Source organism: Equus asinus, chromosome 2 (genome assembly GCF_041296235.1).
Source record: "Equus asinus isolate D_3611 breed Donkey chromosome 2, EquAss-T2T_v2, whole genome shotgun sequence".
NCBI classification, from domain to species: Eukaryota; Metazoa; Chordata; class Mammalia; order Perissodactyla; family Equidae; genus Equus; species Equus asinus.
This window is the reverse complement of record NC_091791.1, coordinates 48446812-48514407: the sequence shown is the minus strand read 5'-3', so window position 1 is coordinate 48514407 and position 67596 is coordinate 48446812. Positions and strand designations below refer to the sequence as shown.

At 38.9% G+C, this 67596-nt stretch overlaps 1 long non-coding RNA gene and 1 pseudogene across 1 annotated transcript; one reads left to right on the top strand and one right to left on the bottom strand.

The window, feature by feature from the left end:
• Window positions 1-28093: 28093 nt before the first annotated feature.
• On the bottom strand, window positions 28094-31547 carry LOC106838740 (small ribosomal subunit protein mS35 pseudogene; annotated as a pseudogene).
• Window positions 31548-33903: 2356 nt separating this feature from the next.
• Window positions 33904-35185, top strand: LOC139044595 (uncharacterized). Its single transcript, XR_011501662.1, has 3 exons — window positions 33904-34120; window positions 34276-34346; window positions 34969-35185. It is a non-coding gene; the product is annotated as an uncharacterized lncRNA (long non-coding RNA).
• The last annotated feature ends 32411 nt before the right edge of the window (window positions 35186-67596 follow it).

Genomic DNA, 67596 nt, shown 5'->3' with positions numbered 1-67596 from the left:
ATATTAATTAGCCTTACAATATTTTAGCCATCAACCAATATCCAGTTGAAGACAGCCTTGGAAAAAAGGCAAGAGTGGGTTATTGAGAGATAATGGGTTCATCACTATATATGAAGCTTTTAAAAGTTGGAATTACAGAGAGAGGGAGAAATTCCTTTTGAAGTAGGATTTTAAGTCATTGGGTTTGGATGTGGAGCCCCAGGCAATTTGTAAATCCATCAGACAATATGGTTGGTTCCCAAGTATGTATCATGGTGGTCAAAAGCTTTCTTTTGGTTCTTTGAGCATAGAGAACAAAGCTTCTCTCTCTTGAGTACTTCTGTAAGTGACCAAATCCATGCTTTCTGTACAGGTAACATTCAAGAAAAGTATTTCTTTGGGGAATCTAGTTTGAATCTTCCAGTTTGGGTAGAAGGTTAGGACAAAGAAACAGTGGGAGATTTAGAAATTGATAAGAGAGGAGTAACTCTTAAGATAGTTCTACTGTAGCCATTTTCCATGTACATAAATAAATGCATTTCAATAACTGTTTGGTTAATAATAAAATAGTTCTTTTCCTTTGTGGAAAATTCAGAAAAGTGTAAGAAGAAAAAAAATGACCAGATATAACCACACATTAACACTTTGATGCATTTCCCTCTCAACATGTATTGAGCATAATGTAAAGCAAGTTCTGGCCCAGCTTTTTTCATTTAATATTATGTTGTGAGCATTTCTCTGCCAACAAAATTGCTTCATAATCATTATTTTTAATTGCTACATTATGTTGCATCTTTTGGATCTACTGTGATTTTAAACTTTCATTCTGATTATTAAATTAAAATGTACATGTGTTTCCGGTAAGACCTCACTAATTGTCTCTATCTTGAGACATGAATGAGTACAAGAAATGTTGAAATAGTCAGATGAGATTACATGGATGCAGAGCAGTGAGTGACCCATTTAAGTTTCCAGCACAGCTGAAGCAGAGCTGAAAACAGAACCAAGGCCTGTGTTCTGGGTCGGATGCTCAGTTCACTGCCCCCACCTCCAGTCCCTGCTGCTGACACCCTATCCCACACCTCCAAGGATTTCTGTAGCAACTGTCATTTGGCGGCTTTTGATCTGATGGGTGATTTGGCCTGGAGCAAGGGCGGCACAAGTGAGAAAATTGCTGTCAAAATGGAGCGCGTCCCTGGAGTGAGGCTTTGCCTGCTCTGAGCCCCAGAGACTCCGTGGAGGGCATAGGCTGGGACATCGTGCTGCCGGCCTCTCTCTGTGAGAAATGAAGAGGGAAAAAATGGCCCTGGAGCAATTACCACTCTTAATTGCTGTGAAATGGACAAAATGCTTTTCACAGGGTGATCAACAGCCGAAACCCATCCATTTAGTTTAAATGAAACAAAGGAAGATGGACATTCCCATTTCTTAGATAATCAGCACAGATTGCTTTCAGGAGGGTCAAAGAAACCACTAGGCAATGGGATGGAAGAGGAGGTCTCACCTCCGACCAGCAGCCAGGGCGACAGATTCATGCCATAATGACGTAATCCTCGTTCCTTCCAGGATTATTATCCTGCATCTTTCCCTCTTTCCAAACCAATCACGACCGAGCAAGATGTGGTTTTGGAGGCCAAAAGAACACAGAATAAAGTAATTGTTTTGTTATTTTTTGGCATCTATTCATTTGTTTTTATTTCCTTTTAGGAGAAAAAAAGATATACAGCTTCTCACAAAATTAAAAGAGCTTCTTTTCCATAGTGGTAAATTTATCGTTTATTAGAATTTTTGAGAATTGAATAATTTCCTCATTGATCAGGATGATAAAATCATGGTTGTCAAAATTCTATGTTCTGAGAGAAAAAATGGGCTTTTAACTGTAATAAAATTTGTACTTATGATTACCAATATTTACATAAAAGAGCATCTGTACATGTGGAAACTGTTTACATTGAATTATCCCACATGAAACCCACCAGAGGGGGGCCAGCTCGGTTGCTGAGCAGTTAAGTTCGTGCTCCACTTTGGCAGTCCAGAGTTTTGCCGGTTGGAATCCTGGGCGTGGACATGGCACAGCTCCTCAGACCGTGTTGAGGCGGTGTCCCACATGCCACAACTAGAAGAACCCACAACTAAAACGCACAACTAGGTACCTGGGGGCTTTGGGGAGAAAAAGGAAAAGTAAAAATGTTAAAAAAAACAACAACAACCAAAAAACCACCAGAGAATCAAGCCGGATTTCCTCTGGAGTCTCCGAGCATTGTTCCAGATCCAAGAGTGAGCACTTGGCTAAAATGTAGATTGGGCATTGTGGGAAGTGGCCTCTTTAAGATAGACTTTCAAAGGCCTTTTCAAAGTTACTCTTTTCCTAAAATCAGAGATGTAGTGCCCGCTAGGCCATCACACAGCTCAATCTCTGCTATACGCACCATCCTTGGTGGCTCGAGGAGTCTCACACTGGCCTGTGTGCCAAGGTGTGGGCTGGCTCAGGAGCCTCAGAGTAATGCCCTCTCTTCTGTGTCTTGTGAAGTCTTGCCACAATGGAAAAACAATGAATTATCATCATCTGCATCTTCTCCGTCCTCATAACCATCTCTAACATTATCATCATCATCCGTTATCATCAGTAAGTAGTTTGTCAAAGTACAATTCCTTTTTTTTTCTTGTGATGAGAATTTTTAAGATCTACTCTCTTAGTAACTTGCGAATATGCAACACAGTGTTATTCACTATAGTCACCATGCTGTACATTATATCCTGGGACTTATTTATTTTATAACTGGAAGTTTGTACCTTTTGACCCCCTGGGTATAATTCTTAAAATGTTAAAATCACAATTCTCATACAGAATGTAAACATGTGTCATCTTTTATTTAATGCGTTAAAGAAGGTACCCCCAGCATGACAGAATGACTTCAAAAAAGAAGAGGAGAAATTGTTCCTTTTTTTTTAGTTGGTAGAAATAAAAAAGGATGCTGAGATCTGATTGTCAAATTAGAAACAAAACTGGGTCATGTTTTATAGGGGAATAAAACTATACCGTTGGGGATTTTCTTCTCTACTAAACAGAAAATGAAATAATCATACTCTATTAGTTTTCTAGGGCTGCTGTAACATTACCGCAAACTTGAAGTCTTTATGCAACACAAATTTATGCTCTCTCAGTTCTTGAGGCTAGAAATCAAGGTGTTGGCAGAGCTGTGCTCCCTCCAAAGTCTTGAGCAAGACAAATTCCTTGCTTCTCCCCAGCAAGGCTAGTAGTGCTTGCTTCTGCCCGCAGTGCTTGGCAATACTTGGTTTGTGGCAGTCCGATCTCTGCCTCCGTCTTCTCATGGCCTCTTCCCTCTTTGTCTCTGTGTCCTCTCCTCCTCTTCTAAGGATACCCGTCACTGGACTTAGGGCCCACCCTAAATCCAGGATGACTTCATCTCAAGATTCTTAACTAATTACATCTGCAAGGACCCAGTGTCCAAATAAGGTCACATACTGAGGTTCCAAGTGGACATACATTTTGCGGGGATGTTATTCAACCCATTACACATGGCTTAACAGTTTTCAGAGTTGTAAAATGCTTGCATCCTAATTAGTTATGCAAACACATTTAAATGCTTCTAGAATGTCAAGTGACTCTGAGGCTGATTTTTAAAAAAAATGCCCCTAACATGATTGTAGAAGAAAATATAATTATCTTTTTATCCCCACCTTCCCTCTGGGTTGGATAATTTTTCTTAACAACTTTAATAAGAAGTGCCTACTCCACCCCATCACTGGCATGATTTTTATATATATTTCTAAATTGTCTCTATATATTATCTCCTTTGATCCTCCTACCTCAACAAGCAGATCTTGTCATCTGCATTTTCACAGATGAACACAACTGAGGCACAGAGAAGTCAAGTAACTTCCTCAGGGCCACACAGCTAGTAAATGACTGTTTCATTTGAACAAACCTCAGAGCCTATTGTTCTTTCTGCTACTTGCTCCTTCTTTAAGTCAGACCAGACAAAAGTCATCCTCTTCTGTTGTCACTTCAAGGTCTAACTGCCTATCAGGGAAGATGAGTGACTATGACTTGTCAGTACCTCTTCCTGAAGTGTGACATTACTTCTGAGCTAACCTCTCACCGGAAGAAAGATATGACAGTACGCGACTCTTTGAAGATGTTTCCCTTGGATCAAGGCAGGCCCAAGGACACCTCAAAGAATTTTAATTGAATTGCTTTTCCTTTTACTCACTGCTGTTAAAGCAAATATGCAAATAATGCTGAATTTACAGAGTCTTTTGGAAGATTATTTAATACCTGCTGTTCACTCAGTCCTCATTTAGGAAATACACCGTCGTAGAAAGCTGTGCATGTGATACTCCATTTGAATAATAATGCCTCCTAGTTTGTTCGGGTAACACACATTTTAGTACGTGTTTTAATTTGGAAAATGTGTATTATTTTTAGGATGTGATTTTTGATGGTGGGCCTCAGTGAGGACATCATTTTAGTCTTTTGTAGGATGAGCTCCCTGAAAATCTGTGTCAGATTAAGCTGTGGTTTAGATCGAAATGAGAAGCCACTTAAGCAGGTAGCTCCTGTGAAGTTCTCCAGACCTGAAATGAGTGTCAGTGGTAAAGCAGATAATCGCTCCCGGAAATCACAAAATCGCAGGCTTTATTTCTGCAATCGTGGGAAAACCACAGAAGGCTGACCGGTGTAGGGGAAAGGGCGGTGAGCCAGGAGCTGTGCTCTGCTGGAAACTACCTGTGTGATCCTGGACAAGTCATTCAACCTGCCCGAGTCTCTCTCCTCTCTAAAGGTAACATGGGTGACCAGATGGTTTCTCAGTTAGATTGACCATATTCCCGTTGGGCTACCTTCATTATGTTTTGAAGCATATGCAGAAGTGAGCATTTACCCATTCGCAAGAATGTTTATTTTTCTACTTATTTCCTTTGATTCCCTTTACAATATAAAAGATAAGGGAGTAGTTTGAGTTTAAACAGTACTGTTCAAGCTGATTATGTGTTACATTTATTGTGGTCACATTATGAGTGTGATCCATGTGGATTTGCCTGTTTACAGATTTCCTATTTACACAGCTGGGAACTGAAAGGTAGTAGCTACCCAAAGGACATTTGCTCTATTGGTGAAGAGCGGAGACCAGATCCTACAGGCCTCCTGATTTCCAGGCAAGTAATATACATTACAGGGCATTTTACAGCAACCCGGAAGGGTAGGGCTTTTCCACATTTTGTGGCTGAGGAAATTGAGTGTAGTAAATGCTATATGTACCCTGCACATATGTCCTTGGGCCTCCCCACTGCAGGCAGGCTGGACTTCCACTTACCAGCAGTATCTGCATCTCTTTGTTTAAGTACCTTTCCCAGCACCCGGAGGCTGCAGATCTGTGCAATGGCAATCCAGAAATACCTAAGAAGTAACGCCCCCCAGCAGCAGCCCTCACCCAAAGACTACTGGAATTTCGTGTATAAACAGCTTCCCATCCCTCAGGTGGACAACTTAGGGCACCTCTTCTACACAAGCTATTGGAGTACCCCTATAGTATTCAGCTACAGTCTCTAATCTTGTCACTTCCCCACTTACCTACCAGTGTTTCTTGAGATTTTCTTCCAAATAAACTACTTACTCAGGATCTGCTTCTGAGGGAAACTAGACAAAGAGACAGAGGCTCAGAGGGCCAAAGGACCGGCCAAGTTCCCACAGCTGGTTAGTAGTAGAGCTGGGATTTAGACCCAAGTCTGTTGGCCGATATTCCTTGTAAGGGCTCGCTTATTTTCTTCTATATAAAATAAAACATTATCTTCTGCACTTCCAGTGGCATCACAGAGATCATATCTGATGGCACATGTAGGAATAATTGCTTTCACATGGTTTACATATAATTTGAATGTATGGTTCTTACAGAAGGCAACTGAGTGTAGAGTTTAGGACCCTGGATTCTGTTATCAGATGGCTGTAGTTTATATCCTGCTCTGCGCCTAAGAAGCTCTTTCATTTTGCACTAGTTACTTAATCTTTCTCTGCCTCCATTTTTCCTCATGCGCACAATGGAAATAAAAATTACGGAACCTCATAGGGTTCTTGGGAGGATTAAATGAAGTATTCTTTATGTTCTACTGATGGCCTACCTGCAGTATTCAGCATAGTGCTTGGCACATCCTGAATTCACAATAACCGTTAGCTGCTGTTAATGCTCTTATTGTTATCACATGAATCATCTCACTTGATCTTCACAGCTGTCCTGGGTGATGGACAGAGGATAAGTCATCCCTTTGTATAGATGGGGAAACTGAGATTCAAAGAAATCGAGATGTTGAAGTGAGAGGAAAAATGGTGGAGCAGTTCATGAGATACCTCTTCTCAAGTAATTATGTGACAGGTTTTTATATTTTCGACCTCCGTGTTTCTTTTCAATCAATAAAAATATTTTGAATCTGAGACTGGATAAAGCTAAGCAGAAATTTGAGCAAAACAAATGAGGTGAATAACCTCAAGCAAATCTCATAGTCTTGAGCCAATCTTTGCCTTCGTACAGCTACAGGTGATTTTCCCTTGAGGTGTCCATCTAACCTCCCACAGCTCTTCTCTCAGCAATACATGGACAGCACTCAGGAACTCCCTGCTATGGACTGAATGTTTGTGTACCCCCCCCCGCCCCACAAATTGTTATGCTGAGGCCCTAACTTTCAATGTGATGGTATTGGAGGTGGGGCCTTTGCGATGTAATTAGGATTAGATGAGCTCATGAGGGTGGGGCCCTCATGAATGGAATTAGAAGAGTCTTGAGAGAGCTTGCTTCCCCTTTCTGCTCTCTGCCATGTGAGGATACAGTGATAAGTTGGGGGTCTGTAACCCAGAACCTGACCATGCTGGTACCCTGATCTCGGACTTCCAGCCCCAGAACTGAGAAATAAATTTCTGTTGTTTATCAGCCACCTAGTACATGGTATTTTGTTATAGCGGCCCGAGCTGAGAAAGGTATGCCCCAAGGCAGGAAACACTAATGCAGAGGTTCCTAATCTGGGGCTTCTGGGTTCCTTGACATATTATATAGAATTATGAATTTTATTCTCATGAGAGGCATCATACTTTCCTTAGCTTCTTAAAGGATTTTGTGACCTCCCAAAGGTTAAGAACAACTGCTTTAGGCTATGATGCTTTATTGGAGTTGGCACAAAACTTTTATCCTTGTGGCAGATTGTGATGACCAACCTCATTTTTATCAACATTTCTCATACTCTCTAGTATCAGATAAGCGAGTCAGGGAATATTACAGCTGGAGGGACCACTGACATTATCCTAAACAAAGCCCTCATGTGAAATAGGAGGAGATTAAGGCTCCAAACTATTACAGGCCAATCTAAGCACAATGGTTTATTTTATTTTCAAAAATTAAGTTATTTTTTATAGCTTCAGTTACAGTGCAAGTCTATTCAGACCATGACGTGGTTGCTATTTCACTCCACTGGGTTCAGTTGAGCCATATACTTAAAATTCTATTCTAAACGATTCCATTCTAAACTTTAAACTATTGTGCCTCCCCCAAAATTTACTCCATACCATGTAATATGCTTTTAGGACTTTGAACATTTTCCCCTTAGCCAAAAATGATCATGTTTCTCTCGTTTAAATATTTGTTTTAAAAATTTTACAGGCCTAAAAAAAGGTTTAAGGCATATTTTTAAATTACTCCCCCCAACCCCCCTAAAATTTACAGTGTAATTAAAGCCAATATGATGAAGAGAATTTGAATAAAGAACATGCATTATGAGAAACAGTTTCAAGAATACACTATTTGCATGGAGTTAAAATGTCTTTAAAGCTGCATAACTAAAATAATGCTAGTTCTGATTAAATGAACAATATGCTTTGTCCAAGTTATCTGTAATTCACACTAAAACTGTGCAAAGTGGGCTTTATTTTTCCATTTTCCAGATGAGGAAACTGGCTACACTTAAGCAACTTGGCAAGGTTATATGGATTATAAAGCCTCGAGGTAGGGTTTGAACCCAGGCCCGACTGCTCTTTCCACTCTATCACATTGCTTTCTTCTTGCCACCCGGGAAGAAAGGGCTGTTTCCAGATCTATGTGAGAGCCTCAGGACAGAACTTAGGATTCATTGGGAAACTGCTTATCCTAACTTTTAGCTCTTTGACATACAAATCAATGATTCTTTTCAGCAGCAGACTGAAATGAATTTATTTAAACAATAAAAAATCCGTTATAGTAAAGCCGTGATAGTATAATTTGCAAAGACTTTGGAAAAACCCAATTTACAGACAGATGAATAATTCAAATGCAGATAATAACTTAGTATAAAGAAAAATACACAGTAAAGATAAATTTTTAGATCCTAAATATTAGTATTTCCTGTTAGGAAGGGCATTTTGAAAGAGAAATAAAAACAGACTGAATTTAAAAGACGTGGACGAGGTCCTCATATGTGGCAGGTTAGGCGAGGCCAGTGAGATCAACCAAGCAAACTGTCAATTAAATAAAAATAAAAATAAAAATACCAACCAGTTGTTTAATATGAAGATTTAACTAAAACAATGGAATTATAATTGGATGAGGCAGAAAGTTTTGCACATTTAATCAACAAATGTTCATTACTAAATGTCAGGCTCTGTGTTAGGCTTTGGGGACTTGGTGGCAAACAGAACAGAAGGAGAGACACAGTCCATGCCCGTCCAGAACTTACATTCCAGAGGGAAAAACCAGTGGCTGGACAGTGAGGTGCAGTCATGTGTGCTAAGTGTTAATGGCAGCAGAGAGTTGGGTGCCATGGGAATAAATGGGAGGACATGGAATCCACATTGGGCATGCCCGGAGTCAGCCAGGTGAACAGGGGCCAAACGTGTAAAGGAGTTATCCAGTGACAACGAATGGCATTGATGAAACCTCTAGGGAGAAAAAAAGCAGGATATATTAAGGTTCCCAAAGAAGCACACTTTGACTAGGACGGAGAGGGAGGGTGGGGTGCGGTGGAGGGTGGGAGAGTGGCAAGATTATCAGAGTGATTTTAAGACATTTGTGTCCCTAGGCATTTTAACCGTGAAGGTCTCATTTTGCTTTAAATCCAGCATCCACCTCTCACAGTAAATATATCTCATAGATCAGTTCATGAGAATTCTATTGCGCAGCAAATGAATAGATGACAAAATATTATATTTTGTGGAAATTTCATGTAACATTTGCTAAATTTGGCATTGATTCTTTTCTTTTATGTTTTGAAGACAACTTTTTATTCCACTTTCAAACATTTCCATAGGCAGTTGAGAAACGTGAGGATTCTGTGCACCTCGTCCATTGGATCCATAGAACCAGGTGGGACCATCCGACTGATGGAGGACCGGATAGGAAAAGTCTTACAGTGATTTTAAGCCATTGGCTTTTGCCCTGGGGGAACTGGGGAATCATGGCAAGGTTTAAGCAGGGGAGGAACATTATCAGAATTGCCCTTTAGAAACTGCATTTTGGCTGCAGTGTGCAGAATGCATTGAAGGAGAGTAAGAGGGAATGCATCAGTATGGGGGTTGGGAATGGGGGTGTTAAAAGCTTGCTGCAAATTTCCAGGGGAGAACTGATTTGACCCTGGACTAGTGTGAAGTTATGACAAAAGGAAGAATTGCAACCCTGCAGGATGGTGAGAAGATGAGGTACTAGCGCCTTAGCCTGCAAAGACATCCTTTTCTTCGGTCCTTGAAAAAGTCCTTGTCATCTGACCCTTTGGTGGGGTCGTTCATTAGAGCTGATGTAGCTTGTGAATTATACCCTATGTCAGAATGAGATGAATAAAAAAAGCTGTCGGAAAACTGATTTGCATGTCTTTGGCCAGTGCACCCCGAGTCCCTTTGAACTCTAGGCAGACTATTAGTCTTCAAAAGTGAACTGTTGGCCTAGTGGAGACCTGGATCAAGTGTTTGCTGTCTTCCTAAAATGATACATGTTTACCAAGAAGTAAATTCTTTTCATTTTCCTTTTCCTATTGTAAACCTAACGTGACAGGTACAGTCTGTTTTCCTACTTTGATGCTATGATACACCACCCCTAAGAGCAATCCAGGCAACACGGATGCCATGCACGGAGCTCGCTCACCTGTGTTAGTGCTCTTTGCTCATGTGATGACCCAACCACGAGTCTATCTATCTTTGTGGCAGGCCAAAACAAGCTGGTGTGTTATTTTTGTTAAATCTATCTGGAATTTAAGAGAGAGAGAGCTTGTGTGCCTTCCTTTTTACTTTGTGTAAATGGATGTTAGTTATGAAGGATGGCAGAATATGTCACCCCAAAATAGGCCACTTTGGCATAAGAATTATTGTGAGCTAAAGGCACTTAAAAAAATAGCAGGTACGAGAGAGCCATCCTAATATCCCTTTTTGTTCCAGAAAACGGGAGATAAAAACTCCCATACGAAAGATGCCCTCCCTGAAGAGGAGGAAAAAACATTCTTCAACAGGGTCAAAGCAGAGAGAATCCTATGCAAACAGACCTAGTTAAAAATGATTCTTATCTTCTTTAGCCTCCCTGTATATTTTAGTTACTTTTCCACAATTGCCTCTCTTTTTCAACCTAATTGAAAGGTATGTAGGTTTCACCATTTTTGGGGGGCTTCCTTTCATTATGAGGGCTCCCATGTCACATGAAATTTATATAAATTTGTATGCTTTTCTCCTGTTAATCTATCTTACGTCAGTTTAGTTCTCAGGCCCAGCTGAAAAACCCTAAGAGTGTAGAGGTAAAAATTTGTGTCTTTTATAATTTTATACCATGTTTGCATTTTTTATTTCCAAGTTCTCAAGAAATGACATCTTCTAGGATGTGAATAATTATATAACTGCCGGAGACTCTGAGAAAATTGTAAGCAAAACTCATTTCAAGATGTATTTATCGAGTGCAGAGCCCAATGTTGAAAACTATGTTGGGTAAAATATAATTTCATAACTTGTTCTCTGCTGTATCAATGATTTTTGGAGAAAAGTAAGAGGTAGACAAAAAACGGAGAAAATCCACAAATGTTTTATTGACAACCTTGACACTAAAGTTTTTTGTAAACCGCTTTCTTTACTGGAAGTAGAGGTCTATTTGTTAGAATCCATTTATTATAACAACAGTTTGTTTGCATGAGTTAACCAAAATAGTGAATTTTTAATTATCCCTTACTCAACTGTATTTGATTTTTAGAAGGTATAGGAAAATGGGAATGGTACACATACATATAAAGTATTTCCAAACAAATATACAAACCATTCCAACAAATAGCAATAAGGAAAAACTAGTATACAAATTTTTGTGGTTAGTATACACATGGAGCTCTACTTCCCATGTGCCCTTACAAGGGAAGGTGACCCAGAGCAATTCAAATGGTTGCTCTGTGAGATTTAGTTTTCTCATTTGTATAATAGGAGCAACATATCTTAACGCTCCTTTTAACTCTGTGATTCAAAATACAATCCCTGTGATTCTGTCAGACACTAGATGAACAAAAAAGAAAATGCTCTTATCTTAGCTACTACTTAATAAGGCAGGAAAGCATCCTCAACATTTAAGAGAAAATTTAAGTAACCTGGGTTAAAACAGCCCAGGCCCCAACCAATACGGAGGGATTAAAATGCCATGACAAATAGACAAACATTTAAGTTTTTATTAGCTCAAAATTTCTCAAATCAAGAACTCTACAAGAATCAGAAGAAATAAAAGAACTGAAACACAGATAAAATACAAACTACACATTAATAATACATGTTTATACATTGCCCACCCAGATCACAAGGTCAAGCAGGTAGAGAACAGAATCATAGAAATTCTATAGGATAAGTGACTATAAGCAGAATAAGGGAAGCAGAATAAGTAGAAAACTTTCAAGGACATTTCAGTAAACATACTTTGAAATATAAGAAGGCAGAAACTGTAGGAGAGGAAGACAAATCCTCTACCCTCTGGGTCCTTCTGGCTGGGCTATGAATTAAATTCACATTACACAGAATAACAGGAGGAAATCAAAGCTTTATAACATGTATACATGGGAGAGACTCAGGAAAGCTGAGCAACTTGCCAAAATGGCTGAGCTGCCAGCTTAAATGTAATCTTTAGCTAAAGACAGAGGAGGGTGTTGGGGTAGTGGTTTTGATGCACGCTTGGCGAGCAGGAGTCCAAAGAAAGACTTCTTCGACTCTCAAGGTCTGGTAGTAGTGCTCCTTTATTCAGAGAGTAGCATGGGGACAGGACCCATGGGCAGTGAAGAGGTACAGCATGGGGACAAGATCCATGGGCAGTGAAGAGCTGCAAATATGGGTTGAGAGTAGGGCTAAAGTTATAAGGCATAGGTATGTGAGTTATCTCTACAAGCCAAAGGAAAGATTATGTAAAAAAGTCGTTAAAATGGTATTAGTGTAGGTGGGGCCTGGTTATTGGGTGGTCCTATAACTTTAGATAAGAATCCGGCTCAGGTGAGGATGTCCTATGCTTCTGGGAGGAAGATACAGGTCAGTGTGTAGTGCAGGATGCCTTGGGCTTTTCTCCCTAGGGCAACCTTGATCTTCAACAGTTTGGGACTTCAAAGGGGAGGAAGGTAATTCACATGGAAATGGAAAAGCGAATGTTTGGTAGATAGAAGTTTGATAAACATGGGCTTAGCAGGAGGCTCCCAGTCTACCCACACGCACAGTTGTCTATGATGATGGCCTATCCTGGGAACAGGCTTTTATTTTAAATTCTTTTAGGCAGTTAGGAGGAAGCTCAAAGTTTCTTTTAGAGTCTTTCGTTCTTAAAAATAATCAAGGCAAGGCAAAGAGACACATTTTGGGTGGGCAGTTCTGATCCCCTAGAAAACTCTACATGGAGTGTGGATGTGGTGAGAATAATTGTTGATCCCATTTCACTAGTCTTGGTAGTGAAAGAAAAATGCAGAAATATTCAACGTAAATTGTGATTTTATAGGATTTCACTAATCATATTTACGTAAAAGTAATTCTTGCGATATTCCTACTAAGTAGGATGATAGGAACTTTATCTATGGATGTGTTTTTCCTGAGATTTATAAAATGATCTAATACCCTGGTTTAACTTTAGAATTGTACTGACAATTTCTCACTTTGCTGGGAACCACTTTGCTTAAACTTCATTAAGAGCCTGTAAGGAAAATGAGACCTCTGTAAACATTCAGGAATAAGGAGCCAGTATTCTCCATTAGTTCTTTACCTGTATCATTTAACGAGATTTATAGAGCTCTCATATGTTACAAAATGCACTAGGCAGGTTATTTTAAAGAAGGATGGTTTGGTTTCTGAGTCTTACTTTTATTTTTAAAATCATGTCATACAATGCAGGGAAGAACTAAAAATATGTGTTTATTAAGAGGATTAGAGTTTTTAAGGTTTCATTGCACTTTAATTTTATTTCTACCATTATAATATGGCACCATCGATGAACTCAGCAAATAGTATAACAGTGCTGACACGCAGAAGTAATTCCCCCAAGGACTTTATACAACCTCAAATCAAAATTCAATAGGGCATTAGCTCTTTGCTGAATCCCCTATAGTGGAAGTATTTCATGGAAAGTGACAGTGCTGTTCGTCACCATAAGGATTTTTAGGATGTTTATTCAGTGGGGAGCCAGGACCATAAGCTCTAAGTATTTCCACATCCAGAATTTACCCTTTTAATTCCATTTTTACCATTAGCACCTTAGTCCAAACTACCATTATTTTCCTCTTAGATCAGCCTAATTGGTTTGTAATTAGACTGTCTCCCTATATGCCTCTCTACAATCTGTTATCTGTACCATACTGGAATGTCACTGTCCTGCTCAAAACCACCCCCCACTCCTTCCCATGGCATTTAGAATTAAATGCAGACTCTTTCCCCTGGCCCCTCCTTTTTTCTCCCTCCTTTCTCCATATGCTCCAGTCATACTGTCCTTATTTTGGCTGCTTAGGCACACTAAGTTCATTTCTACCTTAGGAAGTTTGCACTGGGATGTTCTTCCTCTGATCTTCAGAAGCCTGGTTCTTTGTCATTTATGTCTCAGTTTAAAGTGTAGATTCCTCAGGGACACCTTCCCTGACTGCCTGAGGTGGCCTTCCAGTCACTTTTTACCAAATCTCTGCTTGGCTCTCATATTTTCTGAAAAAATTTTTTTGCTGTGTGTTTTAACTATATATACATATATATTTATATAAATTATACATAAATTATCTGTACCTATGTCTATATCATCTCTCTATATAAATGTATATAGAATTTTCCTTTAGCCTGACTCATACCCCATCTCCTCAAAATATCACTTCCGTGGAATCTGAGTTCCTGTCTGTCTTGTTCACCACCGTGTCTACAGTACCTAGAAAAGGGTCAGGGACATAGCAGATTCTCCACAAATCCTGAATCAATGGATGGCTAAGAGCATCAGATTTGACGTCAGATGGGCTCGGGGTAAATTCCCAGCTCTTCTCACTCATGGTATGATACCGGGCAAATTGCTCAGCCTCACTGAAACTATTCTGATGTTATTAAATGAAGACAATATCATGCCTAATTTTAGGGTCATTACTATCCCCCCCCCCATTTTTAAACCCATAGTAAATCATAATTGTAGTTTTGACTATTATTACTCATGTCATATCCATGCCTGTTTTAGTACCATGACCCTCTAGGGGTGTCTGGGTTAGCTTAATACAATAAAGACACAAATTGCTAGAATACTAGCATTTGTTTTTCTTTTTTTTTTTTTGGGACAGGGAGGGTTGTTTGAGCAAGGCCACTTATGACCTATTCTGGGAAAATCCACAGGCACCCTGTGGGAGATGGGTCTCCCAGCTGTCTCTCAGCAGTGGACTCCCTGGCACTGTCGGGGAGGGCAAGACAAAGGAGCTCATGAGAGATCTGGCTTCAAGGGAATTAGCAACTCTGTTTAGAAGTAGGATGGACCGTGGTGTGTCCCGGAGAAGTTCCCACCTGTGGCCCAGTTTATCCCTACATGACCTGGATCGAGGGACCCATCCCAGGAAGCCTGGATATAGAGTCAAAGAGGTTACAAACACGCACAGTTCACTCCCCGCACCTGCCTCTATCATCAGGCCCAGGCCCTGTTGGCCTGTTGGATAGGGCCTGCCTCTTCCACCAGGCTACCTTCCTGGGGCCAGCGGTTCCCTGCAATATCCCATTGATGAGGAGGTTTGAATGGTGGTAACCATCAGACCCCTACAGCCCTGCTGTCCTTATGGGTCTTGGGGCCTGTCTGGCAATCATGATTCCGAGGCGTCTCCCTTGCATGCAACCCTGGTCAGGCATAAAAGGGCCTGGGAAATCCCCTGACATCTGGCTTCAGGGAAATTAGTAACTCTGCTTTGGAGCAAGATGGACACAGACCGCCCAGCTGGTGTGTCCCTTAAAAGCCCCCAACCATGGCCCAGACATTCCCTACAAGCCTGGACCTTGGACCCACCCCAGGAAGCCACACCGCATGCGCATGTGCAGTTCGCTTCCGCTTGCTGGACTTGAGGCGCCAGGTCTTCCAACTCCGCATGCTCATGGGCTACCCACCACCAGCAGGCGGGCTTCCTGGGGTCACCGGTTCCCCGGACTGCACACCTGATGCAGAACAGGGAAGGTCGTTTAGGAGCCAGACCACTTCTGGCACTGTTCTGGGAAGATACACAGGCCCTCTGTGGGACACACGTCTCCGGGTGTCTCATCAGCGGATTCCCTGGTGCTGCCTGGGAGGGCAAGGGTAAGGAGTTCTCATGAGGTCTGGCTTTGGGGAAATTAGCAACACTCTTTAGGAGTGGGATGGACCGTGGCAGTTCAGTGTGTTCCCCCGAAGTACTCGCCTGTGGCCTGTTCTATTGGTACACACCTGGACCCTAGAGCATGCCCACGGAGCCGCATGCCCAGTCCGCAAGGGATGTACATGCGCAGGCAGTTGCATCCCGCGTGCTTGCCTCAGTCATCAAGCTCTCTTGGCCTGTTGCACAGGGCCTGCCCACGTCTGCCAGGTCATCCTTCTGGGGCCAGTGGTCCTCTGCAATACGCCACTGATGAGATTTGGAAGGTGGTAACCATGAGCCCCCATATGACCTTTATAGGTCTTAGGCCATGTTTTAAAAATAGACTTCATCTTTTAAAGCAGTTTCAGATTCACAGTAAAATTGAGTGGAAAGTGCAGAGAGTTCCCATATGCTCTTTACCCCCTCACAGGCAAAACCTCTCACAATATCAACAGCTTATAGCAGAATGGTACATTTGTTACAACCGATGAATGTACGTTGACTCATCCTTATCACCCCAAGTCTGTATTTACATTAGGGTTCCCTCTTGGTATTGTACATTCTGTGGGTTTTGGCAAATGTATAATAACATGTGTACACTATTATAATATACAGAATGTTTCATGGCCCTAAAAATCCTCTGTGCTCTGCCTACTGGGGATTTTTGAATTAGAAAATGTGTTTCTCCATCATGGGAAGTAGGTAAGCATCTTAGTTCAAATTTGATTCAGATACAGAAAACTTCAATAAGTAATTTGAATGAATGAGTGAATATGTAAATCTCACCCATGTATAATGAGATTTATTCAGACCTGGCCCGATCTGGATATGTGAAAATCTAGAGACATATATCAAGACCTGGTTTTTGAATGAAAGAGTGGCTAGAAAGTGGGTGGGGAGATCTGCTATGTGAGTGGATGTCTCTCTAGCACACTGTGTGTAGTTCCAAAGTGATGTGCGCTCTCTTCTTTTGGTGTGGAGCCATCTTTCTTGGCAAGACAAAGTGAAAGGCCATGTACTGCAGCTAGACCAACAGTGCGGCTAGAAGAGGGTAGTGAGTGAGCATGTTTTACGTGCATACTGTGTTACATGACACAGTATGCTTGTAAAAGTAGGGATTGAGCAGAGTTCAGAGTAATAAAAACCATCTCTCTGGCAATGATCGAAAGAAAAAACCTCTTTCTCTCAAATTCAAATCCTCTGGTTGATTATACTCAAATACTGTGAAAGATATTGATTCAAGCATCATTCTGTTTAAAGAGTTTTTATTAAACTTGTGTCAGGTGTGAGGGATTCAGGAATCAATAAGAGAACCTCCTTTACTTTGAAGACCTCATAGTCGAATGGAAATGATCGATATGCACATAGTTGAATAGTTCTATGCTACTAGTATGAATGTATGTGCACTTAAAAAATAATTCATCCAATCGTGAAAAATCACATCAATTGATACTAGTGATGACAGATTAATGTTGACTCTGTAAGAATTGAATGTATTTGAGATTTTTATTTATTAATCTTAGAATTGAGTTTAGCATATCTATGTGTAAAGTTTAATAGAAGTGTCATGTATTTTGAACTTATATAGAATATACATGTGAATACAAGAATGCTATATATTTACACATTTACTTAATAAAAGTATTAAAATTTTTAATAATCATAAACATGGCTTAAATTTACAAAGAAGTCCTGACTATATAAAAACTATTGAGTCATTAAAGGAAATATCAGACTATAAAAATCAAATGAGGGGCTGGCCTGGTGGCATAGTGGTTAAGTTTGTGCTCTGCTTTGGCAGCCTGGGGTTTGCAGGTTTGAATCCTGGGTGCAGACCTACACATGGCTCATCAAGCCATGCTGTGGCAGCATCCCACATACAAAATAGAGGAAGATTGGCATAGATGTTAGCTCAGCAGCAATCTTCCTCAAGCAAAAAGAGGATGATTGGCAACAAATGTTAGGTCAGGGCCAATCTTCCTCACCAAAACAAAGACAAAGACAAAAACAACCAAAGGAAATTCTGTGATGATTAAGTTGAACAGAGAAAAATGAAGTAGAAAAGAAATAAGAGGAGCAAGACACTAAAGGACTATTTAAATAGAAGTACTGGATGCAAGCACTTTTAATCAAAGTGGAAAAGCACAAAATAGGAAGTATATGTTCCAATTATGAGCACTGCAACGAATTTGGGTATGCTTTTCTGGCTGTGAGTGCCTCTCTTTTCATTTGCTTAAGTATGTCCTTCATAGTCAAAAGATGATCGTTCCAAAATTTATCTTTTTTAACCTCACTAACGAGCTATGGGTACATATTTTGACTCAATATCCTTTGCTAGATATTTTCAGGGATCAATATTTAGTCAAAGATAACATATATTGCTCTAAAGAGTGTGATCATCGGATGTTTTGATCATGAGGCTGTTAATTCTGTACTAAAAATAAATGGGTAAATAAAATGTTTCAGTATTTTATTAATAGCTAAGAATGCTTTGAATATTGTGTTATTTTATTGGAAGTAGAGACAGGTTTCCAGTAATTCCATAAGATGTACTAAATTATAGTCTTTAAATTAATCTATAGATAGTAAATCTACAGATTAACTAATTTATAGCAAGCTTAATAGATTTGTGATTAGATCCTTATATTGAGTGATGTTCCTAAGGTTAATTCTGTCCTGTGGAGTTGCAGTCTTTACAGATGGTATAAAGAATAAAAAGAATAAAAAGACTGGCCTTGATTTCTTGTACCATTAATTTAGAAGAAATGATGAAGGTTTGGAGTCTAAATACTACCATTTTTTTTTCAGTTGAAATGAGAAAATGCCAATCGATTTCTATTTAAAATGAAGTAGATGGTGACTGAACTTTGGCTCACTGCTTCATGCTAACAGGGCTCCCTTAGTTCTAACTAATTACAGATCCTGTCAGATATACAATGCTGTCTAATGCTACCCTCTAGGCTTCCTTTAATTCCTATATTAGACAGAATTGGCAATGTGATGCTGGTTTAAGAAGTGACTCCAAAAATCTCAATGGCTTGACTCTGAGAAAGTTTCTTTCTTGATCACTCTATATGTCCAACATGGGCCGGCAGGGGGCTCTGTTCATCTCTCAACCAGACTAAGAGCAGTTACTTTTTGACAGCAACTTCCGTGATCATCTCACTACCAGGAAAAGAGGGTGGTGGGTCTTAATGCTGGCTCTTAGAGCTACTGCCTGGAATTGACACTACCTCCCATTTCAGTGGAAATACATGACCATGCCTAACTTCAAAGCGGGCAGGGAAGTGCAGTCCTGGCATGTAGAGAGCCTAGAAGGTAGAGAGTCGGGAGTGTATGGCCAATAGCACAGCTGCTCATGCTTTGAGATCTTAGTTCTATCATTGCTGGCATGCCACAAATATATGTCACTGGTAACAAAAGAAAAGAAAATGCCTGAGATTTATGATTATGATAGTGACCTCACTTTAACACACTGTTGTCTTGGAAACAGTGTGGCTCCTTTAATAACATAGGATGTTTTAGATAGGTCATCTGGAGAGAGTGATTTTATCTGTCTCCATGTTAATAGGCAGAAAGGTGTCAGCATCAGGGGAGCAAGACCAGATGCACAAGATGGCTCCAGACAGCAGTACACAGCGGAGCAAAAGCTAGGTGCTCTGAGACTGATGAAAGAATCAAACCAAGAGTGTGAAATGATTAAGAGAGTAGTTGAATTTGAGCCAAGTGCTTGGACTGAGTTGGGTTAAGTCAGAGAAGGAGTGTTGATACTGGGTAATGAAAATAAGGCAAGCAAGAGGACCACCTGGTTGACAGGAGTAAGAGTACCTGCAGGGACCTTGTCCATTTGGGACACTAGGACAGGTAGAGATCTGGTCGTCTGGTTGACGTTGATAGAAGGAAAGTAAGTGAACAACACCACACTAAGCCTAACAATAAATTGTAGAGTTCTCAAAGGGCAAATTATGCAATTGAAGGCTTGTTGTTCACGGGGTGTATTTAGAAGGGGTTATTAGTAATCAACCAGCACATAACACTCTGGGTGGGATAGTTTAGCCTTTTTAGGATTTAGTCATTAGGGCAAAGGATGTGGTTTTTTTTTTTTTTTTTAATTACTGGAGTTCATCAAATAAGACGCAAGAAGCAGAACCACCACTTTAGTGTGAATAAGGAACTTCTTGGAGGTGAATAGGAGTTCTCCAAATTCTTGGGGATATGCTCCTGGGAGTGGCATTCATTTGAATCTCAAACACTAGATAAAATTGAGAGACTTAGTAAGATGGGATTGAAGGAATAAATTTATCTCATTTTATTAATGTTTGATTGGAATGCTTGAAGTTGATACTTAAAACAATTGCGAGACATCTCTGATGGACTGGATCAAGGTAATTATTACAGTCAAGGTGAGACATTGTGCAGTCCACCTTTTAAAATTGTAAGATTTTTCTTTCCTCTTTGGTTTATCTGATTACATATAAAAGTGAATAAAGAACTTCGTTTTATATAAATAGTATTTGGCATTACATAAGAACACTGAGCATGTAAGATGGTGGCTTCTTGTTGTTTTTCTAACTTTCTATGCTTAAACCTATGTAACTGCTAATCTTCTCAAACCAGGTGACAATAATTGGAGGCAGAAGAGGGAATAGCAGAACCCATGGGAGAACATTCACTCTCTCGAGAACAATAGCACACAACTTTCACTTTTCAGTAGTGCTGGAAACAGCACCATTAGTGCCCTTTTGCTGTTTGTAAGATGGAGGCTTTAATTTTTAAGAAACCTTTTAAATGTCTTGCTCTTTAAGTGCACTATTTCCCACAAAAGAGGACATGTTTGGTTTGTGAGAACTGCATCTATATGATGATATTATTATGTAGGGGAGGAAGACTTTTCCTCTATCCAAGTGTGGGTTCGTCTGGCTGGAGAACAAATTAAATTCACATGAGACAGAATAGCAAGAGAAAATTAAACAAAGCTTTATGAGGAACCATGGCCTGGGCCCTTTCTTCCCGAAGGAAGAAAGGGCACTGAAGAAGTGGGGTGCACAGAGTGGTTATATACCCCCAAACAGGGTATTTCACATAGGATTGAAATGTCCCTCCTACAATAGTCACAAGATTGCCCTGTCGGCACAGTGCTTGAGGGACACAGCAGATAGCGGGTCTGCTATCTCAGTGGGCGTAGCAGGAGGCAAGTCTATTGTCTTGAGCTGGGTGGTCACAGGTGAGCGCAGCAATCAGTTCGTAGCCAAAGGAAAGGTGCTTAATCCTTAAAGAAATGCCAACGTTGGGCGGGGGAGGGAAGTCAGTTACAGCAGGTTACCAGGCAAGCTCAATAAACAAATGCGGATTTAAGTCCTTGCCTTTGGCATTGATTAAGAGTTTTTAGAGAGAAGGTCATCTTCCCTTCCTGGTACAGAGAGGGAGATATCTTTACAGATAGAGAGTTCCTTTACAATGTAAATGTCTCTTACAAAGGGTAAGCAAGTTCTACTTTTCAGTTGCTTTCCTGTCTGCAAAAGAACCAGCCTCAAATAATCATTCCAAAGAGACATACATTGGGGTGGCCAATTCCAGACCCCTACAATTACATCTGTGGCTTTTAATATAAGGATTTCTTAATCAGGCTTTTGCATTGCATTAACTTTTATTTTAAAACTGAACTATCCTAACATGATCACTTGATCTTATCTTATTCATTCAGTAATTTTTCACTAATACTAATACATGCTTACTTTTAATTAATTTTCTCCACATCTTTCCAAAACAGTTTCTTTGGTCTGCATTATTAATAAACTACTTTTTATTCAGTGATGGGTAGAAAATATTTGATCTTACTCCATCTCATGTTTCTCATAATTGTTTAAAATTGTTATGTCAAGTTGGAATGTGTCAAAACCGGTATAATCATAAGAGTATATCATTAGTGAACTTTCACTGTGTACCTGTACATCCTTGAAACGAAGACTTCATTATGTTGACACATTAGGTACTTTGTACATCATCATTTACATATCCTGTGCATTTTAAATACGCATTCTGTGATACATTTTTAATATATTATCATATTCCCTTATTTATATTAAATTGCTTTCAAGCTTTATGGTAGTATTTTAACAGACGCTTAAATGTGTTATTTTATTATCAAACGTGGAACATAAATAATTTTCATAGTTATTTAAACATTTATTAAATTGCAGCCAACCTCTACATCTATAATTAAGAGGTTTTGTGGTAAGCTCAATGGTATGTGAAATAATTCGCACTTGTGCTATCAATCAGGAACGTTCTTCATTTAACTCCAGAGATTGAACAAGCAGATGATTACATGACCCAGAGACCCCACAGCAGGCCGATTTACCTCTTCCATCTAGACAAATGATTACAGGCTTCATCAGTCTTTTAAGGAGCTACAGGGAAAAGTTTCAAAATGATGATCCTTCATGCATGAGAAATCTGAATATTTTCAGCATCATATATTTCAGTTTTGCAGAGAATATCAATTGATGGTAAAGAAGAAGTGTGAGTTGGCAGTAAAATTAATTATTTTCTGCAATTTTTATTTACATTGAAGTCCACGGTATCTGTAGGGTTTTATAATTTCTCATGGTTGTGGCTAGTATTGTCTCACCACTTGGAACAGAAATTGGAATATGGGAAAAAGAATATGGGGAGAGTGAGAGGATGATGGATTTGAAGGAGATGGGAACAGGTGTTGAACTGGCATTTCCCTAGAGTTCCGTTGTATGTGGTACTTCCAGTTTTCTCTATACTACCTCTCTTCTTTATCTGGCATCTACATATTCTTTAGAATCAACTTCATGGCACCCCTTCCAGGAAGACTTCCATGACCTTCCAGACTGGGTTAGGATTTGTAATTATATAAAACTGTAAACATTGTGTATTTTCCGCTGTCCTACAGAATGTTGTATTATAGTCACCTGCTTTCCCAATGTATGCTTCCTTTGGCAGGAATTGCATCCAACTTACCAGTGTTAAGTCCATGGTAGTTGTGTTATAATTGTTTGATGAATGAATGCTTATCATTCAGCCTAGAAGAACTGACTGGACGGTGTGCACTGGACTGCAGTACATTTGGGCTTAAAGGAGGGCAGCATTGGGGAAAAGAAAATGTGGCTGGATTTTCAAAGTCAGAACATTTGGAAAAGAATTCTTCCTCTTTATGCTTTTGTATTTTAGAGCAGTGGAAAATATTCTTGCCTAGAAATCAGGATTTGAGTTCTAATTCTGGTTCTTTAATGGCATCTACATCTGTGTGCTGTTGGACAAGCCTCCTACCCTCTCTGGATGTCAGTTCCTGCATTTGTGAAAAGAAGGCTCTACTCTTGATTTCCAGGGTTTCTTTGAGCCCCTGTATTATTATGTGAACAGCAAGTTGATATTTGTGCCAGGGCAAGTTCCTAACCTGGGTGAGCCTCCTTTTGAGGTGAGAATGGATATTCCCTTGTTTTGTCAAATGTCCCTAAACTCTAGTGGAAGCAGAAAACCTTGAGAACTTTCCTGATTTGTGGCCAAAGAAAAGAATGTTGTTCATTCCATATTATCGCCAGAGATTCAGAAACGGAAATTATGACTGAGTTGCTCCTGAAGCATAGATCTGAAGACTTTAGGAAGAGGAAGTTCCAATGTGCACTGAATTTCAGACCAAACTGAAATGGAGTTACCATTGACTGTAGATAAAGCACCATTGGATAAGTAGAAGGTGAATTAGGTGTAACTGGTGCTGTAACAAAGAGATTCAATAAAAACTTGCTTAACTGAAAGAACAAATACATTATATTCTTTTCCTCACAATTGCTCTGGAGTGGTAGGAGGCAGTTTTCTTCCACTCAGTCATTTAGGGACTCACATTCCTTTTAAGTCGGTGCTCTATCCTGGGCTATGTTGTCATCTGTTTGATTGAAGCTGGGATGCTGCTAATTCTTAGTTTCAGTTGAGGCGTGTGTGGGGTGTGGTAGCAGAGATGAATGTGAGAAAGCACATGTACGTACTTTAAGATCCAGGCCTGGAAATGGCACATATCCTTCATGTCACAGTCCATACTTAGAAGCAGAGGGAATTGCTTATAGTTAGTCCCCAGCTATGCTTCCAGGAAAAAGGAGAGAATGACTTTGGTGGATAACTTAAAATCTCTACCAGTTTTATGACTTCCAGTAATTAGAAGTCAAATGCATCCAGGATGTAATCTGAGTGGTCATTGTACTTTTTTTTTGACATATCCATCATCACATTACAAATATGTAATTCTATTATTTAATATTCCTATAGCATACCAAAACAATAGAATGCTATATAGTCCTTAAAATACTTTTGTACAAGAATAGTTAATAGAATGGAAATGAGTGTACAATATGTAGTTAATTCAAATTAGCAAGATATTTAAAAAGTTATGAAATAAAGTAACTAATTTTTAGAAAAAATATTGTTTGGATAAGTATAACAAAGAGATTAGAAAAATAAAGTTTAAAATGTTAGTTTGTTTTTGATGGTAGAATTTAAGTCATATTTATTTTATATTTGTTTTTTTCTATTTACATATCCATATTTTCTAAATTTTCCCCATAAATGTATATTTACTTGGGCAGTAAGCAAAAATCAATAAACCTTTATATTAACAAGTGAGAATTCTGTAACGACCCAGGAGAAGTTAAATTTACCCACACTCAACTTCAGCTATCGATTCCGATAGAATTAATGATCTCTTGGGTCAACAGGAGCCTGGTGGACTTTCAGTCTCTCAAAGAAAACATGCCAGAAAATTTCACATGTAGAGAGAAATGGTAATTGTGACTTAATCTTCTTTCACTGATGTAAGAGCTGTTCTCATAGTAAAGCAAATGCATAGTGTAATATATTCCTATAAAATCTTATCATGAAACCCATAAAAGCACATAAATGTCTTACTTCCCAAAATCAGTGAAGCAAAATGCCTGAAATGAGTGCAGCATTTAAAAGGTAAGCCTTTTTTTCCTTATATAAATGGCTTAGTTGGTTAAAAAATTCAGCAATACATTATTTATCTGCCGTAAGTTTGAGATCCAGATTGCTTTTTTTTTCTTTTTAGGAAGATTATCCCTGAGCTAACTACTGCCAATCCCCCTCTTTTTGCTGAGGAAGACCGGCCCTGAGCTAACATCCATGCCCATCTTCCTCCATTTTATACATGCGACGACCACCACAGCATGGCTTTTTGCCAAGTGGTGTCATGTCCGCACCCGGGATCTGGGCTGGCGAATCCCGGGCCACTGAGAAGCAGAATGTGTGAACTTAACCGCTGCGCCACCAGGCCGGTCCCCAGATTACTTTTGATCACAATCAAATTAAACAAGGGAGCAAACTTTTCATCATGGAAAATGGTCATGTTCTCCTAAGAATGGAATTTCTGTACTTTTTGTGGCCATTTGTCTATGGGATTATGTCAAGTAGCCATTTTAACTCTTATTTTTATTTTTTAATTAATCAAGTTGAGTTCATTTTCCTTTATAAACCAGAAGTAAAGAGAGATTTTAAAAAGACAAGCCTTGACATTGCCATCAATGTTCTCTTTTATTGCTAAGTTGAGATATTTGTCCCTTAGGAGTGTACATAGAAACACATATGTCAGTCACCTTGTAAATAAAATAATCTAATTTGTAACCCGGTTACTTGCTCGCCCTTCTCTCATTAAAGGAAACTGTTCTGTAACCTGTGGATATAACCAAGATTCTTTCTTGGCCATGTAGTCCCCGGCATGTCCTTCCAGTGCACTGTTGTTGGGCGTTAGCTGTGGGCACCTCTAACAGTGCTAATCACCACCCAGAGCTCTGAGCCATTGCTTCCTCCTTAGGCAGGTGCCTGCTTTTTGTTGGAGCCAGGAGATAGGGGGGCCAGCCTTTCCTAGATTTTTGCCTCCTGATTCCTTTAGACTCACAGGAATACTTTTCGAATGCACTCAATTTTGGCTTTCATCTTGTCTCAGTATTTGCCCAAATCTGCTATATGGTTTAACTTTGGGGAAGGTGAATAATTGCATATGGACTTTAACATCATGCAAATTTTATTGATGACATAACACACATAGTGAGGGCTATGAAGGATTTGGGAAGCCTCTCATGTTTATTTACACATTTCAGTTGGGTGTTCAGAAAGCAAATACAACACGGAACATACTCCAGAATTACTGGTTGTAGCTGAGAGAGATACTGGGCTTCCTTTATCATTATTCTTCAGCCATAGACAAACTGCATGATGTGCAAGAAATTTCAGAACTGCCTAAAATGATATTCAAATAATTTGGAATAACTGCAATTACATGTAAGAAAAAAAGGGCTTGAGACAAATAGCTTTAATACTGTTTTGTTAATAATATTTATATAGATGTGAACCAGTTGGTTTGTTAATATCAGAATAGACTTATGAACGATCAATACTTGCTTTAGAGAAAATAGTTCGTGTTACCAGAACTTGCTGACATTGCTTGTAAGGGCAAGTATTTGTTAACATAATGCTTGCTTGATCCTCCTACCAATGTGCAATGAAATCTGAATAGCAAGTAGAAATTTGAAGACAATTTTATTATCTTGAAACTCAAGTTTGTATCTCCATTGTCACATTTTTCTGTTTGAGGTTTAAGCCCAAATTTCCCTCAAGTAATTGCATGAAACATCAAGGGTGTGCAAATGTATTAGAAATAAAAGTAAGTAAGGGCCTTAAAATTGCTCCTGAAAATAGTCAGAAAGTATCTTCTGCAAGCAGCGCACAAAGCTTTGATTTGGGGAGCACATCAATAAAATTGTAACATCACTATATTGGTCAGGGTTCTTGAGAAACAGAACCAATAGGAGAGATATATCTTATATGTACAAAGGGGTTTATTATAAAGAATTGGCTTGTGGAATAATGGAGGTGTGCAAGTCCCAAGATCTGCAGGGTGAATCAGCAAGTTGGAGACCCAGGAGAGCCGATGGTTTAGTTCAAATCCACAGGCAGGAAAAAGTTGACTTCTCAGCTTGAAGGCAGCCAGGGAACAGGAGTCTGTCTTACTTAGGAGAGGATCAGCTTTTTCGTTCTATTCAGGCCTTCAAGTGATTGGATGAGACCCACCCACATTAGGGAGGGCAATTTGCATTACTCAAGCTACCAATTTAAATGTTAATCTTATCCAAAAATACCCTTACAGAAACATCCAGAATAATCTTGACCAAATATCTGGGTAGGCTGAAGCTGAGTCAAATTGACACAAAATTGATCATCATAATCACCATCAACATTTGGTTCAGGAACTATTAGAGGAAAAGAATTGCAAAAGAACTTGACGGCAACATCAGCAACAACAGGAAACAGTAGAGGCAGAACTGATAGATTTTGCTTCTTGCGCTGAGCTTGGTTGCTGAGCTTGGTTTGAAGTGAGCATTGACTCAGTGTTGCAATTGAGCAGTTTAGGGGCTGCAGAAGCAGTTAGCTGGTGATGGTGCTGAAATTTTTTCCTTTTCACTTTAATGGTCAACTTTTAAAATTGGACCACTATATTTTAAAACAGTCAATTTTATTATAATAGTAACAGTATAGTAAATAGTCAAATATTATTTCACAATTTTTGGGTATAAATTAAGACATGCTCTCATCTCAGAAGTCATTCTGTGATGAAGCTATTCAGCTTCAGTCTTTGCTTGGGTGAAGTTTGATTAAATATTCTGCCACTCAGCATTTGACTAAAATGTATTTTTGTTGTACTTATACCCTTTTTTTTTTCCCCTGAAGATTAGGGCAATTTCTGAATGGCATTCCTTTATAAGAATTTCCAGTTAAAGTCCCAGCAAACTGTCTTTCCTTTGGACCCAGGAAGATTGTCTCCAGGGGCACTGCCCTGCTTCCCGCCCTGGCTCTCTTGCCTTCAGGTTGCACAAGTCTCTAATCAGCCCTTTATCCATACTCCTCAGTGTGCAGCTCCAATCCCTCTCCATGGCGAGAAATCTGCTCTGGAAGGATCTTTCGACCCTTGCCCATATAATGCCCCAAACCTGGGCTACACCATCTCAAAGACATACCAAGCATTCATGCTCTCCGGCCCCACGTTTCACAGGTTCTGGCGGTAGGGGAAAGTGGAGGTGGATAGAGAAGGTGGTGTCTTCCTTTGCCCATCAAATGAGGCAGAAAAATGCCCTTCCTTCAACTTGCCTTTTCAATACTTTTGCTAGTTGAAGCTCCAGGCCTGCTAGTCCTTTACTGTTCTCATTAAATTAATGGCTTATTAAAGTATTCATCTCTCTTCCAAGGACAAACATTATTGTTTAAGAGACAGTACAATGTTATTTCATACCGAGAGAGAATACTTCCTCTACTGTGAAGGTCTTTGCTCTGTACTTGGAGTCATGGGGTCCCCATTGTCATTCTGAGGGGCTCTGGCTTCCTTTACTCTGTTTTTGAGGCCCTGGTGAATCATAAAAGAGGTATATTAGCTATTAATATTCACTCCTACTGGGATTTAGGGACAGAATCTCTATTACATTATGTTCTTTTGAGTCAAAGTTTCCCTTTGATAGAAAAAAGGGAGACTCGTGTATAGACAGTCATTTTTGGCCTTATGGCAAACAGGCATACATGGAAAGAAAAGTGACAAATGTCCTACTCCCAGAGGGTTTGATGGGGTCATGAGAGAGGGCTGTAGCTGAAGAATTCCTTTTCAGACAGGGATAGGGGCAGCCTGAGTGAGGCGTGGGCGTTGTATGGTTAGCAAAGGTTTCACTTTCAAGGTTCAGCAAAGATGCAAGAAGGAGCTTTCTGGTTTCCAGTTCCATGTGTAAGGAGCTTGAAAATCATGACTCTATCCTAACAAGTAAAAAGCTGAACAAACTAAGAAAACCAACAACTCTTCTTTGATCCATAAAAGAAGTGAGGTCACAGGGCAAACCACTGCCCCCCAAATATGAGAGACTAACAGGTGAATACAGATAATCACAGCCCAGCAGAGCAGAAACCTCTGCAGAAACCAACGCTGGGATAGGAAAACCTGAACTGTGATAAATTGCTGGAGGCTCAGGGTGGGCAAGTCTGAGAGAGAAAAACTCCACGGCGACGCAGTTATGGGGTCCCCCACATTTTTGTGAGTTTTATTTCTTAAAGCTCTACTAGGATCTCATAGTGACATTCAGAGAAAACTCCCCCATGCTTGCAACAGGGGGAGGGGAAAAGGAATTATTTTGAAATAACCCAGAGCATCTGTTCTCCTTAACACGCTTGTCCTCTGGAGGAGCTATTTAATCAGAGCCTAACCTGCTGGGGTTTATCAGAGTGTAGCTAATCTAGGGGGAAGGGAAATACCCAACTCCAGCCCACTCTAACCATCCTGTCGCACTTAAGGGTGGTGAGGGAGGGGAGGCTGAGAAGCTTGTGTGAAGTTCACAGTTCAGAGGCAAAGGCTCACTAAACTACTGAGACCTAATCCTACCAAACTACAGATCCAGGAAGCTCAGAGAACATCAAGTAGGATAAAGGCCAAAAAACTACATCTTGATGTGTCGTTTTCAAACTACGGGAAATCAAAGATTAAAAAAAAAGTCCTGCAACAAGCCAGAGGCAAAAGATGGACATTAGTGAGGGAGAGAGCTATGTTGATATTGGGGAGAAGAGTCCGGGTAGAGGAAACAGCAAGTGTAAAAGCCATGAGGACACCACAAACACCAAAGAGGCCAGTTTTACAAAAATGACTAAGTCTCATAAAGAAGGAGAGTAGGAGGAAATGCGGTCAGAGAAGTCACAGGGCCCCAGGAGCCTGTTCACTCTATAGCACTGTGGACCACTGAACAGACTTTTGTTTTTACTGAGTAGAGTGGGAGTCCCTCCAGGATTTGGGACTGATTAGTAGGATCATCTGATTTTTCTTTTGAGCATATACATATAGCAAGAAAAATTAGATTCCACTATAAAACACCAGCTTAAAAAAATATTTGAGAGTTTATACCAAATTTGAGATAGTACCTGGAGTTAGGCAAACTGCACAGTCTGAGGGAATGGTCCGCATATGACTGCTCTCACCTCCATCACCAACCACAAATTTGGGGGTTCCAAGGGCCATCCTCACTCTATCCAGCTGGCCACAAATTTGAGGGTTCCCACAACCACCCTCAGATTTGAAAATTGGCTATAATGACTCAGAGAACTCAGGAAAGTGCTGTATTTAAAGGTGACAATTTTGTTATAGCAAAAGCATACAAATTAGAACCAGCCAAAGGAAAAGACATGCAAAGGGCAAAGTCTAGGAGGGTTCCCAATGTGAAGCTTCTGTCATGTTTGGGGATGCATTGTCCTGTCAGCATTGAACTATGACAATACTCAAAGAATATTGCTAGCCAGCGATGCTCAGTTTGGCTTCAGTGTCCAGAGTTTTTATTGAGGCTTCATTAAGTAGTTGTGATTGATTGATTCATTGGCCACACGGTTGAAGTCAATCTTCAGCCCCCTAGATGTTGGGCTGATATCCTATTGCTGAAAGCCCAACTTGCTAATCACATGGGTAGTCCTTCTAGCATGGCCAGCCCTATCCTGAGTCATCTTGTTAGTGTAAATGACCAGATGTGGCCCCAGGTGCTCACCACGACTGACAAAGACACTCCAATCACTTGGGAAATTCCAAGGATTTAGAGTTTATGTCCCAGGAACTAGAGACAAAGGTTAGCCAAATTCTTGATTACATGTGTAGATTACACATACGCATTGTCATACAACTCACAATTAAGTGGATATTTTGACAATAATTCATGTTAATTCAATATAAACTTTTCACTGATTCTTTGTACTTAGAAATGCAATTTTTCTTTCCCTCCTCATTCTTAAGATGAACAGACATTTTGTGATCTTAACTTGTTTAGCACCAACAGTTCTTTATGGGCTTTTTTGTTGTTTTTTTGTTTTTGCTGAGGAAGATTTGCCCTAAGCTAACATCTCTTGCCAAATCTTCCTCTTTTTGCTTGAGGAATATTTGCCCTGAGCTAACATTTGTTCCCCCTCTTCCTCTATTTTGTATGTGGATCACCGCCACAGCATGGCTGCTGCCGAGTGGTGTAGGTCTGCGCCTGAGAACTGAATCTGGGCCACTGAAGCACAGCAAGCTGACCTTAACGGCTAGGCCATGAGGCAGACCCCTATGTTTCTTTTGGGTAGCTTTATTTTGTATATATTTTTCTTCTAACGATGTTTTTTTTCATATATATTCCTTCACATATGGTTCCATCTTACTTTTTTCTTATTCTTTGGTTTCTTAAGATTCAAGGTATGAAACTGTGAGTAGATAAATTGAATGATCATAATTCTGTCATTTTGATTGTGAGCACATCTGTGGTCTTGCAGTATTGCTCTCTTGAAAGTTTAATATGTTTCTTCTTCACATGTTCATCTAATCTAAATTCAGACTATAAAGTTTATTCCATAAGGTTACTACTCCTGCTTTGGGATTTTGAATGGATGATTCTGCTGAAACATTATCAGTTAAATCAGTTTTAATTGGGAAATGCTACTCACATTTCCCACAAGTCTGGTGCTGCTGGTTACTTAGTGCAGAAATCTTTAAGAGCTGTGCAGTGCTTTTGAATTTTTACAAGGGTCACATGCATAAAATTAGGGACCTTTAAAAGTTTGATTTCCTCCTTTGCCATAGATAACACCCTTTCTAAGATCAGATAACCCGTTTCAACAGCTTTGAAGTGGGGTTGAAGAAGATTTAAATGGTGTTGCAGTGGGGTAAACACGAGCAAGTCTGCGTCAACAGCTGTCTTCTCTGTTCTAGGAAGTAGCATCTCTCTCGGACATTTTTATATTTTGTGGATATTTTCTTGTTTTCTATATACGGGCTTGGTCTCAGCCTTGCTCAGTGAGTAACTAGAGATCTGACGACGGAGAATGCAAGCAGGACCTTCGCCACCTGCAGGGCCAGGGATGCCGAGAACCAGGTGGCTGCCGTTGCTGCAAGTCCTGGTTGATGTTTTAAAAGAATCAGTTTGGCTGTTGTATCAAGAATAGACTCAAGGAGGCAAAGACAGCAGCCAGTTATAAGGTTATTGCAGTACTACAGTATGACAGTATGGTGGCTTGCATCCAGGGTGTCTCAGTGAAGCTATTTAGAATTGATCAGATCCTAGTTATCTTTTTAAGAAAGAACCAACAATATTTGCCAACAGGTGGGATATAAGATGTGAGAGAAAGCAAGGACTCAAGTTTGACTCCAGGAATATTAGTTACTTATTGCCGAATAGCAAATTACCTCAAAACTTAGTGGCTGAAAACAACACCATTGGTAATCTCACAGTTTCATTGGGTCAGGAATCCCTGTATGGCTCAGTGAGTCCTCTGACTCTGGGTGTCTCCGAAGGCTGCAGTCATCTCATGGATCAACTCGGAAGGCTCTGCTTCCTAGCTCACTCACTGGTTATTGGCAGGATTCAATTCCTCACAAGCTGTTGGCCTGAGGTTTCTCTTGGCTCTTTGCCACACAGGGCTCTTTGCCACATATCTCACAGTACGGCAGCTTGCTTCATTAGAGTGAACAAGCACGAGGGGACACAGACAGTGCTAACACAAAACAGACTGCTAGCAAGATGGAAGTCACAGTCTTTTGTAAACTACTCATGGAGGTGACATCCAATCACTTTTGCTGTATTCTATTCATCACAAGCAAGCCATTAGGTCCAGCCCACAATGGACATAACGGAGGGTAGGGACACAGGACAAGGGCATGCATGCCAGAAGCAGGGGTCATTAGAGCACATCAGAAGCTATCTACCACACCACAATTTTAGCCTGAGTGACTGGACTGGTGGAGATAACATTTACTAAGATGACACTGTATTAGGAGCATCTTTGCAGGGGGTGGGGTGGGATAAATTAGGATTTTCTATTTTTGATATGTTAAAATTGACGTGTTTGTTAAACATCCAAATTGGATATATGTCTGACTTTAAAGGGAGCTATGTGAGCAGGAGATAAACAAATGGGATCATCAGCAATTAAGAATTGTGATCAAAAAGGACTCTAATGGAGGGGCAAATTCCCTGGGCTAATTTTAGCCTTCTTTCTTTATGACCATCTGGCATGTTGATGCATTCTCACGCTCCAGTAGAGTGTGAGCACACAGGTTTAGCGTGTGTTTTACATGAGGCAGTATTGCATAGTGGTTAGCAGCAGAAATCCCAAAGCCACATTGCGTAGGTTCAAACCCCTGCTCTGCTGCTTACCGCGTATTTGACAGTGAGTAAGTTACTTAATCTTTTTGTGCTTTTTTGTCCTCCTCTGTAAATTGGAAACAATAACAATAACTAAAGCACAGGGCTGTAATGAGAATTGAATGAGTAAAAATATATCAAAAGATCTTAGAATAAGGCTTTCCTCATAGTGAGTTCAGTGTATTTTAACTAATGCTGTTATTATTATAACTCTTCTTTAAAAGTATCACATTTTAGACAGCACTCAACTTGAGAATATCATTGCCATTTGGCAGTTTTGGTGAGTAAAAATGTACCAGTCATCCAGAAAATACGTTATTCATCATATGTGTCCATGTATGATTTGACTGCTCCCCAATTTGAAACTAATGAGAAAGGAAAGCTGTTTGTAATGAATAAGGCCATTACATTACAAAAATAAAAAAATTGAGGAGGATTTTAAAGTAGGAGTTTGAAATACATTTAATGTACCTATTTAAAAATATAATTTATTTATTTCACCATTCTACAGATTTTTTTTTTTTTTTTGGAAGATTAGCCCTGAGCTAACATCTGTTGCCAATACTCCTCTTTTTGCCGAGGAAGACTGGCCCTGAGCTAACATCCATGCCCATCTTCCTCTACTTTTTATATGCAGGAGGCCTGCCATGGCATGGCTTGTCAAGCAGTGTGTGGATCCACACCCGGGATCTGAACCAGTCAACCCCGGGATGCCAATGCGGAACATGTGAACTTAACCGCTGTGCCACCAGGCTGGCCCCTCTACAGATATTTTGATTATGCTTCATATAAGTTGACTCTTAGACTATTTCATTTAAAAGTGTATGGTATTTGTAGGGGCATTAGCGGACATGTCCCTTTAACGGCCATGTGTCCTTGAAACTTCTTATCTGGGCTACACGCCAACACTTATTATGATAGCAGTCCTGGGCTTGGCCGACCCAGCTGCTTTCTCATGGGATAATTGGCACAAAGACCCTCAAGGTCTTGAGGAGGGGGGAGGCTCTGGTGCTTGGAATGCAGGTCATACAGGGATGATCCCCCTTGGCAAGCACACAGCCCTAGTTCCTCTGCCTACTTAAGCAAGCTTCTCCCAGGGGGTGGTAGCGGGTGCACATTGCTGTCCAGCTGGCTGCCACTGGACCTTCCCTGTAAGTAACTCCCAATAAACCCATATGTCTTGTTTGCTGTCTCCGGGTCTTTTCTTTGGTCTCTCAGCAACCTATCCCACACTGCTCACCCAGATGGGCGTGTGGTGGGACAGTATTCCTTAACACTTGTGGCATTTGTCCCTTTTATGTTCTAGGTCGACGATTAAGTTGGAGTCCTCTAGTCATCAGAGTTTAGAAAAAGTTTTGGTAGTGGAAGGACAAGTGTGTAAGTAGAGATTTTTCTGTGATTCCTTCTTTTAAGGGAAGAGTGGACCATAGACAGGACACTGGCATTGAGTGAGAATGGGATAGCTGTTTATAGCCTTTAGTTTGTCTTACATGATGGAAGCAAGTGGCTAAAGTTCTGCCTCTTTCTCTTCTCACTAACTAAGGCTCAGAGAAAGCTGAGACATCTTTGATTCTTCAGTGGTTTTCGAAGTTCACTCTGAAAGCAAGCCACAGAGATTCTGAGGCTGTGTATCTGGGGCTATTCTGTGTGAGAGAGCAACTAAGAGGGCTGGTCTTTATGTTTCCCTGCCATTACTTCAACAAGAACTTCTGTTTTTTTTTGTCTATTTTGTACCTGGGATTCTGTATAAGTTTTATTTGAAGAGAATATTCTTGAGCTGAAAACAGGTGTTTGCAAATCATTAAACCAAGACTTTTTTTAAAAGATCTCTTCCCAGATAGCTTGTGCCTGTGATTTCTGTAATTTAAACATCATTAGGATAAATACGTATGTGTGTTAGGGAAGATATGGGGCTAGGGTGAGGGGGAAGCGTCGCTTCAGAAATTCTTTGCGTAGATGCTTTAGCCCAATCACATTGCTTTCCTAACATCTGTTTTAGATCCACATGAGGAGCGGGGAGCTTTGTGGAAAAGGGAAGAAAAGATGCAACTGTGGAGAAGATGACATTGGAGAATAGACAAGCCCAAGAGGACTCACACCAAGAGAAATTTTGATAGCCAAAGGGCAACGTGAAGGCATTGAAGTAACACGGAGATTAAGAGATGGTACTAGCAGCATGCAGACGAAACAAAAAATAAAATTTGCTTTAAAATTGGGCTTTGTATTGGTTCTTTTCATGGTCTTCCTTCCTTCCTTCCTTCTTTCCTTCCTTCCTTTTCTTTCTTTCCATTTTTTCTTTATTTTTGTATATCTGGAGTGATATGGCCCTGAATGAGAGATGCAGGCGTACATCTCAGGACTGGAGTCAAGACCAGCTGGAAGAGTCACTAGAGATTGGATTCGTGCTACAAAATGTGTGCCTGTGCTCATGTGCAACTTAAAGGGAATGTTCACTGAGGTCCTGAGTTACAGTCAGCTCATCAAGTACTTGAGTGCAAGTAAAATTCAGTTTTCTCTCCTTGGCGTTTTTGGTATTTTCTCGTTTGGGAAAAACCAGAGATGTTTTGTGTGTAACAATAAGATAAAGTCTGCATGCATAGTCTAAAACTGTTTGTCGTAAAGAATAGTGCTCATCCCTGCTGCTGGGAATGCAAACTGGTGCAGCCACTATGGAAAACAGTAGGGAGATTCCTCAAAAAACTAAAAATAGAAATACCTTACGACCCAGCTATCCCACTACTGTGTATCTACCCAAACAACTTGAAATCAACAATCCAAAGTACCATATGCACCCCTATGTTCATTGCAGCACTATTCACAATAGCCAAGACATGGAAACAATCCAAGTGCCCAAGGACTGATGATTGGATAAAGAATATGTGGTATATATATATACAATGGAATACTACTCAGCCATAAAAAAGACAAAATCATCCCATTTACAACAACATGGATGGAGCTGGAGGGTATTATGCTAAGCAAAATAAACCAGACTGAGAAAGACAAACACTATGTGATTTCACTTATATGTGGAATATAAACAAATGCATGGACAAAGATAATAGTTTAGTGGTTTCCAGGGAAAGCAGGGGTGGAGGGGAGCACTTATGTGGTGACACAAGAAACAATGTACAACTGAAATTTCACAATGATGTAAACTATTATTGCCAGGAGTCCCCCACCAGTCAGCTAAGCCTCTACCCAAGGGCGACGGTCCCGGAGAGAGGTGAGGGAACGCACGGCCGACCCTCAGAAGATGGCGGTCGGCCGCTCCTGATCCTATTCATGCTACTAATCTTAGCAATATTGCTCTTGCTGTTCTTTTTCTGTACATGGGGATATCTTGGGGAAAAACTCTCCAAGCAGGGGAAAGAAGCTGATGTAACCTGGCCTTCTAGGGAAGGTTCAGGGAACAACAGCCTGAAGGGAAAAAACGTTCTGACCCCCTCCTGGAAAGGCGGTAAAGGAATTTGGACAGCCCTCAAGGAGGAAGCCTTCTAATAATCAGCCTCAAAAGAGAACATTCCCTCCTCAGGTCCTTCTAGGAGGTAGATATTATCCTAGGCCTGTTAGGACAGGAGGTAAATGGTGACACCCACCCAGAAGCAAAGATATGCAAAAAGTACACTCTCCTAAAGCAACCCATAACCCTGATAAAGTTGCAGAAAAATATCATAATATATTGACACAGAGGAATTGGGATTATGATGAGGATTGGGGACCCTATAAAATAGTTAAAGGTAAAAGAGAAACCCCAAGCACTGTGCTTATGTGGCTTTCGATCAGACGGAGCTGGGGGCCTGTGTGTATTTAGTCCCCTTACACTTTGCAATACTGCTTTCGTTATTACAGGAATAAACATAGAGGCTTAGGGCCATTCGACCCATGAGGAACTAAATCTAGATGTTACACCCCGTTTTGCAATCATTCTTAAACATCTAGACGCCTAGTAGACATATAGCAAAGGTCAATATCTGTAATTAACAAAGGTTGCTTACTTCTCACTGACATACTGTGCTAATATTGTAACAAGATATGCTTATGTACCCATTTTGTTTGCCAAAATTATGTACTGAGATAATTCCATGAAATCATAAGTGCGTGACCTGGACCCTATATAAGTGCTTGAATGCTTTGAATAAATCAGACTTGGAAACCTCACTTCCAGTCTCACCGTAACTTCTTTTTTCGCCGCCGCTGTTCATCCCTCAGGAACCCTACCGGCTGGAGCTGGACTCCGGCATATTATGAATCTCAATTAAAAAAATTCAAACAATAAAAAATAAAGAATAGTGCTCATCATAACCTAATCTCTACAACATGTGTCAGTGGTATTCTTATATCTCAAAAAATTCACTTGGTTAAATTAATTGACTTCTAACTTACTTTCTATTAGAATTTAGGCTGTACTTGAAAATGAGACTTTGAACTTCCGAGGTTATATGATACAAAGTGACTGTTAGAAGAGTATAGACCGAGACAACTTAATTGTATCCCATGCATTCTCTTGTTTTACACAAACTTGGGCAATGTAGAATCTCTCTGTTTCAAAGCTATCGTATGCAAATTAGGATAGTAACACCCACTCTCTGACATATGTCTTATCCACTGCATATTTGTGAAAAGTTTTTCTATTCGTCAGATATAATTAAATTCAGTTTCCCCATCCATGTCATCTGTCTAAGGTGCAGCCTCTGCACTCTATAAATTTATATTGACATATCCTTTGAAGGGTTGGCAGGTCAGTGTGGAGTAACGCAATTTTCTCACTCACCAAAGGCAGTTCTCTAACCTCTCTATCAAGGTCCGACAGTTAGACTGAATATGGGTGAGGAACTTTGTACCTCGGAGGCATATTATCCGAAGAGAAAGCTGCCAGGAGCCATGCGAGGGACGTGGTTTATTTAGGCAAATATTTTTCAAGGCCTGTTCAGCTCCATCAAGTTTGGTAAATTTTATCTGACTCATTGAAGCAGCAGATACTGCTCACCTCTCCAGCTGGCATCACCTTGGCTGAAACACATGAATGTTTTTTCTCCATCTTTGGGCTCTGTTTCTTCTTCGGTGGAATCTTGATGACTGGAGCACTTGAGGCACATCTCTGGCTCCTTCTACTGATGTGAGATTTAGGTGTGAATTTGAGGAATCAAATTCTCCCTGTGACTCCAAATCCTGTTAAACTATGTCAAAGAGGAGGGAAAACAAGTGGATGAGTTTTAAGCACTTTTGTCAATACAATATACTGCAGGAAACCTTAGTATCTGTAAAATGAGAATCTATCAGGGTTTTGCTCTCTGGTAAGAAAGATAAAAAAACAGGAGCCCCTCATTCTTACTGGGCACCTCCACATACCATTTTGTTCTATGTGAATCTTAGGTACTTCTAATGAAATTGCTTTGTCTTTTATGAAAAGAACTTTAAAAAATGGAAATGCTGCATTATGGTTGATGTGGTTTAGGCAAAGAAGGCTGAATAAAATCCCTTCATAGAGTCCTTTTAGTTGGAAGCATTTTTGCTCCAGGCAGGCATGCCTTTACCCCTAGTACCTCTTTGGCATTCTGGGAAGTGTGGTCCAGAAGTTCTGCGTGGACAGCACTTCCTTTCGAGGAGAGTGAGTGTGGCCCTTGTAGTTCTGGGATTGTAAAAGTAACATCCCCCAGATTCTGAATGTTTCTTCTGAAGGTTTTATTATGTACCAAGCATTGTCCTATCTTCTTTACATGTAATCCTCACAGAAAACCCAAGTATGAGATTTAAGTGTGTATTAGCTAGCATTCTTCAAAGAAACAGAACCAGCAGGACATATAAATATATGTAAGAGGAGATTTATTATAGGAATTGGCTCACACAGTTATGGAGGCTGAGAAGTCCCATGATCTGCATCTGCAAGCTGGCGAATCAGGAAAGCCAGTGGTGTAATTCAGTAGGGTCCGAAGACCTGAGAATGAGGTACCAGTGGTGTGAGTACCAGACTGAATCTGAGAGCCCAAGAACCAGGAGCATCCATGTCCTTGGGCAAAAGAAGATGGATGTCTCAGCTCAAGCACAGAGAGTGAATTCACCCTTCCTCCCCCTTTTTCTTCTATTCAGGCCTTTAATGGTTTGGATGATGCCCACTTGCATTGGAGCAATCTTCTTTACCTAGTCTACTGATTCAAAAGCTAAATCTCTTCAGGAGACATCCTCATAGACACACTCAGAAATAATGTTTTACCAGCTATCTGGGCATCCCTTAGCCCAGTCAAGTCAATACATATAATTAACCATAGCACAATGTTCCCCCATTTTATAGATGGTAAAGCTGAGACTTAGGGAGATTAAATAACTTGTCTGGGTCAAACATGGATTTACGTGGTACATAAGGAATTTGAACCAGGACTTGTAGGACCCCCAAATCTCTACCCTAATCTAATCTCTTCCCTATATGGAACTCAAAGAGAAGATTTCAGTTTTCAACCTGTTAGTAACTGAGGAATTCTATCTTCTGAGTATGAAAAGATGGACCATGAAGTAAAAACGTACAAGGTGGAAGTTTTCCCATTACTTTTCAAGTAGAGGACACAATCTCCATCTCAAGTCCCAGCAACCTTCCCACCTTGCCTCTTTTTTCCTCCCATTTTCTAAGACTTGATTCTGATTGAGGAAGTTTGGAGGAAAAGAATACAAGGTTTTCTCCTTTGAGGTTTGGTCTCTTATCACAAGCTTTGTCCATAGAGAAAAAAATAAACTTGATTTTTAAAAAGCTCATTCTCAGTTCTTTCAAGTACCCTGCTCTGATAACTAAGATAGGAGATCGAAATAGATCAAACCATCATGTCTGTATATTTTAATTTTTAAAAATCAGGATTTAGGAGTTTCAAAAAGATGAATTTAAAAACAAATGCTCTGATGATGAACATCAGGAAAAAATTTCCCCTTTTCCTTTCTTTATTGCATGCCTGAACTTTATTTTTATATGGTTTCTGTCTGTCCTAAGACCATATTTTTCATCTGCACCTATAGTCTTACCTATGGGATTTTGGGGATTAGCATGTGGTCAGAGAAGAGAGTAGGGGAGACAGGACCACCTTATTTAAAGACTACTCTTCTCCTGGTCACTATCACTTCACCTAGTTACTTTCTCTCACTCCGCTTATAATAATTTGAAATTACCTTGGTTATTTATTTGTTTACCAGTTCATTGTCTTTTCTCCTCAATATAGTACCAGGATCACGGGAGCACTGATCTTGTCTCTCTTGTTCCTTGCTGCATCTTTAGGGATTAGAAGAGAGCCAGTCACATATTATATGCTCAATAAATTAACTAAGGAGGGGCCATAACAAGGCGTTCCTTTAAAGAACATAACACTTTGGCACATTCCACTCAGTATCCAATAGACAGGCAATGTATTTCTGCAACTGGAACAAAACTGGTATCAAATATAATTAAACTATCACCATTTTACAGCCTCCTAATGAAATAATGGATCTTGGCAAAGATCACGAACACTGCTGATATCACAAAGAGATATAACATATTTATATATTATATTAATATATATATTTATAATAATATAATAATATAATATAATAATTATTTATAATATGGTTCTCCTGGTGTAATTCACATACTCACTTATGAAGTATTCTTGCCAAAAAATTTAACAAGATTCATATACGCCTCCAAATTTAACCACTGGTTTACAGGAAATACAGGGCAGAGGAACATGTTTAACCACACTGTGGAGTTAATCAGCAAAATCTAGAATGAGGACCACTTAGCGGACAAACAACTCTGTATCTTCAATAAATAAATTGAAAGAAAAAAAAAGAGAAAAAGGAAGGAATATATTAAAGACAGTTAAGAGATAGCACCCTCAGCCAAATGGTGGACTTTGGTTCCTTTTAGAATGCCAACTGTTGAAAATAGTTTTGAGTATTTAGAGAAATATGAACACAAACTGGATATTTGCTGTTATTGTGGAATTGTTATTAATATTTTAGAAACGGGGGAGGCTGTCCTTGGGAGAGCTCCCTGAAATAAGTTTCAAAACAATTCAGATAATGGTTTCAGCTTAGTTGGAGGTGGGTGGGAGGGGGTGCAAGGAGTATTTTAATTTTTTGTCATTATGCAGTGTCTTCTTTCATCTCCAGTCATACTTTCCCCCTTAAAGTCCACTTTGGTATTTGTTTCTTAGCTTCTGCATGATATATATATATATATATATATATATATATATATATATATATATATCTTCCCATCCTTTACTTTCAACTTTTCTTGTGTTAGATGAATCTGTTTCAAACTGCATATTTCCCTTTTAATCTATTTTTTCCAGTTTATCTTTTAATTGGATTAAGTTGATTTATATGTGAAATACTTACTAAAATATTAGCATTTAAATATACCATCCTAATAAGTGTTTGTCTATTTCCTTCTTGTCTTTTTTTCTTTCTTTTGAGTTGAGTGTTTTTCATTATTTCATTTTCCCTTTAACATCTTGGAAATTATATACTGTTTTTCATCTAGTCTTAGTGATCAGTCTGGATGTTACAATATAAATTCTTGGTTTATCACAGACTATTATTAATTCGTGATTTTACTTTCTTCCCAAACATTCCAAGGATCTCTGACCATTTTAACTTAATTTACTTCTTAAGCATTTCTTATACTGCAGGTTTGCTGGAGAAAAGTTCTCTCAACTTTTGTCTTGCTGAAAATGTCTTTATTTCACTTTCGTTTTTGAAGAATATATTCACTGAATATAGAATTCTAGTGTGAAAGATTTTTTTCCTCCTCAGCTTGTTAAGAATGTTGTATCTTGACATCTGGCATTTACGGTCTGATGATCAGTCAGCTATAATATTTTTCTATCATTAAAAAAGAATCTCTACGCAAAATGTTTTTCATTTGGCTGCTTTTAAGAGAATCTCTACACAAAATGTTTTTCATTTGGCTGCTTTTAAGGTTTTCTCTTTCTCTTTGGTTTTCAGCAATTTGAGTACGATGTGCTTAGACGTGGTATTTTTGGTATTTATTCTTCTTGGGGTTTTCAGAGCTTCTTCAGTCCATGGATTGATACATTCAGCACCTTCTGGAAAATTTGTGGCAATTAGCTGTTGAAGCATTTTTTCCTGTCTCATTTTTTCCTCTCTTCTGAGATACCAGAAATTGCTCGAGATCTTGGATGCTGTGTTTAACTTTTTACTCATTTTTGTATTTGTGTTTCAGTCTTGATAGTTCTATTGACTGTGCTCAAATGTCTCTCTGGGTTTGCTTCTCTTGACTTAGGATCATTTTTAACCAGGGCTCGTATATTCTAGCTTCTCCATATATCTCATATATTTTCATTTCAGGCCAGAGTGCAGGCAAAGTCAAGAGACACGGAAGTCAATAATATTTACCTTTGGAATAAAGTGCAATCCTGTGAGGTCACTAGTGTGGGGGCTGAGCTAATCCTGTCTACAGTTGAGCTGGTTCTGGCTCTGTTACAATTTTGATTTAGCTCAGTTTACCCTGTCAATTAAACGGCTTGGAGGTGGAGTCAGGACTTTCCTTCAGAAAGACTTGGGGTCTGAGTACTTGTGATCCTCTGGAGCTCTCTTTTTGTTACACAGTCCAACTTTCAGAACTGCGGACATTTCTCTGCCCTATATCTTGTTTCCCAGCTTTTGGGTTACTAGGGACTAATTTTTTCCCTTCAGTCCTTCCCCGGACTTTCTGTGCCTCTGGAGATCTCTCTCTCTTTCGTACTTCCTTGCCCCCAGCCTTCCAGGACCCCCGGAGTGCACCTGGAGAGGGTCTGCAGGACTTTGTCGTGTTTTCCCTTAGCTTTCCTGCTCCATTCCCAACATCAAGCAGCTGCTGCCTTATAATCAGAAATCTGTTTTCACCTGAGAGAAATTTCTTTCAATTCTCTTGTGCTGTACGTACTCTGGACTGCGGCTGCCTTGCATTTTGGGGAGGCTCAGTGTACCTTGGAGAGATCTCTAACAGCTTTTCTGCTTCGTCTCTGGACTTCAGAAGCTACTTGCTTGCCCTGGGAGAAGGCCCAGTGTATGAGGGGGATCTCTCTTAGCAATCCTGTCCTGCTCTCAGCCTTCAGCATACTGCCTCATGCACTCAGCGAAGGTCTGTGGGAATGAATCTGTCAGTGGATGAAGACTCATTCCTTGGCTAGAGCTGGTTATTCTGATCTATCACACTAGCACACATGTGCCTTATGTTACCACTAAATATTCATTAAAAGTTGATCTGGCTTCTCTTTACCCCCATCCATGGAAGATTCCTCTTCCTTCTGCTGATTCTTTAGAGATGATAGCAGCTGTAGGTCTCTTCTTCCCTAGCCAAAGTCATCTTTCTGGAATTTATTTTATTTACATTATTTTGTTGTGTATGAATGTTCAGCTGTCTGAGAAGTTTAAAACAACTATGATTTTTGTAGCTTATGCAGCTCGTTTTCATTACTAAGTGGAAGCAATGGTCTGCTGAAAAACTCTACATCCTAAACAGAAGCAAATATTTCCTTGTCTGCTTTAACTGTATCCCACAAGTTTTGACAAGCAGAACTTAAATTTTTCTATAGTTCATTGGGATTGTGTTTTAAAATTTCCAGCTTTTTCTTTAAATTATTACTGTTGATTTCTAATTTAATCGTATATTAGTAGTTGTGTTTTGGCCTATATATTAATTTTCCTTTTGAAATCTCTTGAGATTTCCTTTATGACCTTGTTCATCTTCAATATTTGTAAGAATCTCTTGTGTACTTTGAAAGAATATCTTCTCTATTTCTGGGGTGCTGAATTTTCTCTCTCTTTTACTAATTACTCTCTCTAATTCTCTTTCACTAATCACACTTTTTCATTAATTCACTGATTTGCTTCTGTGCTAGATTTATTTTTCCATTTTTAATTTTTTATAATAATGACTATATTATTTATTTTCAAGAAACGAAATGCATTAGTTTATTTTCATATTTACTTGTCTTTATTTCATTTATGCCTCTTCTTATTTCATAATTTTTTATTCTGATTTAATGGATATTATTTCTTAGTTTATCCTATTTCAAAGTCTTTGTGATACTTTTATTTCACACATTGATTTCATCTGGAGCAAATTTACACTTAAATTGTTGATTTTGTTAGTTTTTTTTCTAAAGATTTTATTTTTTTCCTTTTTCTCCTCAAAGCCCCCCAGTACATAGTTGTATATTCTTCATTGTGGGTCCCTCTATTTGTGGCATGTGGGACGCTGACTCAGCGTGGTTTGATGAGCAGTGCTATGTCCACGCCCAGGATTCCAACCAACGAAACACTGGGCTGCCTGCAGCAGAGCGTGCAAACTTAACCACTTGGCCATGGGGCCAGCCCCAATTTGTTAGTTTTTTAGTATTAGCTAAGATAAACAGTGTAGGGAAGGAAGAAATTTTCCTCTACTCTCTAGGTTTTTCTGGCTGGTCTAAGAATTAAATTTACTTGAGAGGGATTAATAGGAAAATAAAGTTTAATTAATTTAGTTAATAAGAGATTAATGGAAGAAAATAAAAATTAATTTTTTATGTATGGAATATACATGAGAGGGTTAGAGACCCCACATACATGCAAGGTTCAGAGACAGAAAGGTAAAATGAGGTGTTTATGCCATCTTGAGCCAAAGAATGAGATAGGGGCCTGTGGCGTCAGAGGGGAGGAAGATAATTCACAGGATGATACGAAAAGCACAGTTTCAGTAATTAGATGTTTTCTGTATCCTGCAGATAGGTCATAAAATGGTTGTTTCTGGTAATACTCTCCTTATAGGCAAGGCCCTTAATTTAAATTCCTCAAGGGAGAGGTAAAAGTTTCTCTTGAGCCCAGAGGGTCTTAAATGCCTTCAGCTCAAAATGCTCTACATGCGAAAGTGGCACATCTTGGGGCAGCCTGCCCTGAACCCCTTCAATAGCTAGATAGCATATCTTCATGTATTTAATTAAGTAGGCTCATTTTAAGGGAGGATTTTGTTGGTGTTTTCTCTCTTCCACTCTCTCTTCCTCCTCCTTTCTCTGCACTATTTCTTTTTTTTTCTTCTCCCCAAAGGCCCCCAGTACATAGTTATATATTCCAGTTGCAAATGCCTCTGGTTGTGCTATGTGTGAGGCTGCCTCAGCATGGCCTGATGAGTGGTACCATGTCCGTGCCCAGGATACAAACTGGCGAGACTCTGGGCCACCGAAGCTAAGGGCGTGAACTTAACCGCTCAGCCATAGGGCCAGCCCCACAAATCAATTTCTTATGGGGAAGTTGATTTCAGGCTCCTTTCAGGAGCTGGGAACCCTAGCTCCTATCCTGGATTCTAGTGATGAACCTGACTTATTCCCTATCTCAGCGGTCACTCTTTGCCCTTGTTACTCTGAAAAGTCAAGTTCCCACCAGCTGCTGCTTCACTCCAGACTGTGAGCCCCTTAGATCTACTGATTCAGTCCTACTCACCAATTACTGATTTTTTTAAAAAAATTGTATTTATTATTATTGTGGTAACATTGATTTATAACATTATATAAATTTCAGGTGTACATCCTTATATTTTGATTTCTGTGTGGATTACATCATGTTCACCACCCAAAGACTAATTACAGTATGTCACCATACACATGTGCCCAATCACCCCTTTTGCCCTCCTCCCTTCCCCCTTCCCTTCTGGTAACTGCCAATCCAATCTCTATCTCTACGTATTTGTTTGTTGTTGTTTTCTAGGTATGAGTGAGATCCTACACTATTTGACTTTCTCCCGCTGACTTATTTCACTTAGCCTAATACCCTCAAGGTCAATCCATGCTGTCAAAAATGCCCAGATTTATCCTTTTTTATGGCTGAGTAGTATTCCATTATGTATGTATACCACATCTTCTTTATCCATTTGTCCCTTGATGGGCACCTAGGTGGCTTCCAAGTCTTGGCTATTGCGTATAACGCTGCAATGAACATAGGGGTGCATGCATCTTTATGCTTTTGTGTTTTCATGTTCCTTGGATAAATACCCAGAAGTAGAATAGGTGGATCATATGGTATTTCTATTCTTGATTTTTGGAGGAATCTCCATACTGTTTTCCATCGTGGCTGCACCAGTTTGCACTCCCACCAGCAGTGTACGAGTGTTCCCTTTTCTCTACATCCTCTCGAACACTTATTTCCTGTCTTGTTAATTATAGACATTCTGAGGTGATATCTTGTTGTAGTTTTGATTTGTGTTCCCCAAATATTAATGATGTTGAACATCTTTTCATGTGTGTGTTGGCCATCTGTATATCTTCCTTGGAGAAATGTCTGTCCAGATCTTTTGCTCATTTTTTAATTGGGTTGTTGGTTTTTTTGTTGTTGAGGTGTATGAGTTCTTTACATATTTTAGATAATAACCCCTTGTCGGATATATGGTTTGGAAATATCTTCTCCCAATTGTTATGTTGTCTGTTTTTGTTGTTGATGGTTTCCTTTGCTGTACAGAACCTTTTTAGTTTGATGTAGTTCCATTTCCTTATTTTGTCTATTGTTTTCCTTGCCCAGTCAGACATGGTACTTGAAAATATACTGCTAAGACTGATCTCAAAGAGTGTACTGCTTATGTTTTCTTCTAGGGGAGTCGTGGTTACAGGTCTTACATTCAAATCTTTAATCCATTTCGAGTTAATTTTTGTGTATAGTATAAGATAATGGTCTACTTTTATTCTTTTGCATGTGGCTGTCCCGTTTTTCCAACACCACTTATTGAAGAGACTTTCTTTTCTCCATTGTATGTTCTTGGTTTCCCTTATCGAAAATTAGCTGTCCTTGGATGTGTGGCTTTATTTCTGGGCTCTCGATTCTGTTCCATTGATCTGTGTATGTGTTTTTGTGCTGGTACCATGCTGTTTTGGTTACTATAGCTTTGTAGTATATCTTGAAATCAGGGAGTTCTTTTATCTCCAGCTTTGTTGTTTCTTCTCAGGATTGCTTTGGCTATTTGGGGGTCTTTTGTTGTTCCATATAAATTTTAGGCTTCTTTGTTCATTTCTGTGACACATGTCATTGGAACTTTGATAGAGATTGCATTTAATCTGTGGATTGCTTTAGGAGGTATGGACGTTTCAACTATGTTAATTCCTCCAATCTGAGAGCATGGAATAACTTTACATTTCTTTGTGTCTTCTATTTCTTTCAACGATGTTTTATAGTTTTCAGTGTACAACCTTTCACCTCTTTCATTAAGTTTATTCCTAGGTATTTTATGTTTTTGTTACAATTGTAAATGGGATTGTGTTCTTAATTTCTGTTTCTGCTAATTCATTGTTAGTGTGTAGAAATGCAACTGATCTTTGTATGTTGATTTTGTATCCTGCAACTTTATCACATTCATTTATTATTTCTAAAAGTTTTTTGGTGGATTCTTTAGGGTTTTGTACATATAAAATCATGTCATCTGCCAATAGTGACAGTTTCACTTCTTTCTTTCCAATTTGGTTCCCTTTTATTTCTTTTTCTTGCCTGATTGCTCTGGCTAGGACTTCCAATACCATATTAAATAAGAGTGGTGAAAGTGGGCATCCTTGTCTGGTCCCTGTTCTTAGAGGGATAGCTTTCAGTCTTTCCCCATTAAGAATGGTATTAGCTGTGGGTTTGTCATATATGGCCTTTACTATGTTGAGATACTTTCCTTCTATACCCATTTTATTCAGAGTTTTTATCATAAATGGATATTGCATCTTGTCAAATGCTTTTTCTGCATCTATTGAGATGATCAGTTGATTTTTACTCTGTATTTTGTTAATGTAGTGTATCATGTTGATAGCTTTGCGAATGTTGAACCATCCCTGCCTCCCTGGAATAAATCCTACTTGACCACGGTGTATGATCTTTTTAATTTTTAATGTATTGTTGTGTTCAATTTGATAGTATTTTGTTGAAGATTTTTACATCAATGTTCATCAGTTCACCAGTTGCAGTTAGGCCTGTAATTCTCTTTTTTTATGTTGTCCTCATCTGGTTTTAGTATCAGGGTAATGTTGGCTTCATAGAATGAGTTAGAAAGCTTCTCCTCTTCGATTTTTTGGAAGACTTTCAGAAGGATAGATATTAAGTCTTCTTTGAATCTTAGGTAGAATTCACCAGGGAAGCTGCCTGGTCTTGGACTTTTATTTTGGGGGAGGTTTTTGGTTACTGTGTCGATTCCTTTACTGGTGATCAGTCTGTTCAAATTCTCTATTTCTTCTTAAGTCAGTTTTGGAAGGTTGTATGATTCTAAGAATTTATCCATTTCTTCTAGATTATGCAATTTGTTGGCGTATAGCTTTTCATAGTATTCTCTTATAATCTTTTGTATTTCTGAGGTGTCTGTTGTAATTTCTCCTCTTTCATTTCTGATTTTATTTATTTGAGCCTTTTCTCTTTTTTTTCTTGGTGAGTCTAACTAAAGGTTTGTCAATTTTGTGTATCTTTTCAAAGAATCAGCTCTTAGTTTCATTGATTTTTTCTATTGCTTTTTTAGTCTCTATTTCATCTATTTTTGCTCTGATTTTTATTATTTCTTTCCTTCTACTGATTTTGGGCTTTGTTTGTTCTCCTTTTTCCAGTTCCTTTAGGTGCACTATTAGATTGTTTATTTCAAACTTTTCTTTTTGTTGAAGTAGGCCTGTATTGCTATAAACTTCCGTCTTATAATCACTTTGCTGTAGCCCATAAATTTTGGCATGCCATATTTTCATTTTCATTTGTCTCCAGGTAATTTGATTTCTTTGTTGACTCAGTTGTTGTTCAGTAGCATAATGTTTAATCTCCACGTATTTGTGGCTTTTCTGAACCCTTCCTGTAGTTGATTTCTGGTTTTATACTGTTGTGGTCAGAAAAGATGCTTGGTATTGGGGCTGGCCCTGTAGCCAAGAGATTAAGTTCACATGCTCTGCTTTGGTGGCCTGGGGTTTCACCGGTTCAGATCCTTGGTGTGGTCCTACTGCTACTCATCAAGCCATACTGACACAGAGTCCAACATAGCAGAACCAGAAGGACCTACAACTAGAATATACAACTATGTACTGAGGGGCTTTGGGGAGAAGAAGGAAAAAAAAGATTGGCAACAGATGTTAGCTCAGGGTCAGTCTTTAAAAAAAAAGATGCCTGGTATTATTTCAATCTTCTTAAATTTATTGAGACTTATTTTGTGTCCTAATATGTGATCTATCCTGGAGAATGTTCCATATGCATTTGAAAAGAATGTGTATTCTGCAGATTTTGGATTGAATGTTCTCTATATAACTACTAAGTCCTTCTGGTCTAATGTGTCATTTAAGGGTGTGTTTCCTTATTGATCTTCTGTTTAGATGATCTATCCATTGGTGTAAGTGGAGTGTTAAAGTCCTCCACTATTATTGTGTTGTTATCTATTTCTCCTTTTATGTCTGTTAATAATTGCTTCGTATATTTAGTTGCTCCTATGTTGAGTGCATAGATATTTAGAAGTGTTATATCCTCTTGTTAGATTGTTCCCTTTATCATTATGAGGTGCCCTTCTTTGTCTCTTGTTACAGTTTTTGTTTTAAAGTCTATTTTGTCTAAGTGTTGCTACCCCAGCTTTCTTTTCCTTGCCATTTGCAAGGAGTACCTTTTCTATCCCTTGACTTTCAGTTTGTGAGTGTCTTTAGGTCTGAAGTTGTCTCTTGTGTGAAGCATATAAATGGGTCTTTTTTTTTTATCCAATTGGCCACCCTATGCCTTTTGATTGGAACATTTAGTCCATTGACTTTTAAAGTAACTATTGGTAAGAATGTACTTACTGCCATTTTGTTACATTTTTTTCTGGATGTTTTAGTAGTTCTTCTCTGTTCCTTTCTTCTTCTCTTGCTCTCTTCCCTTGTGGTTTGATGGCTTTCTTTAGTATTATGTTTGGGCTCCTTTCTCTTAATTTTTTTATGTACTTATTATAAGTTTTTGGTTTGTGATTACCATGAGGTTCATATATAATAACCTATGTATATAGCAATCTATACTAAGTTGATGGTCTCTTTAGTTTGACCTCTTGCTAAAAGCTCTACTTTTTACTCCCCTTCTCCAACATTTTACGTTTTTGATATCATATCTAACCTCTTTTTTTGTGCATGTGTATCCATTACCCTCTTATCATGGAAGTAGATAATTTGAGTACCTTTGTCCTTTGATCTTCATTTTAGCTTCATAGCTGGTTGATCTGCTACCTTTACTGTATATTTTCCTTTACCAGTGGTTTTATTGCTTTTATTTTTTTTTTTGATAATTTTCTTATTCCTATTTGTGGTCTTATCTTTTCCACTTAAATAAGTCCCTTTAGCATTTCTTGTAAAGCTGGTTTCTTGGTGATAAACTCCTTTAGTTTTTGGTTGTCTGGGAAACTCTTTATCTCTCTTTCCATTCAGAATGTTAACCTTTCCAAGTAGAGTATTCTTGGGTCTAGTTTTTTTCCTTTCAGTACTTTAAGTATATCATGTTACTCCCTTGTAGCCTGTAAGGTTTCTGCTGAGAAGTCAGCTGATAGGCTTATGGGGTTTCCTTCGTATCTCACTTGTTGCCTTTCTCTTGTGGCTTTTAGGATTCTCTCTTTATCTTTAATTCTTGGCATTTTAATTATAATGTGTCTTGGTGTGGGCCTCTTTGAGTTTATCTTATTTGGTGCTTTCTGTGCTTCCTGTACCTGGATGTGTGTTTCCTTCCCTAGGTTAGGAAAGTTTCCAGCTATTATTTCTTCTAAAAAAAATCCTCTGCCCCTTTGTCTCTCTCTTCTCCTTCTGGGACACCTATAATACAGATGTTAGTGCAGTTGATGTTGTCCCAGAGGTACCTTAGGCAGTCCTTGTTCTTTTTAATTCTTTTTTATTTTATCTGTTCAGCTTGGGTGATTTCCTCTAGTCTTTCATCCAGCTCACTGATCCATTCTTCTCTATCATTTACTCTGCTATTGAGTCCCTCTAGTGATTTTTTCATTTCCAATATTGTATTCTTCATTTCTGATTGGTTCTTTTTTATATTTTCCAGTTCTTTGTTGAAGTTCTCACTGAGTTCATCCATTCTTCTCCCAAGATCAGTGAGCATCCTTATGACTTTTAGTTTGTACTCTTTGTCAGGTAGATTGTTTATCTTTGTTTTGTTTAGTTCTTTTTCTGAGTTGTTTTCCTGTTTCCTTACTTGGAACATTTTCCTTTGTCTCCTCATTATGCCTCTTTCTCTGTGCTTATATCTATATATTAGGTAAATCAGCTACATCTTCCAATCTTAGAGAGGTGGCCTCATGTAAGAGATGCCTTATGAGGTCCAGCAGTGTGCCTCCCTCTTGTCACTTGTCCCAATGTTCCAGGAGTGGCCCCTGTGTGTGTCCCTCTGTTGTGGCAGGGTTGCTTTTGCTGCAGGTGCCCAGGAAGGCTAGACTGTCCCCCTGGCTGGTTGGTTGTAATGCTCAGCTGTTTTTGGCTGCTGTGATCCCTTCAGTCACTTTATCGGGCATGGGGAGCCCTAGCACAGTTGGCTACAAGGTCTAATAGCACATTCCTGTTGCAGTTTTCCTGTTACATGAGCAGACCCACAGCATGTCTGGTTGCTAGGCTCAGGGGCTTACAATTGCTGTAGGCCTCTGGCCTGTAAGGCTGTTGTCAGCTCGCAGCAGTGTAGCTGGGTGAGGCCAGCCCCAGGTGTGGGAGCACCCAATGGTTTCAGGTTTTGGAATGTGAGGCTGATCCCTTATGTGGCTTAGGATTGCTCCTGGCTAGCTTTGAAGCACTGCAGTTCAAAGGTGACAGTTTTCTCTCCAGAAAGGAATTTCTGCCTCTTGCACCTCAGTCAGCACTGTTCCTTTTGGTAGGGGTTCTTTTTATTCAGTTTTCAGTTTTCTCTCAGGGGTAATTGTTCCAAGATTAGTTGTAAATTTCTTATTTCCATGGGAGGAGGACAGTTCCGTGTCTGCCTACCCTGCTCTCTTGACACCATCTCCCAAGTACTGATTTCTATATTTGGTCAATTTCTGCTTGTTTCTGAGCCCAGCTATGCCATTCATTTCCCCCTCCTCATTAATATTCTATTTTCATTAGTAGTATTACTATTATTATTTCTCTGTTACTCTTGCCTTGGAGGGTCTCGCTGCTCCCTTTGGATCTTGGATACTTACCTATCATCTCAACATTGGTATGTAAATATTATTCGTTGAATACCATAGATATGCTATTTACTTGGCTCTATTATCAGATTTGAAAGTAGTATTTTTTTCTTGTAAACTGAAAGGATCTATTGATTCTGTAATATTGGCTTCTCAGATGGTGGCAGAACTTTGGCTAACATTTTGAAAGAGATCAGAACTATCAACTTTCACTTTCATTTGTGTTGAAATGTCTTGTATTGATGGGTTTTTTCTGTTATTCTTTGAACATTATGCTGCCTAAAGTCTTTTGAAAGGGAATGATGACGGTCTTTGTACATGCAAAAAGCCTCTTCTCTTACACAAATTTATTTCCAGAATGAGCTAACTGCAATTTGCCAGTACTAAGAGTAAAACAGCCAAGTCTTCTGAGGAAAAAAAGAAGTTTAAATCTTTCCTTTCCAGACAGCACTTTTTAGCATGAGAAAAGTAGACGGTCTTTTTTTTTTTTTTTTTTTACCTTATGCAGATTGGTTCTTTTTCTTTTCTTTGTGCCACCACACACATTTTGAAAGTGGGTTAGTAGTTTAGTATTTTGAAGAGATGATTTTGCCACGTCCAGGATACTAATGAAACATCTATGACTTGAAGGGTGAAATTTGCTATTTTCAGTATTATTTCCTCAAGGCCTCAGAACACCTGCCAGGAAAGTGTGTGTATCCTCTCAGTGGACCTGTATGAGTGAGTTCTTCAGAACATAACTCACTGCTGGCTAACTTTTCATCCAGCCCTCTATGTGGGCAGAGTAAGTGGCTGCCATAGGCATTTCATTTGAAGATGGCCAAAAGTCCTGCTTGCACAACAAATCGTTCACTCTTGGTTTGAACAGACTCCACTGTTAGACTCATTTGCAGGGGAACCATTATCTGGTTGTGTGTTTTGCAGTCCTGCAGGATGCTCTTCACATAGACTGTGAATGGTACCCCCTTTGTTTGTGTATTGCCTTGATTATCACCTATGGTGGTGTTGCTGATTTCTTAAAGTAAGATATTTTTCTGTGCAAGATGTTGTTAAAATACAAGATACCTTGGAACACTTGGAGTGTGGGTTGGTTGATTAAATTAACTAACTAAATACTAGCTGTGAATGTGGTTCTCAAGGAATTAGGCAGAAAGAGTGTGTTGGACTAAAAAATCGAAATAGAGCCAAAGAGAAGTGTCTATTCTCATCTGGTGGGGTTATCAGGGGGAAAAAGCTAGGGTGCGGTGGGAAGTTTGTGTGTGCTGAACGAGATGCTCGAAAAGGAAAGAAAGCACCTGGTCAATAATGGGGTTGGGGAGGACACACTGAAGAGAAATTTAACCTTATGCATAGTTTTGTCGGAGCCTGCCTTGATAATCAGGTTATAATTTTTAAGACGTTAGAAAACATTTCTGATGTTACTAGTAATTATTAATGAAAATTTTATAATCATGGGAATCATTGATCAAAATTTTAATAACATTTAAAATGCTAAGTATATTAGTTTTCTATTGCTGCTGTAACAAATCACCACCAATTTACCAGCTTGAACAACACAAATTTACTACAACCTTATAGTTCTGTAAGCCAGATGTCTGCTATGGGTCTCACTGGCTTAAAATCAAGGCATCAGCAGGGCAGCGTCCCTTGCTGTAGGCTCTGGGTAGGATCTATTTCATTGATTTTTCCAGTTTCTAGAGGTTACTCACATTCTTTGGTTCATGGCCCCTTTTTTTCCATCTTCAAAGCCAGCCATGTTGCATCGATCTGACCTTTCTTCCATTGTCACAGCTCTTTGACTCTCTCTTTTGATTCCTTTTCCCACTTTTTCTTGTGACTGCATTGGACCCACCCACATAATACAGGATAGTCTCCCTATGTTAAGGTAAACTGATTAGCCGTCTTAATTCCATCTCCAACCTTAATTTTCCTTTGCCACGTAACCTGACATATTTGCAAATTCTTTGAGTTAGGACATCAACATCTTTAAGGGGGCATTATTCTACTTACTACACTCAGTATAATGGTTTTAATAGAATAATAGATAACATTCCTTGCGCATTTATCGTTTGCACTGTGCTTAGTATTTTATAAACATTGTCTACAAAGCAACCCTAAGAATTAGTGCCCTGGTTATCCCCATTTTATAGGTGAGGAAATTGTGACACAGAGAGGGCTAAATAACGCCCAAGGTCACATAGTAAGTGGCAGGGCCCTCCTTCAAATCCTTATGATGTTAGAATCAGCACCTTTAACACTTTGCTCTACTGTCTTCCATTTTTTCTTAGCTTATGCTGCCCTTTCTCTGAAAAGTTTTCCTGTACATGGGAGTGCTGTGCGTTTGTAGCCATTTCTTTGCAATGTCGCTACACCTATGTGACTATAATTATTTGAACTGTGATTAGACAGTTGGCTCAAATTGGCCTCTTTGGATTTTCTCTCTGAGAATTCGGAATTGTGACACGAGATTCCAGTTAGTTGGTTGAAGGCACTGGAGTAGAAAGCCCACGTTGTTTTAGTACCCAAGTAACTATTTTTGATCCCGTATTGAGAGAAATAGAGTCAGTTTATTTGTAGATAAAGGAATGAATTAGATACACAGAAGTAGAGAAGAGAGCCCATGTGGTTGCAGAAGAAAGGAAGCACTGTTGTTCGGATTTCTAAGGACTTTCCTGTTCATAATTCCAGCACCCTATGAAGTTCTGCTCCACTTCTTGCTCTGGGTTCTGTGATATGCCCTCTTACCCTTTCAATATATTCTATATCCTTTAGGTGTATTGTCCTTTTTGCTTAAGCTAGTCTGCATGGATCTCTGTATCTTGAAATCAAAAGAGATTTTAACTAAGAGTCTCAGTATATTTCTGTTGTGTTCCCTAACTTCTTTCTTAGAATATTTATTAGTTTTGCCTTGTAGATAATACCAGGCTCCATGTGTATGAGGAATTTAAATGCTAAAATGAACCATACGAGCATGATGATGACAATGGCTTCATCATTTTGTGTTTCCAAATCGATTTTACCTTAAGAATGTGTGACATTCCAGTATCATCACCATTTATTCAATTCTATCATAAAACAAATATTATTTAAGAAGTTTGAAAGATGTTTTAAGGGAGGTGATTTCTATTTAATCCTACGTAGTAAGCTTTTTCAAGATCACGAAACAGAATGTGTGGTTTTTTTTTTTTTTTAATCTCGCTTTATGCTTTTTATGGAGAGAGAAGAGGTGTGTTCCCACTACCCAAAAATGTTGGATAAGATGTGCCTTGTGAAAATACTAAAATTATCCAAATAGACTGGTAGTTCTCAACAAGGGGCAATTTGAAAATTTTAGGTGATTGATCATTGAGGCCCTATATAGTTCTGACTTTCCATGAGAACTACCGTTTCATATGCTGAAACTATTTTCATGCAGAACATACTTAGACCTTGCGTTTGAAGATGACAGAACTTTCTATGCATTTTGATGATCACTTAAAGAACTCAACTCAGATGGCAGAAAGGATATTTTTTTCCCTAGAAAAGCTAGGCTTTTTATAATGGCATATATTAAACATTGAGGGAAGCAGACATTATTGCAATATAGTTTCCTGCATGAATACAAGACACATGTATTTCTTCATGCTTACGAAAAGGTATGAGGGGAAGACTAAAATGCCTGTTACAAATAGATACCAAACTGAAATCCATTTCAGAGAATTTGCTTCTCATATTGATCTTTTTGAAAGCTGCTATGATTGTATTGCCATGGAGAAATTATGAAAGAGCAATACGAGCAAACAATATTAGTGGATAGCATTCTTTATTTTTATTATTAATAAACAGCCAAGTGTTTATTAAAAATCTCCTTTGAGTTTAATCTAGAACAAGGGGATTTTTGAAATGATTCCTTCAAACAAAGCTTTTTAAATTTTTTACTGCTGTCTTGGCAATTAATTTGCCGGTACTGCTAAATGAGTTTCTTTAAATCCCAGAGGTCTTTAGAATCATCTGACAAGGATTGTCCTGATTGCTCCTGTTCTGGTAAGATAAGACATTGGCAAAGATACTATATCACAGTGCTAAAGACACACACATGGGTTTCCTGCTGACTGTCTGATGTAAGGAAAACAATGTACCTCCTTCGAAGAATCCATTAATAAACCATCACATTGGCTTTAGAGATCATTTGACAATTACTTTAAAATCAGCCAAAATTAAAAAGATCAGATGGTGTAACTTTATAGCCAAAATTCACGTAATGTGTTATTGATGGTGAACTCATTAGTTGTGAGATGAATAGTCCTAGGCACAGACGCATGTGGAGAAGGTTGTGTTTCCCTCTTTGTAAGATTTTACTCTCAGATATGAAAATATGTTGGTAAGTAGGACAATTTTACTTTCTGTAAAATAAATTATTTGAGTTGCTTAGAGCTGACATAAGAGGTTGAGTACCTGACACTATTACTTTATCATCAGCAGCTAACTATGGGAAGCCCAAAGAAGAGGCTTATGAATATGTGATCATGAGCTGTCTCTAAAGAACGTGTTAATTCCCTCACTAAGTCACCTTAAGGTCCTGGAAGGTTGCCTGGCTTGTTTGCCAAATATTCAGATTCAATAGAGTAAGCTTCCTTCTAAAATATTTGATTCATTTCCTGAGCACTGCCTTAAAATATTTTAATTCACTTAATAGCCTTAAATCAGATGATAAAGAGGAAAAGTTTTGTTTTATATTCACTTCAAATTAAATATTTGTAGAAGAACATTTCACCTTTAGGGCAGTAATTTGCCTACTTGGTATTATAAATCTACACTGTTCTGTAAGGTTCCTCCTCTGAACTTGTAAATTATCACTTCCATACGGGTTTTCAGCACGTTTCCTTTTTTTGAGTATCAGAAGTTGAGAACCGGAAGGGAGTTTGGTGATCATGAAGCACGAGGTGTTCTTCCTGATGTGAATAAACAAAGGCAAGGGAGACTGAGCAGCTTGCCTCAGATCACACGGCCCAGCAAATAATATTCAGGAGATTCAGGCTCGGCAAAAATTTATATGAATCTCAAACAAGTATGGGCTAGTCCTGGTTGGGATAAAATGTTTCTTAGACAAGTTCATTCTGATGGGATTTGCTTATAGTTTTCCCAGGGCTATTATTTTGGCATTAATGTCCTTCTATACTTTTTTCTTTTGTCTTATAAAATTATTCCTCTGGGTCCTCTCACCTGTGGTTTATCTCAGAGATAAATATAAATATAGAATACGGCATATAAAACACCTAGTACAGACTCGTTCTGTGGTTGATAACTGGCAGTGGTAACTATGGTAACTGCTTTTATTATCATCAGCACCTTACCGATGTCCCAAATTCTGTATCTTCCACTTGAAGCCTGCATCTTCTCCTACATCTGCAAATATGGTTGGTGGAAATATGATATACATAGGGTCAGTTGTGACTCCTGCTTTTTCTCAATTCTCCTCCGTGATCGGTAGTTACTTAACAATAAAATATTGTTGAATTTAAACTTCTAAATATCTCTAATATCTATCCCCATCTCTCTAATACTACTGCTACTCCCTCACCCAGATCCTCATTGGTTTTTGTTGTTTGTTTATTTTTAGAATATAATTTTTATAAATATGGAATATAAACAATTTTTATCTGTTACAAAGAGAGGTTGCTTAGATAAATCACAAAACCATCAACTCAAGATATCTGATTAGATTTCATTAATTTATTAATTTTTATAAATTTATTAATAAATAAAAATGGATTTCTTGATATTCACATACAACCACAGATAAAGCTGTAGACGAGGCCCACGTACAAAACAAAATTCATCAAATACAAGGCCTTCGATCTATTGTCTCATTGCCTAGGATGCGTCATAGATCTTCCTGCATACAAAGTGCAGAGCCTCAAGTCAGGGTTTTGACATTCACCTTGGTCTCCTGTAATAATCCTGTTTATTCTTAACGTTCCTGGCCAGCACTGCAGTGGGTGAGGATCTCCACTGCCTCTTGCCTCTATGTTCCAGCTCTTCCTTCAGCCCCTGTCAGCCTGATACATAAATTCCCACATGCTGTCTTTGTAAACACATATACTCATTTCTTTTGCTACCTTCCATTTGTATGTAAATCCCTCATCATATAAATATTTATTTTCCTTATTAAAAAGTCACCAAAATAAAGGAATGCTTGAGGTTGCTTCAGAGTTAAGGTCTGTTGGTTCTTCTTTTTCCAGATTTTTTGCAGCTATGATGAGTTTTATTTTATAAAAATATATATGATATAGTCATTAAGTCAGGTTTAGAAATAAATTATCCAAACAATAAAGCATTTACATTTCTCTCAAAAGCGGGGAGCTGTAGGTACTGCTGTTGTTGCTGATTTTGAACTTGTACTTTCCAGTGATCTCTGGTGAAAAATTTTAGTCACTCAGCAGATGAAGTCAGTTTAACCTTGTTTCTCTGTCAAGTTTTAAGGTTCCCCATGGAAGGTCGACCACTATGTCATGTTACCCACTGCAAAACTCAGTGAGCGGTATGACCCAGAAGCATAATTCTTATGATAGCTCCTGCATTTCCCTGTGCAGCATCTGCAGCTCTTCACAGAACTTTGGCACAGTTCGAGGAAAAGTTCAGAACAAGTAGAAGACAGTTATTTTGTGCATAGCTTCATTTCCCCTATGTCGCTTTATGGTAAGACCTTGCTTCTCTCAGATCAGGCTTTAAAAGCAACATGATCATGCTTAATCACTAAAAATGAAAAAAGAAAATCAGTTAACAAAAGACTATTGCACTATACATAGAGAAATATAAGAAACTACTAACAATGAGAAGAATCACTTCAAGCAGCCTTAGAGATGTGTTCAGTAAGAAAAGCTTTGGGGTATTTTATCGCTTGTGGTGTACAGACAAAGCTTGCTTCTGCTCTTTTCATCTTTAGATTTCAGATGCCAGCTTCACAGTGGGGAGGCGTTTTTGAGGAAGACAAAGACAAGGCCAAGAGTACCACATGTCACTGGCCCTGTGTAGCCGAAAGTAGTTTAAATAGTTAAACTGTGTTCCTTTTCTTCATGTATGCATTGTTTCACTGAAAGCGTTAGAAATCAAAAAGCTATCATTCTACATTTTTTTCTACTTGTCAAAATTTACTAGTGACATGACTGGAAAAGTACTGGGAAAACTCAAGCATTAAATATATACAGAATTAAGAATTATGGGCTACTTAATGGGGCCGGCCCTGCAGCCCAGTGGTTAAGTTCTTGCGCTCTGCTTCGGCAGCCCAGGGTTCCACTGATTTGGATTCTGGGCATCGACATGGCATGCTCATCAGGCCATGTTGAGCTGGTGTCCCACATAGCACAACCAGAAGGACCTACAACTAGAATATACAGCTATGTACTGGGGACCTTTGGGGAGAAAAAGAAAGAAGGAAAAAAAAAAAGATTGGCAACAGATGTTAGATTAGGTGACAGTCTTTGAAAAAAAAAAGAGAATAATGGGCTACTTGAACCAGGGTACATGGTTAGGCAGATGGCGACAGAGTCTTTCAGCAGATTGCTTTCCACGTGATGAATTTTTTATTTTTTTTCCAGCTATATTGAGATAATTGACATATAACATTGTGTAAGTTTAAGGTGTACAACGAGTTAACTTGATACACTTATATCTTGGAAAATGATTACCATAATAGCATTAGCTAACATCTCCATCACATCACATAATTACTATTTCTTTTTTGTGGCAAGAACATTTAAGATCTGCTCTCTTAGCAACTTTCTATTAGACAATATAGTATTATCATTTAATTTTTAAAAAAATTTCAGCCTTATTGAGGTATAATTGACATATAAAATTGTAAGTTATTTAAAGTTTAAATCGTGGTGATTTGATTATAATCACCATGCTATACGTTAGATCCCAAGGACTTACTCATCTGATAACTGGAAGTTTGTACCCTTTGACCAACATTTCCCCGTTTCCCCCATCTCCCAGCCCTTGGTAACCACCATTCTAGTCTCTGTTTTCATGAGTTTGGCTTTTTTGATTCAATGTATAAGTGATATCATACAGAATTTGCTTTTAATTGCCTATGACAATGTGTTGAGGTATTATTAGTTCTGTGGGTTGATTTTTAACAGAAAAATTTGTGAACACCTTCTTGTCACACCTTCAATTCAACAATATTCAATGTATTGTTAAAAAATTTTCCCAGAAGACAAACAGTTTCATGAACTTTGGATGTTTTATAGGAGATATTGATCTTTTTTGTCTCAAAAATGCATTGGTTTTTTACATGTTTGAAAAAGAGTTAAAGCTGAGAATTTCAAAAGGGTACTTTCATTTGGTTCAAATATTTAGTGTTTTGAGAATGGGCCTTTGATCTTTGCATTTTGGGAGCACAGGATCTACAAATCTGGAATCATCATATAAGTTATAAATAGCACTGGGAAGAAAATGGGGGGTTTCTGGACTTACCCTTACAACTTCTCACTTGCTACATTTCTGCAACTGAAGGATTTTGAGATATAGAATTTTATTTTTTCAGTTGCCTTTGAGTTAGATTATTCTCCACCCCTTTGACTTCAGATTTTAGTCTGGCTTTTTCTTTTGAATCTTAAGTTCTCTTTGAAGTCACTCCATCCTGGACTTTTGGGAGGCTAATACAACTTGGTGTAGGCAGTATTATCAATCTCTTACTCACTTGACTTATGTGCAGGTCCATGAGGTGCTGAATAGCTTGTTTCTACTTAGTGATCATGTTGATCTAGAAGATCTGTATGTTCAGTGTTGGCAACAGCATCCCTCATGTAACTGCAGGGAGTTTATTTGAAGAAAATACAATTTTAAAAGTACGTGTTGCATCATGTTGAATGACCACGTCTTTAGGAGAGATTGCAGAGTTGCTGACCAATGGGATGGTGAGGATGAATAAAGGCATATTTCTAGAGATGGTGGGAGATGCTCCAGAGCTTTTTGATATGGAGAGTGTTGGCTGATTCTGCATGACCTGCTTATCTCCTGTGGTTGTATTAGTTAAAATGTAGACAGGGGGTTGGCCATGGGACTTTACCTATTCAATAGTTAGGAGACTGGCTGCTGTGGAAAAAGTGGGCTTATTTTTATTTAAGATCTAACTTTTAACAAAGAGTAATATCTGGATGTTTTAAGTCCAAAGAAATGCTATTTTGAAGAATTCTTATTTATATGGGGATTCAGACTTAATTTCACATGGTTTTCAAGGCCTTGTTGAGATGCTCTGAATGTCGTACTAGCTAGGGACAGGAGTCTGCAAGCTACCAGATGAATGAATTGTTGGAGGTCGTGGAGTAGTAGATGAACTGACGGACCTGTGGATATTAAGGTCTGGTGTCTTGATGATATGTCTGTTTACTTGAAGTGTTTGATCAAGGCTTAGATGTAAGGTAAGACGTTCAGAGACCAGTTCATAAAATTTGCTAGATTTGTTGAGGGTGCATGGGATTAAACTGAGATACCTACCCAGAATGCTGTTGTATCTGTTGAGCTGTGAGCTAATGTAAGACCTAATCTAGATAGACTTTCCCTGTGAACTATTCAGAACAGGTGGAATCACACTGTATATGCACAAATACAGGAGTATTATGACCAGTCTGGATGTTGAGGCTAAAGTAACCATATGATTACATCTGGAAAAGGTTAGGTGTACATTTACTGCCTAACTGAAATCCAAAATATGGTACTAGATGTACTGGAAAATTAAAAAACATTAAAGCATTGGGCAACTTGAGTTGGTACTGTCTGTGCTTCCTGCTGAAATAGTTCATTATTGAACTGAATACCTTGAAGTTGCCCTTCACTGATGCTGTGTGTCTTACATCTATTCATTCTATGTCCTCCTCTTACATGATAGTTGACATTATGTGATTGCTAGTCCACGTTGAGAGAAGTCATATGGATAGCATGGGCTAAAAATTCCAGATTGCTCTCAAAGTTCAACTCTTTTCCACCATAATGCTATTCTATACTCTCCTGAGAGAAAATTGCATAGTAGGCATCTATGTTATTATAATTCCCCCTCCAGATACAGCAACCTCAGGTACCTCAGGAAATTTCTGTAATGGGTCATGTGGAACTTGGAAGTTAATTTGGTGGCTTCTTTGGGTAATTCATACATTGCCTAACCAGGATTGTTTAGAAGGTAATATAGGCCTTAGTAGACTACTACTCATCATTTCTTTCCGCTTACTTCCTGGAAATGGAAAATTTAAACTACAGCTGTTCTTGGTTGGTCAATTGTGACTTTTTGTCTTACACATTTTAATTCAGTAACTGCGGTGAGTTCTTCTGTACTGGATATTTCTTTTCCAGGGCAGGTCCAGGAACTTCGCTTTCCCACTAAGGTCTTCAGGCTGAGCAGGCACAGAATACCATCTGGTTGCATTGCCCAGATCACAGGGACGGCTGGGTGGTGTTACAACTCCCCAACTTTAGGCTCCTGCTTGCTCTGCCTCCTTCCTTTTGTGCCCTTCCCTCCACCGCTGTCCTGCTCCCAAGTTCATGCTCCTTCTCACTCATTTTCACAGAGACTCCACCAGCCCAGTCCTCTTCATAACTTCCTAGTGCACTTCACTTAAAAATCCCAATTTGGGGTCTGGACCCATGGCCAAGTGGTTAAGTTCGTGCGCTCCGCTGCAGGTGGCCCAGTGTTTCATTGGTTCAAATCCTGGGAGCAGACATGGCACTGCTCATCAGACCACGCTGAGGCAGCGTCCCACATGACACAACTAGAAGGACCCACAACAAAGAATATACAACTATGTACTGGGGGACTTTGGGGAGAAAAAGGAAAAAAATAAAATCTTTAAAAAAAATTTAATAAAAAAGCTCCCTCTTATTAAAAAAAAAAAAAAATCCCAAGTTGTCTCCCTGCCTTTGGCGTAAGCTCTTCAAATCCACGCTTTATACTACAGAAATGTGATTTCTTCCAAGATAGGAATGTGATCCTATAACTGCCCTACTTAAACTCCATTGCTTTCCTACTACCTGAAAAATATCATCCTAATTCCTCAGTATGGCTTGCAAGGCAGGTAGCCCAGTGTCTGATTCTTGTTGACCTCTGAATCCTTCTTTTCTATTAAAGTCCCATCAAGGAAACATGATAAATGCATAAGATTTGATAGATGTTAAAAACTTACGGGATTAATTCGAAGCCTAGGTAGAATAGAGTAAGAAAAACTAATTTGGGAAAACAGTATCAGTTCATCTTAGAATCTAAATAAATTTGGGTTTGATTGAAAATCAATACATTTATTCTTAATTTTTGATGGAGTGATGAGGAAGTATGGAATGTGAATTTGGACAAAGATTCTTCTACAACTTTGGCTACAGACATCTGTGACTTGTGAGATTTTTCTAATTTAAATCTCTCTCTAAAAAGCCTTATGGTAATTTTATCTGTGAGTAATAATTTATTTTGTTTTCTTGACTGTAGTTACAAACGATTAAAATCTGGAGATGAAACGTCAGTGTTTGTTGGCTGGCCAATATGAATTGTGTCATCTCCATAAAACGCAGTTATGAACATATATTAGAGATAATATACAATTTTATATTTAACATGTTGATGCTTTTAATATGACCTGTGATGGGAATCTCTCTTCATCGAGCTTTAGCTGGGTGGCAATTTCATTAAAACTATAAGTGCCAAGGGGCCGGCCCAGTGGCATAGGAGTTAAGTGCGCACGTTCCGCTTCGGCGGCCAGGGGTTCGCTGGTTCGGATCCCGGGTGCGGACATGGCACCACATGGCACACCATGCTGTGGTAGGCGTCCCAGTATAAAGTAGAGGAAGATGGGCACGGATGTTAGCTCAGGGCCAGTCTTCCTCAGCAAAAAGAGGAGGATTAGCAGTAGTTAATTCAGGGCTAGTCTTCCTTAAAAAAAAAAAAAAAAAAACCCGTAAAAGTGCCATACTTTCTGTCTAAGAAATCATGCTGTTCAGAACCTAACAAAATTCTCAGTAAAATGTTACTTAAAAATAACTCTGTACTGTGAACCCCGGCAGTAATACCAGAAGCTCACTGTGAAGCAGGAATTCGTAGATAATGTGTGAGTTTCTTTGATAACTAGCCAATATAAGTTGTTCCAACAGCTTTGGTACGCATGCTGTGCCATACAAGCAAAATAACGTATATTCAGTTTTTCTCTGAAAGTGAGAATCCTGAGTTGAAGGAAATGCTCTTTTAAAATTTTGATGCATATTGCTAAATTGTTTCTAGAGCGTTTGTACTGATTTATACCCACAGTGTGTATGGAAGTGTGTCTTTACTCACAACCTTATAGTTATAAAGGCAAACTTGGAAATTATCGATATTTCAAATCTTTGCCTACCTGATAGGTGACACAATTAATCTTGTTTGAATTTTTGTTTCTCTAATCACTAGTGAAACCAATCAAACATTTTAAAAAGTCATGTTTATTGAGGTATAATATACATACAGTAAAATCCCTTTTCAGGTATACGGTTTGAAGAGTTTCGTCAAATATAAACATTTGTGCCACCAACACCACAATCAAGATGTAGAACATTTACCTCACTCTTTTGCCCCTTTGTATCCAATTTTTTGCCTCTGCTCCTACCACTGGCAGCCCCTTGGCCCATACTGCTTACAAAGACTTTGAGAAAAATACAGTGCAGAATGTTGGGGTCACCAAAATGTGTTTCCCTTTTCTGCGTGAACTTATCTTCCCAAGTCTTGGTTACCTTCTCAGCTTTGTGGTGTCCTTTGCGTTTCACCCAGCTTCCCTGGTTCTTAGTGGGTGAGTTTGATACTGCGTAGGCCATGCTTTTTTATTACAGTAGCTCCCCACTTCTAGTACCAATTATTGTATCGGTCAGGGTAGGTTATGTTGTGATTAGAAACAGTGTCCAGATCTAAGTGGATTGCCTATCACAATCAGTAAAATTATATTTCTCCCTCCTGGCTACGTGTCTATCCTGGGTTGGATGGAGAGTGAGTCTGCTGCACATGCTCACTCAGGGATCCAGGGGCATAGAGGCCCTTCTGTCTTACAGTTGCACTTTCCAGAACACGAGGATTCCTCATTTGTAGCATCAGGAGAAGAGATTTACTTAAACTCTTATTCTTGCTCTTCTACGTTTTGGCCAATATTTCTATGCACAGCTTATTGGTCAGAATGAGTGACATGGTGCTCCCTAACTGAGAAGAGGGTGGGTAATCTATTCTTTTGTGTTCTTGGAAGGAGATGAAATCTGGTATCTAGCTACCAGGGAAGCTAATATTTATTGAGTGTCTGCTCCACACTTAGCCCTGTGATAGGAGATTTGCATATATTACTCCTATTATTTATTATAAGAATCCTATGGGATAGATATTAATAATCCATTTTTTTAGATGAAGAAACTGAGGATTATGCATGTCTAGTGTTTGTTTGTGGGTCACACAACAAGTAGTGGTACGATCAGAATTTGAATCTGGAGTGTCTCCTATTTGAAAGTCTGTTCTTTTCCCACTAGGAAATAAATTATTCATGCAAGAAATATTGCTGAATTAAATAAATAATATATGTTAGGGTATATGGCACAGTCTTAATCAGTTTCTTTTTAGAAAAAAATTGCTGCTGCTTCAAAACTTCCACTTTAGTGGAAAACATCAACAAAGAATCTATCATCTGTCATCTGTGAGATTAACTACTAGCTCATGGGAACTGAATTCTGGAACTAGTTACTTGTTTTTTAATTTATCCTGATGTCTGTCACTGTGGAAGATAAAACCGCTTTTTGCGGAAAGGGTTTGTAGACTGCAAAGGTAGGAGCTGTAAAATACAAGCAAAAAGGACATATGTTTTGTGGATAACTTGGTGTATTTCAGAAGAGATTTTCAGAATAAATAGTGTCATAAAGTGGCAAACTATGATTGGCACATTACATGTTTTTAATGATTAAAAGACCAGGAGGTTTGGTATCAAACAAATAAACCTTGGAATAACATATACTGAGTACATTTTGAGTGAAATAGGAGATTGTGGCTGAGAAAAACATGATCCTGAGAAGTCACTTATTTTTTTCGTGTGTATGGGGGGGATGTGTTCTGACAACTGAAAAGAAGGCGATTTTGGGGATTGTACTGCTGCTCCTTAAACCTTCTTTATTTATGTGGAAAGTTAATTGTTGTTGTATCAAAATCTGAAGTATGAAATTATGACCTGGGGTAACATGCATTTTGCAAGGTATGGAAGGGGAAGCAGAGAGTGTTTATCCTGAGCCGGACGTTGTGCCGAGTGTCTATGTACAGTCTCTCATATTACTTACTGGGAGTTAAAAAACAAGTCGGTCCAGTACTTTAAATTATTTTTACCATTATGCAAACTCAATATGTCAGCACCTGTAGGGCTCTGGAAAAGCCAGCTAAAGGCTGATAAAGTTAAATTTAAGAAAGTTGAGGAGCGTTTCTGTGAAGTTTAATCAAATGTCAAAAGAGTCCTTGGGGAGGAAAAATGGGAAATCACTGCTGCTGTGACCCTTCAGGCCAGCAAGATAAATAGTTTCATAATTTTGGAATTAACTAACCTGTTGAGAATGGAGCCTGTGATTGTCAAGTGTTTTTATGACCATTTATTTACAAAAAATCTTTGCAAATCTTATCCCCTGAGAGGATTGTGTTTTCCTGATAATTTTTCAATCCCATTGCTTCCTTTCAGTTCTTTAGACTGGTCTCAGGAGAGGACTGCTGTTTATAAAAGGGCAATTTGTTTTTTGAAACAAACTTCCATCATAGCTCCTTTTGCTGCCACCAGCTATTGATTGCAGCCTGAAGTGTTCACCTCCTCTTTTCTAAGGTCTTGCAGCCATTGCTTCCTGCTGATAACGAGGCTCAATTCCACTCTGTTCCTTGTGCACAACTCTTAATGACATATAACTCTGAACAATGAGTTTTTCTTCATGATGTTGTGTTATGAAATTCCCTGACCTATACTGTTTAGTCGTTAGAGTAATCACACGTGGAGAAACTTGAATGTTCATTGTGGATTGGTTTTGAAATGACTATTTTTAATACATTTTTGTGAGATATTTTCTAATTTAACACTTGACTTTGAAAAGGGCACTTTTTGTGTTCATATGTATTTTAAGGAACTGTGCGAGAGATTTTACTCTGCAGTCGTGATAAACAAGATGGATTAGGTTACACTGCAGGAGCATCCCCAGGGCCTTAGTGGCTTAAAACAACAAGGTTTATTTTTTGTCTGTACAGCATGTTCATCCTGAGTCAGAGGGCGCTCTATGCAATGTCGTTGCACTCATGACTCAGACTGTTGTAGCCGCCACAAGCTTTAGCCTTGTGAGTTGCCATGGCAGGAAAAAAAGAGAACACAGTTTTCATTTATTGGTTTTTAAAGCTTCCATCTGGAGGTGACAGATATTACTCCTGTCATATTTCATTGGCCAAAGCAGGTTACTTGGTGATTCTTAATTTCAAGTAGGGAAAGGAATTGTAATCCTACCATATTTCCCCGAAGAGGAGCACTGGAATATTTGTGACATTTC